The sequence below is a fragment of the Mesocricetus auratus genome, unplaced genomic scaffold (assembly GCF_017639785.1).
Source record: "Mesocricetus auratus isolate SY011 unplaced genomic scaffold, BCM_Maur_2.0 Super-Scaffold_100023, whole genome shotgun sequence".
Taxonomy (NCBI): Eukaryota; Metazoa; Chordata; class Mammalia; order Rodentia; family Cricetidae; genus Mesocricetus; species Mesocricetus auratus.
The window spans coordinates 15,346,782-15,418,870 of record NW_024429204.1 but is presented as its reverse complement, the minus strand read 5'-3'; positions in this window follow the sequence as shown (position 1 = coordinate 15,418,870).

The following is a 72,089-nucleotide window of genomic DNA, read 5'->3' as shown; positions in this document are numbered from 1 at the left end:
CTGAAAGAAGGTATTTGCAATTCATGGAAATGATTAATAATTTGTGTCTGCTGTAGTTTAAACGTGTCCCCCACTCAGAAAGGTCATGTGCTTGAAACTTAATCTTCAAATTCATATGTTAAAGTTAGTGTGAGATGGGGCCCTTGGGAGGTAATTTGGATTAATGAGGTCATGAGGGTGGTGCCACCATGTGTGTACCAATGGCTTTGTAAGATAGAAAAAGAGGCCCAAGTTAGCACACCTGCTTCATGATAGTCTGCATACTATAGCACACCAGAGGCTGAGCAAATGCTATTACCATGCTCTTGGAGCCCCCAGCTACTAGAACTATGCACTAAATGAACTTCTTTATAAATCACCTAGCCTCAGGTGTTCAGTCATAGTAATAGAAAGCAGTTGAAGATACCATACAAAACAATGAACAATACAACGAAAATAAGAACAAAAACCAAGCATATCTTACAGAAGGGGAAAATGCAAATGATGGAAATATGAGCTAAGATGCTCAGTTTCATTATGAATCAGGAAGATGCTAATGAAAAACTCAATGAGACATCATTCCATGCCTACCAGTAGGTCAGATAAAATGTGTATTGCCAAGTGTAATAAGGCTATCAGGAAGAGAAACTTGAATATCTTGTGGGTAAGGTATAGTAGAGATGTGGGTAACTTGTTTTCCGTAACCATCATTTTGCTCCTAGAGATACACTAGTGAGGAATCCTAATGCCTGAATAGCAGAAAACACACGACGTTCATACAGCAGTGAATACAGCAGAAAATAGAAACAACTTGAATTGTCCACCACTAATTGACTGGATTCTTCCGTTGTTACACATTAATAAACAAATACTGAAGTATGACATACAACCTTTGTTTCAACAGGGGTGAATCTTACAATAAGGGGAAGGACAAAACCCATCTGAAACCTTATGCATAGATTTTACTTGTCTACATTAAAAAGGCAACTATCAAACAAAACTCTGTTTAAGAAATCATGTTGGTATGGCATGTCATGAAATGGCAGCAAGTCAGATACAGAAAGGGAAAGATAGATTTTAGTATGGTGGGTCCCTTTAGAAAGGAGACAGGAAAGCGTGTTTGAAGGAATGTGAAGGGTGTTAAACCATCATGACTCTGAATGTGCTACTCTTTGGCAAGCATGAGAACTTTATTATTTCTTTCTAAGATTTGCATGCATACATATTATTCACTCTTTAGTGCATATATTTTACCATAAAGTATTGGCATTGGAGTATACTTTTTCATTTCCGTGTTATGTTTATAGGTAATACAGCTTACGGATAAACTGTGATTCATTCCAGATTTTCACCAGTGCCACAAAGAAAAATAAATGTTTGCATTGAGCACAGAGTGACTTTTGCCCTTACTTTCTCATAGCTCAAGAAGCGGTGCTTCTAAAAGTTAGCTCTGAGAAAATAGTGTCACACGGAACAAAATCCTTGGTGACTCACCAGACACAGAGCAGATCTTATCATTCCCGGGAGAATTGGGGTTCAGGTAAGATATACAAGACTGTGCCCTGTACAAGCCCCTCTACAGGCACAGTGTGCTAAGCAAGAGTTGGTATTAGCACACTGTACAAGAACTGCTGACCTCACTTTCCAACTGTGTCCAAGTGTCATGGGCATATTACAAGTTTGGAGAATGCTTGGGAGAGACAGCAGAACCACACAGGCAGAGGGAAGCAGTGTTTGTAATGCCTGAGCAAATCAGGAATCTGACACGGAAAAAATTAATGTCACAAGGAGAGATGGGCTTCAGAAGTGAGTTTCACAGGATCAGGAAAATTGAGATAACCCAGCATTACTAGGGAAAAATAAATTAGAATAAATATCGGAGTGAGTCAGAGTCATTTAATTATTAAATATAAAGTGCCTTTGTGCTTCTTTTCTGAAATTATTCTCTAATGAAAACTCCTTTGCCTGTCAAAGGAAAGAGATTATTTGATATAGCTTGGAAAAATTTGACCTATATACAGCTTAAGGAATATTAATAAGTTACTGGACAAGCCAAGTAAAAGAATAAAGGCCACAACCTGGCTTTGGGATAAGACTAGAGATGCTACTCACAAATTACCCAGTCTAGAAGAATATATCTATGAAAGAACTGTAAGCCAGGAAAATAGAATAATGGAGGCAAAGGCAGGTTCCTAGTCAGGGTCCCGAGTTAAACAAGAAATTTCCCTACTTACTTACAGTAAAGCCTCAGGCAAGACAGTCCATTCTTTTGGAGGGAAAGTTCAGCCAACATAATGCCAAATGTCAGAAATTTTAAGTATCACATTACATTAACATTTCAATGTAGATTTTTTACCTAAGGTTGGAAGATACAATATAGACAAACCACACAAAATTTTTCATACAATCAGCATCCTGTATTCCATAGTTTAATGAATCCAATTAAGAGTAAAATGAGTGTCCTGGCCCCAAGGACTGTACAAATGAGCTGTGGGTCCACTGTCAGAGTTACATTCTGAGATTAAAAAATCGGTAGTGGGATAAGAATATCACATGCTTGGTGGTGGACTCTGCCACCTTGCCAGATTTTGGCAAAGAACCAAGTAACTAGGATATTTACTGATAGCCTGGGACTCCTGTATCACACATGCCAAGTTGCCACTGTAACATTAAATTATGTGAGAAAAACTGAAGGGGAAAATATTTGGATCCAAAGCATTGAATAATGATAAAAATAGCAACTAATAGCCAGAAAGGAAATACAGATTATTGTAGAAACAAGACAAAATACAGCTCAAGCCAGAAGCATTTCACAAAGAACCACTGTCTCGTCCCCTCCCAGATTCTTGTCTGACCATGGTGGCGTCCCCTGAAATGGCTAACACGGTGATGACTTCATCATTAGAAGCTGGTCCCTGACTCCAGCATACATTTGATTTGGCTGTGAGTTGTCTAATACATGTGAACAGTCTCTATCAAAATCAGTTCAGAAGGCTGGGGAAATGGCTCAGTGGATAAAATACTTGCTGTGCAGGCCCGAAGACTTGAGTTTGAATCCTTAACACCCACATGAGAGTTAGGTACAGTGGCTTGCATCTGTAACCCTAGCACTGTGTATGTGTGTGTGTGTGTGCGTGTGTGTGTGTGTGTGTGTGTGTGTTGGGGGGGGCAAGCAGAACCCGGCCTTGTCACCAAGGCTAGCAGAATTGATGAGTTCTAGGTTCAGTGAGAGACCCTGTCTCAAAACACAAGGTCTGATCTGTATGTGGGATAGGGATGGGATGCACAAAAGGTTGGTGAGTGAAGCGTGAGGCAGGAGCATGAGAACTGGACTTCAGAAACCCAACATCCACAGAAATTCCTGGCAGGTGGGGCTGCCTGACCATTGCCACCCCTGCATTTGGGAGGCAGACACTGGGGATCCCTGGGTCAAGCTGTAGAGCTTTGTGTTCAAGCGAGAGACCCAGCCTCAATGTATAAGGTGCAGAATGACTAAGGAAGACACCTAACATCAGCCTCTGACCTTCACACTTTCACAGATGTGTATGCACATGCCTCCACACATGTGCACATACTACAACACACACACACACACACACACACACACACACACACATACACAAAGAAAGACCGAATAAAGCTTTTTTTTTAAGTGTGTAGGGAATAAGCCCTGGTTATTAGGACAGATCACAGCAAAGGCTACCTCATGACACAGCCACCCTGGATAAATGAGGCATCACTCCATATCACCGACTCAGTCATTGTGCAAAACAGACCACACTTTCTGTATTATCACAAAATAAAATTGCAATAAAATATGATTTCTGCAGGATCGCAAACTTTATAGCAGCTCCTTAAGGCAGCAAATGAGTCAAATTTCAAACATAGCAACCAAAAGATTCTAGATCAAATGGATTATTAACCAGAGAAGCTCAAGTGAAAATAACTGCATGTCTCATGCAGACTTTCTGTTTTAATATTTGAACATGGAATTCTGCAATGCTTTGGGATAGCACACAACACATATAAAAGACCGTGATAATGAATATTGCTACCTATAAGTATTTATATTATAAGAGGAAAGTTATGCATGTTATGCATGTATGTTTTCATCCTATCTGAATTTGAAAGATGTTTACCATGACAACAGCACTTATTTTGAAAAAAAAAAGGCAGAAATAACCAGGACCCAGGTGAAAATAATGGCATGTTTTTCTTTTATTGATTATCCTTTTTTTAAAAAGGAGTTCACCAGTGAAGGAGACCCTAGAAGTCATAAAATCAATCCCACAAATTAAGCTGAAAAAAGTGAATTCTCTATCCCATTTTAGATAGTGATAATTAACTTGGGAGCACCTTGGTTACTCTTCCATCAAGCAGTTACCCCAGGGATCCAAATTATTTGGGATTATTTATCGGATTCATCTTAAGCATTCAAGTTGCTTGCAAGGGATACGATGCCAACCGTTAGCATCATTTAACACATATTGAACTATAGCTTCACGTAACTCTGAGCAGACACAGATTTAATGAAAAAGACAATACTTTATTTCCATTTTATAAAGAGATTAAGCAAAGGAGTCAGGTAGAGTAAAGAGCTGCCTGGAGTTAGGCAGAAAAATTTGAGAGACCGGGACCCAATTACTCTCTCTCTCTCTCTCTCTCTCTCTCTCTCTCTCTCTCTCTCTCTCTCTCTCTCTCTCTCTCTCTCTCTCTCTCTCTCTCTCTCTCTCTCTCTCTCTCTCTCTCTCTCTCTCTCTCTCTCTCTCTCTCTCTCTCTCTCTCTCTCTCTCTCTCTCTCTCTCTCTCTCTCTCTCTCTCTCTCTCCTATTACCAAAGCTGAGTTTGTTAGAGAAGAGAATCCCAGGAATAATTGAATTCTGTTGAAAAGAAACCATAGAGTTTGGAGCTCTGTAAAGGAATTTAAAGTGCTTAAAGAGCAACACTTGGAGCTGCTGGTGGTTTAACACCTGTATTTGCATGACCAGCATTCCACTTGGCATTTCCCAATCTTTCCAGGACAGCTGGTTTCAGTCTCTCACCAGAGAGAAGGAGGAGGCACAGGAAAAGTGGTCCCTGGTCATCACTGTGTAAACTGATGGATGTGGTAATTTATTTTTCTGATGTAATTTAAAATTCGGTTCCTAACTTTGATTACAAAAGGCAGCTTAGTTTGTTAATGGAACGAGAACTAACGGTTTGTTTAAAGCCCTCCTTTCTGAAGGGACGGAAGGAGAGAGGATTGTGGGTCACCGGAAGAGCTGAGCCTCTCAGCTCCTTCCACACAGGAAGAGCTGCCCTTCACCCGCGCTGTGCCCACAGTCATGGATGCTGTGGGGCTTGGCTGAGACATGTCCTCTCCAGGCTCCCATATTTGTACGCTTGGTCTCCAGCTGGCCGTGACATCTGGGGAGTTTATGGAATCTTTAGGAGCAATAGTCTCACTGGAGAGAGTCCACCACCGAGAGGGTTTATAGTCTCATCCTATTTCATGCCCTCTCTCTCTTTGTCTGTCTGTCTGACTGTCTCTCTGCTTCCTGTGTGTGAATAAAATGTCATATGCCAGCTTCGGGCTCTCAGAACTGTAAGCCAAAATAAACCCTTTCCTCCTTAACTTGCCTCTGGACATGGTATTTGATCACAACATAAATGTAAGGTTGGCAAATAATGTAGAGTGTATGTTACCTTGGAATTTCAAAGACTATTATTTATGTGCCAAAATTCTCTGTTAAGACCTCAATAAAGAGGTCAGTCCAGTTTCTATTATCTTTCTTTTTCTTGATTGTGGTGATGTGACCTATGCAATCACATATTAAAACCCATCAAATCATGTGTACTGTACATTAAATGTGTGTAGGGTTTTAAAGTCAGTTTTCACATTATAAAGCCATTTTAAAAGGAGAAAGGGTGAGTAATAAGGCAACAACTACTCTTTTCTACCACAATTTCATCAAAATATCAGACTGTAGCTGAAACCACAGAACCCTGGGCTGAGGGGCAACACCCTCCTTTCTCCAGGTTGGGTCTGCCAGTCCCAGTGAAGAGTGTGCTTCTAGAAAATATAAACCTAAGAGGCTAACTCCCCTATTTCTTGAGTGTTCAAGCTTTAGCTGGAATTTTATATACTAGAATTCTACATCCATGGTTTTGTATATCCTATCTCCAATACCTTATTTTTGCTTTTATCTACCTTTTATTAGTAATAAATGCATTTCTACCAAAGAACAAAGGAGGGTGAGAATAGGAAATGATAATAATGGAGGGAGATGATTGTATTAAAATTATTATTATTGACTATTCTTTCTGAAAACATATGGCTTCTGAACACAAGGTTCAGAGAGCAAAGAGATAAGGAAGGCTCTTTGTTCTTTTATTGGTCTGCCTTAATTGTAGTCTTTCATCTGGGAAACAAGTCAGACTTCAAAGTTGGTATCTACAGTTTGGTTTTAAATAGAAAGAAAAATTCAGAAATTTCTGAGAAACACACAATAGACAAACATCACTTTTCTAGTGGCATCCCTGAATAGGGTGATCAATAAAAATATCCAGAGACAAATTGGAAATTATAGTTTTATCAGTTTCTGTACATAAGTCTTAGAGACTAGCCGATGGGTCAGTAATACTTGTGTAGATTCAAGTATTAGCAGTTTCACAAAGACATTAAGACATCAGTACTTCAGGGACATGACTGGAGATTTCATGAAAGAGGCCACTTTTGTCAAAAGCATAAAACCATGTTACGGAAGGACCAACTGAGAGATGGGTAGCTCCAAACCGGTAAGTCAGAAGTTGAGTGGTTTTTCAAGGAAACAAGCTGTCCATTGGCGGGGGAATATACAAAAGAGAAAAGGGAAGGCATTGTAGCCAGAACCTTCTTGTGAGAGTACAGAAGCTCTGCGTGTGAATTACAGGGAAATGACAGAGCTGTCAGAGGCTTTCAAAGCATGCATGCAATAGGTTTGAAGTTTAAGAAAGGTAGAATGCAGACTGAAGCAGGGGGGTAGACTAGAAGCAGAATGAACCACAGGAATATTTTATAGGAGCATAATTAATAATCACTGGAATCAAGAGGGTAATGGGGTATTAGTATGCTCAAAGTACATTATAATCATGCATGAAAATGTAATAGTGAAACTCATTATTTGGTACAATGAATATATGCTAATATAAAGACTAAAAGAGAGGGGAGAGAAAAAGGGGAAAGAAGGAGAAATCATGAGAGAATTACAACTAAAGGAAAAATGCAGATTTTTTTGTCTACATCCACATGAAGCTGAAATTATCCAGTGATTACGTAAATTATAGGTTCCACAGAAAAACAACAAAAACCTTTGGAAATGTCTTGGAAAAAGATCAAATTTGGACATGTTCCTTGTGATTCCATGGGGATCAACCATTGGGAACCAAGATTCTTTAGCAATCTATAGACTATAAGTTAAGCAGTTTGAATTCTGGTTGATTTGATTGTCACTTTTTAAATAAATCAACCACTTAAAACAAAAACTGGTTGCTATTTTGACTTAGTGTAGACCAGAATTTCGTGCTGTTTTTCCTCCTCTGCACATTAGCTCAGAACTAAAATCTGGTATTAGTAAAACAGAAGCAGAACTATATGGTAGTCACAGGCAAGCTTTGAGGTTCCTGGGAATTTCTGCTTTTAAAATCATATTTCCTCACTCTCTCCATATCTCTTCAATGTTGTACTTGAAGTTCTAGCTAGAGCAATACAACAACAAAAGGAGATCAAGGGGATACAAATTGGAAAGGAAGAGGCCAAATTTTCATTATTTGCAGATGATATCATAGTTTACATAAGCGACCCAAAAACTCCACCAGGGAACTCCTGCACCTGATAAATACTTTCAGAAAAGTTGCAAGATACAAGATCAACTCAAGAAAATCAGTTGCTCTACTGTATACAGATGATAAAAAGGCAGAGAAAGAAATCAGAGAAACATCGCTCTGTACAATAGCCACAAACAATATAAAATACCTTGGGGTAATGTTAACCAAACAGGTGAAAGACCTGTATAACAAGAACTTTGAGTCTTTAAAGAAAGAAATTAAAGAAGACACCAGAAGGTGGAAAGATCTCCCATGCTCATGGATAGGTAGGATCAACATAGTAAAAATGGCAATCTTGCCAAAAGCAATATACAGATTTAATGCAATCCCCATTAAAATCCCAGCACAATTCTTCACAGTCCTTGAAAGAACAAAACTCAACTTTGTATGGAAAAACAAAAGACCCAGGATAGCCAAAACAACCTTATTCAACAAAGCAATATCTGGAGGCATCGCCATCCCTGACTTCAAGCTTTATTATAGAGCTGTAGTCCTGAAAACAGCTTGGTATTGGCACAAAAATAGACATGTAGACACTCTGATATTATCCCATACATGTATGAACATCTGATTTTCAATAAAGAAGCTAAAAATATACAATGGAAAAAAGAATGCATCTTCAACAAATGGTGCTGGCATAACTGGATGCTGGCATGTAGAAGAATGCGGATAGATCCATGTCTATCACCACGCACAAAACTTAAGTCAAATTGGATCAAAGACCTCAACATAAATCCAGCTACACTGAACCTGTTAGAAGAGAAAGTAGGAGGTACCCTTGAACGAATTGGTACAAGAGACCTCTTCCTGAACATAACTCCAGTAGCACAGACACTAAGATCAACAATTAATAAATGGGACCTCCTGAAACTGAGAAGCTTCTGTAAGGCAAATGACACAACCAGCAAGACAAAAAGGCAGCCCACACATTGGGAAAAGATAGTCACTAACCCCACATCTGACAGAGGGCTGACCTCCAAAATTTACAAAGAACTCAAGAAGCAAGTCTCCAAAACACCAAAGGATCCAATTAAGAAATGGAGTATAGAACTAAATAGAGAATTCTCAATAGAGATTCTAAAATGACTGATACAGATACTTAAGAAAGTGCTCAACATCCTTAGCCATCTGAGAAATGCAAATCAAAACAACTCTGTGATACCATGTCACTCCTGTCAGAATGGCTAAAATAAAAAACTTTAATAACAATTTATTGTGGAGAGGATATGGAGAAAGGGGAACACTTCTCCACTGCTGGTGGGAGTGCCGACTTGCACAACCACTTTGTAAATCAGTATGGAGATTCCTCAGGAAAATGGGAATCAGTCTACCACAAGACCCAGCAATTCCACTCTTAGGCATATACCCAAAAGATGCAAATTCATACAACAAAGATGTCTGTTCCACTATGTTCATAGAAGCATTATTTGTAATAGCCAGAACCTGGAAGCAACTAGATCCCCCTCAACTGAAGAGTGGATAAAGAAAATGTGGTACATTTACACATTACTGTTCAGCAGAAAAAAAAAAATTAATGGAATCTTGAAATTTTCAGGCAAATGGATGGCACTAGAAGAAATTATCCTGAGTGAGGTAACCTAGTCACAAAAAGAGAAACATGGTATGTACTCACTCATTTATGGATTTTTAGACAAGAATCAGGGGAGTGCCAGCATACAATCCCACTGCCAGAGAGTCTGGAAGACAGAGCCTTCATCCAGCGACTGACGGAAGCAGAGGCAGATACCCATAGACAAACACTGAACTGAACTCCTAGAATCCAGTGTCAGAAAGAGAGAACTGATGGGCAAATGAGTTAAGACTGGGCTGATTTAACTCATAGAAACAGTTGACCTGAATAAGGGGGAGCTCTTGAACCCCAGATTGGTGGCTGTGTGGAAAGCATGGGACTGACCCAGACCCCCTGAATGTGGGTGTCAGTGAGGAGGCCTAGGTAATCTATGGGGACTTGGGTAGTATTTATCCCTGGAGTACAAATAGACTTTGAGTGCCCATGCCACAATATGGGAGGCTCTCTCAGCCTGGAGTATTGGGGGAGGGCCTAGGCCCTGCCCTGGATGAAATGACAGTCACTGGAGATTCACCATGTAGGGTCTCACCCTCCCTGGGGATCAGAGTGGAGATTGGGTGGGGGACTGGGGGACCTAATGGGGAGGGTGGAGGAAGAGGGGAGGGAGAGGGAGCTGGGATTGTCATGTGAAACAAGATTGTTTCTAACCTAAATAAATAATAATAATAATCAAAAAAGAAATACATTGCCATTAAAAACAAAGAAAGTCAAAGTTCGCAACAAAAAATACTGTACTTAGCTATTGGTTCTTTACTGTGAATAAAATGTCATATGCCAGCTTCCAGCTCTCAGAACTGTAAGCCAGAATAAACCCTTCCCTCCTTAACTTGCCTCTGGACATGGTATTTTATCACAACATAAATATAAGGTTGGCAAATAATGTAGAGTGTATGTTACCTTGGAATTTCAAAGAGTGGAGATTGGATGGGGGTTTGGGGACCTGGTGGGGAGGGCAGGGGAGGAGAGGAGGTAGAGGGAGCTGGGATTGACATGTGAAACAATATTGTCTCTAACCTAAGTAAAAAATAATTTAAAAAATTAATAAATCCTAATATAAAGTTTGAGGTTAGGAAATCAGGAAATTGGGCCAGTGAGATAACTCAGTGAGTAAAAGCATTTGTTATGCAAGCTTAACATCACGAGAACTTAAGAACCCACAAGGAAAAGGGACCAGCAACTTCTGAAAGCTTCTTATGATCTCCACGTGACCACCATGGCATGTACATTCCTATGCATGCATACACACACATGCACATACACATGCACACATACACTCACACACATGCACACACTCATGCATACCCATGCACATTCATACTTGTACACACTTACCCACAGATACACATACACATGCACACACATGCACATATACATGTGCACACACATGAACATACATGTAAACACACATGTGCACATACACAATCTGCTTTGAGGAGCTGCAGTTCAGAATCTTGATGTACCAATGAGAACTAGGGTCAGGGAATACAAAATCACTTTCTACCCCTGACTCTATTCTTTGTTTACTTTCCTTTTATTTATTCTTTGTGTCTTTCACATCATGTATCTTGAGCTCATTCATCTCCCCATTGATGGGGGATGACCTTCTGTATGCTGTGAATATATGTTTCTCTTATTGGTCTAATAAAATGTGGATTGGCCAATATTTAGGCAGGAAGCATAGACAGGGATACCAGACTAGGAGAATGCTGGGAAGAGGAAAGAAAGCAGAGGCAGGATGAGGATAGTGATGCCATGTTGCCATTGAAGGAGTAACATGCTGAAGCATTACGGGTAAATCACAGCCTCATGGCAATAGAGATGGCTTAATAATTAAAAGAGTACTAGTAAATAAGAAGCCTGGGCCATTGTCCAAGCAGTTTAGAATTAATATAAGCCTCAGTGTGTTTATTTGGGACTAAACAGCTGTAGGACCAGGCAGAATAGAGACTTGTGTTATCACCCCATCCCTTAGTATCTGCCCTCTACCCTTGCAACTCCCATGCCCCCAAATAAAATAAAATTTAAGGGAAAAATAAAGGAAAAATCTCATCATGGAAACTGTAGTGTGACACAATGAGTCACATGGTAGACACTTGTACTCATATATCTTTACTTGCAAATGTTTGTGCCAAGAATCACTGGTCTGATTTGTGGCTTCTTCTGGTTTCTGTTACACTATCGATACCGGGCCCTCACTGGGTTCTCTTGGATAGCCTGTTATTGTTCTGTGTCAAGGAGATCGTTTTACTTTGGATCTGTAGGACATGCCCCTTCCTGTGCTCCAGCAGATCATAGATGGGATGGATATTGACGTGGGCCAACTCTAAACCCTGGTCCTGGGCCTGGGTAGTTGCAGGATCAGTCGTCCCCATGCCAGCTGTCCCCTGTCCTCACCAGCAGGGTGAGCTCTCCAGCATTGTTCCCACTAGCTCACCTTTTGCAGCAATGAGCAAAGGGGTTGGACAGTTCTCCTGCTTTAAGCTCCTCCCCACACCTACACCTTCAGGGCCGGTTCTATTGTGCTGAGTTGCCAGGGTCACTCTAGCAAGCACTGCAGCTGGTGAGGGGCAGTCACAGCTCTCCCTTTCTTATGACCTCAGGACCAGCTTTCCCACATACCAGAGACAGTAAGGTGGGGCATCTCTCCCCAACCCACGACACCATATGGCCAATAAGGGGCGGGACCAGATCTTCCATGTTCTCAGGTTGTTGACCTGCAACCCAGTCAATTTGGTCAGCTCTACTGTGCTGTCCAGGCGAGGTTCAGGGCGGGTCGGTTCTCTCATTTGCCTCAGGTGGTGGGGGTGGGGTTGGGGGAAGGCATCTTTCCCTAGCCCTTACCACCACGTAACAGATGAGGAGGCATGGCCAGCGATTCCACTCTCACACCCTAGGGGCTGGCTCCTGTGTGCCCTTGCCAACCATTCTCCTTTAACCGAAGTTGGGGTTTAGATGTTTATTTTTATTAATTTGTGATGGGGTGGTGTAAATTACTTATCTACATGTTCATCCTCACAAGGAAAGTGTATGGCTGTCTTCCTCACCTCCACAAGAAAAGATCAATGCTATAGCTCAATAGTGTTCACAAATGAACATTAAATGAGTCATCACGAAATCTTGCTAAAACACTGATTATTGGGGTCCCCACAAATGTCCTAATTCTGAAGATCAGAGTAAGGACGGAGTATATGTACTGTTGCTGTGGCCCTGATGCTGGGCATAGCCAGATGCCAAAAGCTGCCATTCTAGCTAGCATCATGTGATCTGTGTGAGTTCTTAAAGTTTAAGACTCAAACTTTCCACATTTTCTGCCCATGAGACAATCAAGCAATGCCTAGATGTTCTTGGATTTTTGTCTGTAGTTCTGTAAGTTCTAAAAACATTACTCTGCACCATGGTGTTTCCTGAGGAAGCTGATTGTATCCATCACGAGTGACTTTTTATTTTTAATTTATGCATTTTTATTACAAAGTAGCTTATTGAGAAGTAATTCAAACTTTCTGGAACTAATCACGTCTGCTTTCTAAGTTTTGTATATAATATAAAAGCCTTGAAAATTAGAAATTTCATATAGATGCAAAGATTTATCATTGACACTATTGTATAGTAGCTGCCGTTTGAAATTCCTTCATGGCCAGTTCTTCAAGGAATGTTGACATGATCATCTATCCCCTGACAGCCCATAAAATGACTGGAAAATTGAAACTGGAAGATGTGTAGATCATAGCCCCAAAGCAAAATTATTATAGACACATTAATAAACTTAATCTGACCAAAATTTTCTTCAGCTCTCACAAGAATGATACACTGAATGCCATACAAATAATTTCAATGTGTCCCTTCTTGCTCTTCAGATCATTTTTCTATAGGTGTGTGTGTGTGTGTGTGTGTGTGTGTGTGTGTGTGTGTGTGTAGGCCAGGGGAGAGCTAAAGTTTTTTTTTCTCAGCTGCTAGCTACCTACTTTTCTCTCACTGACTTGAAGCTTGCCAAAGTAGGTTGGGCTGCTGGGATTGACCTGTTTGTGCCTCCCGGGTGCTGGGATCCCAAGGTCCTACTACTATGGTTACCTTCTTTTACATAGATTCTGGAGAATCTAACTCGGTTTCTCAAGTTTGTTACTGAAGGATAATAACTGAGTTACCACCTCTATCTTGAGAAAATGTTTCTTTGAATAACAATTGGATTGTGGTACCATGTGCAAATGTAAACATTTCAAGATGAATGCGGACAGCATTGAGACAGACCTAGTGGCATAATGTACACAACAGTTCTTCTAGGGAACACTTCCCTTTGTAACATGAGTGTTCCTGAAGGTGCCCCTCAAACAAAGAAGTGATTGCTTCTGTTCATAATGCTTGAGAGTGCCTTCTGCAGACTCAATGCCAGGACAGCATTATGACATTGATGGAGTTTGACTTTGGGGTCCCTTCACTCCATGTTCAATCATTTAATAAATATTTGCTCATTGTTGGCATATAAGACATTAAGTTGGATGCTTGTGGGGATACAAAGATAAATCAGATCAAATCCTTGCCTGGCATGAAATTTATAACTTAGTACAAGATGTAAGATGTGTACATCTCTGGAGACAGCATAGAAGCTGCTGTATTATCAGTTGGGGTCCAATGATAATAAATCTAATTACTACTTGTGAGACCTTGGACAATTTATGGAACCCCCTTGAGCTACAGTTTCATAATAGCAGAGAGGTAAAATAATAACCCATAGAATTAACTATGACTTCACTGTGAAAGCCCACGTAGAATACTTTCCTTACTGCTCAAAAATAACATGTGTTCAGCAAATATAGCAGTTTTGGAATTGTCACCCTAAAAGTGGAGAATCATAAGTATAAAAATGACTTTGGATGCTTAGTTGTGTTAATGAACTAAAAGTTATAAGAGATTACCCCATTTATTCTTCATAATTCTAGTGACATTGATTCTACAGTTGTCTCTCCATTTTGTGGAAATTGGTGCTCAGGGTTTTTTAATATTTTGTTATTTAAATTAGAAACTAGCTTGCTTTACATGTAAATCCCAGCTCCCTCTCCCTCCCCTCCTACACCGTCCCCCACCAACACCTCCAACCCCCCAACCAATCTCCACTCTACTCCCTAGGGATGGTAAGGTTCTCCATATGGGATCTCCAAAGTCTGTTATATCATTTGGAGCAGGGCCCCATGTGTCCAGGATGAAAGAACATCTCTCAATGTGGAATAGGCTCCCAAATTCCATTTGCATGCCAGGAATACATACTTATCTATAACCTGAGGCCCCATAGATTGACGAGGCCTTCTCACTGACACCCAAATTTAGGGGGTCTGAATCAGTCTCATGCTGGCCTTTCAGCCATCAATCCAGGGTCCATTAGCTCCCACTTGTTCAGTTTGAGTGGGTTTCACCAGCCTGGTTCTGACCTCCCTCTATGCAACTGAGTTAAGTTCAGTATTTAGCTGTGGGTGTCTGCCTCTGCTTCCAGCAGCCACTGGATGAAGGCTCTAGGGTGGCATATAAGGTAGTCATCAATCTCATTAACTGGGAAGGGCATTTAAGGTAGCCTCTCCACTACTGTTTAGTTTGCCAGTTGGTGTCATCCTTGTAGACCTCTGGAAATCTCACTAGGCCATATCTCTCCTCAAACCTATAGTGACTCCCTCTATTATGGTATCTCTCATCCTGCTATCCTCTATTCTTGCCCCGACTCAACCATCCTGTGGTCATTTTCTGAGAAGGTTCCATGTGGCGCCAGGAAGAAGGTATAATCTTTTGTGTTTGGATGGAATGCTCTATAGATATGTGTTAAACCCAGTTGGGTCATAACCTCTATTAGTTCCCTTGTTTCTTTGTTAAGTTTCTGTCTGGTAGTTCAGTTTAGTGGTGCAAGTGGGGTTTTGAAGTTTCCCACTATAAGTGTGTGAGGTTTTAATATGTGATTTGAGCTTTAGTAATGTTTCTGTTACGAACATGGATGATTTTGTATTTGTTTTTTTGTATTTGTGTTTGCTTTTGTAGATGTTCAGAACTAAGATTTCATCCTGGTGGATTTCTACTGTGGTGAGTATGAAATGACCTCCTTCATCTATTCTTATTGATTTCAGTTTAAAATCTAATTTGTTAGATATTAGAATTGCTATCTCCACTTGTTTCTTGGGTCCATTCGATTGGAAAATCTTTTCCCAACCCTTAACTCTGAGGTAACATCTGTCTTTGAAGCTGAGGTGTGTTTCTTGTTTGCATCAGAAGGATGGATTCTGTCTTCGAATCCATTCTGTTAGCTTGTGTCTTTTTATGGGCGAGTTAAGACCATTAATATTGAGGGATATTAATGATCATTGCTTGCTGATTCTTGTTTGTTTTGGAATGGTTGTTGTTGTTGGAATTGTGTGTGGATTTTCACGCCTTTTTTGTTTTGGCTGTTGGCACAGTGGGATTATCTGTTGCCTATATTTTTCTGGTTGTAGTTAACTTCCTTGGATTGGAGTTTTCCTTCCAGGACTTTCTATGGGGCTGGATTAGTGGATATGTATTATTTAAATCTGGTTTTGTCATGAAATATCTTGTTTTCTCAATCTATAGAGATTGAAAGCTTTGCTGGGTATAGTATTCTGGGCTGGCATCCATGGTCTCTTAGTGTTGGTGGAATTTCTATCCGGGACCTTCTGGCTTTCAGAGTTTCCATGGAAAAGTCAGGTGTAATTCTGATAGGTTTGCCTTTATATGCTGCCTGACATTTTTCCTTAGCTTTTCTTAATATTCTTTCTTTATTCTGTATGTTTGGGGTCTTGATTATTATGTGGTGAGGGGACTTATTTTTGTGGTCCACTCTATTTGGTGTTCTGTAGGCTTCTTGTGCTTTCATTGGCATGTCTTTCATTCAGTTGGGGAAGTTTTCTTCTATGATTTTGTTGAATATTTTTTCTGCACATTTGAGGATGTTTTCTTCACCTTCTATACCTATTACTCTTAGGTTTGGTCTTTTTACAGTGTCCCATATTTCCTGGATATTTTGTGATAGGTATTTGTTGGATTAAGATTTTCTTTGGTCGATGAATGTGTTTCTCCTAGTGTATCTTCAACACTTGAGATTCTCTCTTCCATCTCTTGTACTCTGTTGATTATGCTTACTTCTGTAGTACGTGATTGTTTGCCCAGATTTTCTATTTCCAGCATTCCCTCAGACTACTTTTTTTAATGTCTGTATTTCAGCTTTCAACCCTTGCACTGTTTGAATTGTTTCTTGCAATTTTTGCTTTGTCTTTTCCTCAATTTCTTGAACTTTTTGTTTGTTTTTTCTTCCATTAAAGGGATTTTCTTATATTCTCTTTGGTGTCCTCTATCATTTTCATGAATTTGTTTTTAATATCATTCTCTTCTGTTTCATCTGCATTGGGATGTTTGGGTCTTGCTGGTATAGAGTCTCTAGACTTTGGCATTGTCATATTCGTTTTTCTGTTGCTGAGTGTGTTTTTATATTGTTTCCTTCCCATCCCTTCTTCCAGTGGGTGCAGAAGTAGTCTCTTCCTCTCCTGGTGGGTACAGGACCAGGGTTCCCTTCCAGTGGGTACAAGCAGGTCGAATACTCTGGTGGCTCTCTTCTTCCTGTGGATGGAGGTGGTCCTAGTATTGGTGCCTTGGCAGTCTCAGGCTGGGCTGGACCCTGTCTGGATGGTATCCACAGTATGCAGTCCCCAGGCCTCAGCTGGTTGCATGCAGGGCACTAGAAACAGGCCCAGGCTTACCTAGCCCCATGAGCAGAGAACAGGACTAGGATGCCTGAAGTCTCTGAGTGGGTTGGCTCCTGCAGGGATGGGAAACACAGTTGCAATCCCCAGGCCTCAGCAGGTTGCATGCAAGATACTGGAAGGCAGGCTGGAAACAGGCCTAGGCTTACCTAGTCCCATGGGCAGAGAAAGAGACTATTATGCTGGCAGTCTCTGGGTGGGTTGGTTCCAGCCATGATGGGAACCATAGTGAGCTCAGGGTCTTTAAATATCCTCTCTTGCTAGGAACCTTAGCTGCTATCTAAACAATTAATTTTGGTCTCAGGGCCTTATACCCTTAACTACCATGACCACTATTTTTTAAATAAATGCTCTAAGAGGAACACAGAGTGTTTTAAGGGTGGTGAGGGGCATTGATGAAAAGTTTGTTCCAAAAGGTTAAGATGTGAGCTGGGTCTTGAAGAGGAGGGGAATTCAAATCTGTACATTCTTATTCATGCTTTTCATGTTTGTCCTCAACAATTAACTTGACCCAACAGCTTACAGTCACCTGAAAAAAGAATATAATTGAGGTATCAGATGAGGTTGGACTCTGGACATGTCTGTGTGGGGTTGTCTTGATTGTTAATCAATGTAGGAAATCCCAATATCTTGTGGGTGGTACCGTTCATTGAACAGGTAGCTCTGGGGTGTATATTAAAGCTTTCTTAGGGTGGATCTGTGAGTGTGCCGTCAAGCAGCAATTCCACCAGAGTTTCTGCTTCCAGTTCCTATTTAAATTCCTTCCCCGGCATCCCACATTAATGGACATGGAAGCCAGATCAACCTTTTCCTCCCTGAGTCACTGCTGGTTAGAGTGCTCTAACATAGCAACATGAACAAGGTTAGAACACTGTTCAACAGATTGACTTATTCAACCTAATCTGTTGAACATTATTTTGTGCCGGATTGAGGCAGGGCTGACAACACAGCAATTGATGAGGTGGATACTCTTTGATTGAGTATCCCTGCCTTTGGAGACCTTGCAAACCAGAGCTGAGACAGTAACCCAGTAGCCATGAATGAACAATTACAGGGGAGAACTGTGAGATGATGCTTTACACACCGGCTATGTGTGAAGGGCTAACTCCCTCCCACACTGTGTAACTACTGGCCATGGGCACAGAAGAGACCAACCTAGAAAACAGTTCTTTTTTCTTCTGTGCATTTCTTGGCTCTCTCTCTCTCTCTCTCTCTCTCTCTCTCTCTCTCTCTCTCTCTCTCTCTCTCTCTCTGTCTATATATATATATATTTATTTATCTTACTGCTGTTGTAAAATCCATTTGTTCAAAGTCATCTGCCTTCTTTAATTTTTCACATAAGCAAATTAGCATCATGTTTTGAAAAATTACCCACCATTTTAGACCTAGATTTTCTCTTTCATTTTTCCCTTCTCCCTTTCTCGATTTATGTAGTTGAAGAGTAATGCATTTGTTTCCTACTGGAAATGGATGTTACAGGCAGACAATTACAAGGGACCAACTCAGTCTTTCTGAATGTGTCATTAAAATCAGAAGAAACTTGGGATAAATGAGGGTTCTTCTTCATTTCCTTGGGCCTGTAGGAGGATTCCTGGGCAGGGGATGCCTTTGTTAGTGGTGGGACACACAAAACAACCAGGATTAAGTTTTCACCACCTCTGCTGTGACTGAAGAATTAAAAATCAGAGTCAAATTATAGAAAATAAAGAAAGTTGTCACCTTTGATTGCGTTTGTGGCTGAATAGTGGAATCTATGCAAAGGTTTACATTCCTTCTCAGATAACTTTAGGTTTCAATAGAGACTTTTAGTATTATCCTTATTCATTTATTAAATATTTATTTAGCTTCTACCCTGGGCCAAGTAAATGACGGAGGCTAGTATTACAATGTCAAGCAAGAATAGAAGAGTTGCTGCTTACCAATCATTATTTTTGAGGCAGAAAGTCATTAATCAAATAGTTGTGGGAATTGATGTGAAATTACAAGTGTGAAAATTGCCACTGAGGAAATATGTAAGGGAATCTAGACAGCTCAGGGCTCTGACCTCATCTGGGAGCCTGGGAATTCTTCCTGAGTGGTGATATTGGAATTGACATATGAAAATGAACAGGGGCTAGTTAGGGAAAACCTGTGTGCTAAGGCAGGCTGAGCAGTCTCATTCTCCTAGAGGTGAAAGATAGTTTGGGTTGAAGAAGGAAAGAGAGGGCTTTTTTCTCCCCATTTGCGTGTGAATGCATGTGTAGCACACATTTGTGTGTGCTTGGGTGTGTGAAGGTGACTCTGTGTGTGTGTGTGTGTGTGTGTGTGTGTATGCATCCATGTACACAAGTAAGTGTGTGATTATGGAGGCGTGAAGTCAATGTGGGGTACCTTTCCCATTTGTTTATCATCTGTTTACTGAGGTAGGGCCTCTCATTTGAACCCGGATTTCACTGGTACAGCTAGTCTAAGAAGTGAACATTCTCTGGGGATCCCCTTTCCCTGTCCTTTGAACCATAGAATTACAGGCAGTTTTCCACACTCATTTATGTGAATTCTGAGGGTCTGAACTCTGGTCCCAGTGTTTGCCTGACAAGTGCTGTATCTCCCGAGCCATCTCCCTGGTCCTGACAGAACTTTTGATTTCGTCAGAGAAGGCAGCTACCGACATAAAGAGGCTTCCCCAGTGCAAGAATCTGCTCTGTGTGTGTGCTGCTTCTGTCTCCTGTTATGGTTTCCGCTGCCTCCCTAAGGGCTCCAAGATGGTCCAGACTAAACCCTTCATCTTTATCCACGTCTTCCTGGGTGAATGTCTTGACGGACATTCATATGGGTATGAGCCCATATCCTCCACATCATCCCACCCTCTTGCTTTTTCCTTACCCTGCACCAGATCTCTCGGTTTTATCAACTCTATTGTTGGCATGTCTCATGTCCCTTTCACTGCGCCCTGTTCCCACAGTGCTGTCTCTCCGCGGGGTCAGCATCTCTATCTGACTGTGTGCATTGACATGCTTTTTATTCTCTGGAGAAGCTGCTGCCTAGCCTCTGTCCAGGTCGTTATATCTACGCTTTCCTCCAGCTACAACCCTGCTTCTCCCTGCTCTCAACTCAGGAAGCCTCGTTCATCCCTTGGGATTGTTCTCGTCTGAAAGGCCCTTTCTGACAGCTAGCCACATATACCATAGTTGTGAAATTGTCTTTCTCTTTTCTGTGTTCATTCTAAGTCACGTGGATGTCTCCTCATATTCCTATGTGTGCAGCTGTTTCCTCTGTAGTGAAATATTCAGATTATATGCATACATATATGTGTATGTTTCTATGTATGTACATATTTATGCATCACACTGTATTCGTATTGAACGGTACTGACTACGCAATGAGGGAAGAGATCAGGTGACTTCTGCAACTCACAAGACTCATGGGGTAAATGGAATTCATACAACACACAGAAGACTTATGAGGACCCTCCGTGAGGTGATATAAGAGTAAGTAATTGCTGGTAGAGAAGGGGCTTTGGAGGTGTAACTGCCTACAGGTTGTGCAGAGTAGTGCCCATGATGCAGCTTCCATCAGTCATTACCGATGTGGCAATGGACATTTTGGCCTCAGAGTACCCATGTTCCTGTAAGTCACCTATCATCCATTTAGCTTAAATAAACTCAGAGGTAATGAACTGGACTTGAGTGGATTAATTTAATTGTCTTTTTTTGTCCTCTCTACTTGGGGTGAGTAGAAATTATTTCCCCAAGAAAACTCATACAACAATATATTGATTTCTCTGGGCAAGTGTCTATTGTGGTGACCACTGAGCACTAGCTACATGACATAAATGCATTGAAATGAATTCTTCTGTAAAAGACCTAGAACTAAAAACGTGAAAGCAAGATAAGACATAAATATACTGCTTCTTGTTGAAATAATAATAACTTGTGCAAACCAAGGTCAATAAACATTATCAGATCTAACTTCCCTAAGTGTTTAATTTTTTCTAAGTTGTTCTAAACTGAAAATTTAGATACATACACATTTCTGCGTTCACTGTATTCTTTTTTAAAATTTATTTATTTATTAATGTATACAGTGCCCTGTCTGCGTGTGTGCCTGCAGTCCAGAACAGGGCACCAGATCTCATTATGGATGGTTGTGAGTCATCGTGTGGTTGCATGCTGGGAACTGAACTCAGGACCTCTGGAAGAGCAGTTACATTATTGATCTTATAACCCCTCATTGAATTACTTTAAAATAAAAAACCTCAAACATTGAATTATCCTCTTTCTATGTTGATCACACATGTTACTAATGAATATAATTCTATCCCCTCTCATGTTTGCTTCTCAAATCTGTTCCAATAAAGGAAAATCTCTAGCTTCCTCCAGAAAAGCCCTTTGGAATCTACCTGATCAAATAGGCACATATAGTTACTTTTGCACTTTCAATTAGGAAAGAAAAGAAGCAACTCAAGACTGAGAAATGTTTGATTTTTTTTTTGCATGATTGGTCCTTGTGAGATGAGATAATGTTGTATAACAGAGACCTGAAATGTGATTCTCATTTATGGTGACTGTTTTAACTTTATGAAATCATTTCCATTAGCAGTTTGACAGAGGGAAGCAAAAGCAAGCCATCCTGTGTCTTCTAACAGCTGCAGACTTTGCGCAGAGAGTAAATGGCAGAAGTATATTTGGATCAAAGTGTGAACTTAATTTTCTTCCAACACTCATTCTCAGCTCCATTTTTAAAAACTAAGATTTAATTCTCTCATATGCGCTCTCCAACTCTAGATTTACATGGGAGTTACTGATGAAACTCATGGCCTGTGATCCACCTGCGGCCTGGGGTTTGTGATGGGAACTGAGGCGTTCCACTTCTGGAAGGGTAATCTTATGAGCTTCCCTCCAGACTGCAGCAATATAACAGTCTTTCAAGGCCACTATCACATATAACAGAGAAGGGCATTGTGATTGTGACCCTTACTGCAAATATCCAAACCCTAAGACAGTTCTCCTCACAGATGAAACACTTTACCTAGCTTTGGCATAATGAAAATATTTTGTCTACTCCAAACTACGGCAGTGGTAAAAAGGAACCACATAATCTAGGTTCTAAAATACAAGATCAATACTTTTTTGTTATATACGGTAACCCTTATTCTGCTGTTTCATCTATTAAGGTTTACAGTGAGCATGCAAAACAAATGTTTCATTGACAACCATACGTACGTGTGTGAATATATTATTGTACCTTGGCTTTTATTAGCTTCCCATTGGTTCCCTTCCTTCTTACAACTATTTTAACTTTTTACGTCTTATATAACATATGAATATTATATGGATGTATATTAAGTTCAAAATCCACATATGAGAGAAAGCATGCAATATGTTGGTTTTTTCTCCCATTTCTATTATTTTCTCTTGTTCCTCCCTCTTATTTCCTTTTAGTCCTCCTCATCACCATCTAATATTCAATGCTCTACTTTCATGTTATGTGTTTGGGGGGAATGTATGCATGTGTATACATTTAGATTCTAGGGGTTGGGGATTTAGCTCAGTGGTAGAGCACTTGCTTAGCAAGCGCAAGGCCCTGGGTTCGGTCCACAGCTCTGGAAAAAAAAAGACAAAATACATTTAGATTCTATATATGAAGAAAAACATACTTGCCTTTTAAAATCTGACTTACTTTGTCATGTGATTTTTACAAGTTCTATCAATTTTCCTGCAAATGACATAATTACATTCTTTGTGGCAAAATAGCATATGCACATATACACACTATATATTTATACACACTAGCTTTAATATATATGCATATATATTAATTTATTTATCCATTTATCTGTTGGTGTGATTATCATGTATGACTCTCACTCAAGTACACACTACAGATTACATTCCTCACACTATTTATGGATTACATTTCATTTATTAATTTTGATAACGTAGTCACCACAGCCATGTTCATAAACTAATTTTAGTGAAAATTACACCAAGGTTTTATTCATTCATAAAATTCAAATGTATGTCAACTATAACTTAAGTACTATGCCATAATTTTGAGATACAATGATAAATTAAATGCAAAATCACTCTGGAAATCATCAACCTCTCTTTACAGGGCCAAGTATTTAGGCTTGTGGATTGTTGCATTTTGTTTGTTTGTTTCTAATCACAGCTACTCAACTCTGCTCTTGTAGGAAAACATCCATAGACTCATAAGCCAATGAGCTAGGCTCTGGTACTGTAACCCTTTATTTACAAAATATATGACTGACTAGATTTGGTTCTCTGCTGTGGTTTGCTGACCTCTGTTTCTAGTTATTTAAGATATGCATCAATAATGTACAATAAGAATACAGTGGACAGGGCTGACACAATGTTATACAACATTATCTCATCTCACAAGGAGCAATCATGCAAAAAAAATCTAACATTTCTCAGTCTTGAGTTGTTTCTTTTCTTTCCTAATTGAAAGTGCAAAAGTAACTATATGTACCTATTTGATCAGGTAGATTCCAAAGGGCTTTTCTGGAGGAAGCTAGAGATTTTCCTTTATTGGAACAGATTTGAGAAGCAAACATGAGAGGGAATATAATTATATTCATTGCCGGGCAGTGGTGGCGCATGTCTTTAATCCCAGCACTCGCGAGGCAGAGGCAGGTGGATCTCTGTGAGTTTGAGACCAAGCCTGGTCTACCGAGTGAGTTCCAGGACAGGCTCCAAAACAATACAGAGAAACCCTGTCTCAAAAAACCAAAAAAAAAAAGAATTATATTCATTAATAACATGTGTGATCAACATAGAAAGAGGATAATTCAATGTTGGAGGATTTTTATTTTAAAATAATTCAATAAGGGGTTATAAGATCAGTAATGTAGCAAACCTAGATCCATCCATCAGCTACCTATTTAATCACCCATCTATGTCCTAATGTGTCATGCTAGTTACACATCTATTTATATCTCTGCATGCTAGACATCATAAAAAGAACCACATACTCCAGTGGATAGTTCCTCATCCATTTGTTTTGGAGAAGCACAAATTGCACTCGGTGGACTCTAAGAAAAAGATGGGATATGAAAATGAAAAAGGGTGGGCAGATCTGGAAATAATAAGGGGATGAAATGAGGAGTGAATATGATTAAAATTCATTGCATTCATGCATGGGATTCTTAATGAACTAATAAAAATATTACACTGAAATAGGAGAGCACATAGCAAAGTAACTTGGTATAAAAACAAAACGTACTGATACTTACTGGGTAAATTAGACAAATCTCTCTGCTTGAAATTTTAAGAAAACAAACAACCAAATACAATCATCCCGTAAGAGTAAAACCATGAGATCTGGATGATGCATGGGTCACCTAAGACCTTCATCAATGACCAAAGGATTCAAGAGGGATCTGGGGTTAAATTGTGTCTGGAGCAAGAGTTACAGAAAATACTAGGTCTGGGACCAGAAATGGTAGAAAGAAGACATTCTGGTTACATCAAGCACGAAGTGAACACAGAGGAAGAAAACACACACACACATACGCACGCACACACGCACACACACACACACACACACACACACACACACACACACTGGAGAGAAGTGAAGGGGCCAATTTGTTAGAAAAAGGTGACAAATGAGGGGGGGGAAGCCCTGTGGTCCCAGAGGCTTCCTGCAGAAACAGGGCTTTAAGTCATGAAGGGAAGGAAAGTTGTAGGACGGTCACGAATGTGCTAAAGACGTTTTCCTTGTTATAAGACACTAGGCACAAAGCAGATTTTGGGAGGATGCCTTGCCGTATCCCCACTCTAGATAAAGGCAAATATCCTTCAAGCATCCAGCTAGAAAGGATATTCTGGGAAGTAAATTGATGCAGCAGGAAGCAGATGGTTCCTTTTCTGTAGCTGTTGCACACTCCTTCCTGATGTTTGATCAGCGTTTGACAGTTTGGTGAGAAGTATAGATGTGAATATTTGAACTGACTCCCAAGAATTAATAGTACTATTCACACAATTACTTTAAGAAGTATTTAATTCTTAATTTGTTGAGGTTTGAATTTTTTATCAATTTCATTATCAGGGAAGGGCATTTAAGGTAGCCTCTCCACTATTGCTTAGTTTGCCAGCTGGTGTCATCCTTGTAGATCTCTGGAAATCTCATTAGCGCCAGATCTCTCTTCAAACCTATAGTGACTCCCTCTATTATGATATCTCTCATCTTGTTCTCCTCTTTTCTTCCCATGACTCAACCTTCCTGCTCCTTCATGTCTCGTCACCCTTCTCTTCTCCACTCTCTTTTTCCCAGCTCTCTCTCCTCTCCCCTCGTGCTCCCAATCCACTCAGGAGATCCTGTCCCATTCCCCTTCTCTGGGGTACCGTACATAACTCTCTTAGGGTCCTCCCTGTTTCCCAGACTCTCTGGCAGTGGGATGGTAGGCTGATATTCCCATGATTCATTTCTAAAATCCATATATGAGTGAGTACATGCCAACTCTGAGATACTATCTCACTCCTGTCAGAATAGCTAAAATCAAATCAAAAACACCAATGAAAGTTTATGCTGGGGAGGATGTGGAGAAATGTGAAGACTCCTCTACTGCTGGTAGGAGTGCCAACTCATACAGCCATTTTGGAAAACCCTATGGAGATTCCTCAGGAAAATCGGAGTCAGTCTACCACAAGATCCAGCAATTCCTCTCTTACCCAAAAGATGCCCATTCATACAACAAGGACGTCTGTTCCACTCTATGTTCATAGCAGCATTATTTGTAATAGCCAGAACCTGTAAGCACCCTAGATGCCCCTCAACTGAAGAGTAGATAGAGAAAATGTGGTACATTTACACAATGGAGTACTGTTCAGCAGAAAAAAAAAAGAATCTTGAAATTTGCAGGCAATGGATGGCACTAGAAGAAGCAGTCCTGAGTGAGGTAACTCAGTTGAGGTTTCAGTTTTAAAGAGGGCTTTATCTACAGCTCAACTTAGTGCTTATGTAGAATGCAATTTTTCCTTAAATGTGACCAGATCACAGAAATACCTACAAATGACTCAGAACACCACCACTGGAAGGAGCTAAGCATTTTATTCTTAGAAATAATATTTCCCTTATTAAGTATAAATATCATATTCCTTTTAGGTTCTTGTCAAAGTCTCCCCTTGAGAGGTTTAAAAAAATATTCACGCCTAAAGCTTCATTTGACTGAGAGCTTAACTTCCACAGATTGGGTGGGCCAAATTTTGCTTCTCATCATTACCATGTATCTTCATTGCTTCTACACTTGGAATTTGATATCGGCGTGGAGGAAGAGAATAACCCTTTCAATTCATTTCTGATTTCTCTGTGTTATATGTATGTAATTACATTAATTTATTTACAAATCCATTTTCCAAGTATTTGTGTCAGGTTTCATGAGACTGACCTTCAGTTGTTTCCTCCAGCCCCTTCAAAACAAACAACAACAACAAACAAATAAACAGAAACCAGCCTGCAACATCACCTATGAGCTACTGTGAATAGGCGCTTCCATGCCTGCAATCATTACTACCTTTATCTGGGCAACTAACTTGTGTAATGGAGGATGGTGTTAAGAATGGAAGATTTCAGGCAGTCACTGTCTTGCAGTTGAGGTGTAAGCTGAGGCATCATCCATCCATCCACCCTTCATCTCCCTTAGGTTGACTCTAGCATTTGGCTACCTTTATACTTCTTTGGAAATTCTTTCCTGTTCCATTTCAAGGACCTCCTGGTCTACGAGGAGAAAAAAAAAGACATTAAAAAATGTTACAGTGAGAAAAGTGTGCCTTGTGGACTGGAGAAGTTCGGTGGACATTTGAGATGTAATCAGCTTAATTTAGTTTGTGGTGTGCATTCTTCTGAAAGTGAAAACATGCATTTGGATCACACCATGCTTGGGAAATTACTATAATCTCACCTTCAAGAAATGCATAGGATATTACAGATACATAATTCTATGGTGGCAAGAAGATACTTATGAGTCCATGAGTGAGCAGCCAAGGGTGTGAGAAGGGGTATTTATACATCCTGCCTTCACAAGTATTGAGGGTATTGGTAAGTGCTTTGTAAGCAGTTTGGCACAGAGCTTCACAGAGCCTTCATATGTCATATTCATTTCTCTATCTTCAGTGCCTGGGATGCAACTTGAATAAATGACTAAATGCCCAAATATTTAAATTTCTGCACAAGCTTTGATGTACAAATGATAAGAATTGGCAATCCTTGTGAACTTAATGTTAGGATTTAACTTTAAGAATATATGTCATGTCAATACTTATAGTAGTAAATACTGGTAATAGCTCACTTACATTTACAAATATGGGATTGTGTAAAAACTTTTATACCATTCCTACTTGGACTATTAGGCACCCATGAATACTGATGTAGCAGAAAAATACATAAAATGTTAGAGAAAGATACACGAGCCTGTTTTATGAGTTAGTCATAAATAGTGTATAGATCTTAGAAGATGATAAAATAAGAATTCAAAAAGAGAAGTATTTCAAAAAAAATGTACCAGAGCCTGAGACACAGGTCAACTCAGTTAAAATTCAGAAATAGCAATGGCTTATGCATAAGATGTTTCTGGAGTCCAGAAAGAGAAGTCCATTCAACTATACCTGGCCACCAGGCTCTACAGAAAAGACTTCTGTGTGCTTTTTCACTGGGACTTTAAGTACTCTAACCTGAAAAAAAAGATGTGTTGTTTTCCATGCCAGCTCAGTGGTGAAATCAGTCACAATGTCTCATGCATCCAGTTTGAGTAAGGGATCATAATCCTCTCATGTAACTGGAAATGAGAGATTTAGAACTATTTTGCATACAGCATGAGAAACAATATGGAAACAACCCCAAAGTTCTGTTTGGTCAAGGCATAGTGTTGACAGAAGTTTCTGCCCTACCCAATTCCAATGTTATTTAGTCCCAAATAATCACACAGAGACTTATATTAATTATAAACAGTTTGGCTGATGGCTCAGGCTTCTTCTTGGCTAGCTCCCTCTTACTTGTTAACCCACTTCTATAAATTTGTCCATCTCCACGTGACCTTGGCTGACCAGTGATGCCCAGTCTTCTTTCTTCCTAGGAAGCTACATGGCATCTCCCTGGTGACTCATTCTCTGCATTTTCTTCCCAGAATTCTCCTACTCTGGTAGCCCCACCTATACTTCCTGCCTAGCTACATCCTGCCTGTTCATTGGCCAAAACAGTTTTACTCATCAACCAATAGGAGAAACATATATTCACAGCATACAGAAGGACATCCCCCATCAGCATAGAACTCCAAGTTTATGAAGTTTGAATGGTAACCAGCTAGTCTCTTTTTCACATGTAGACACAGCAATTTTAAGGCCTCAAACAAATATGGGAAAACAGTTTTCCCCTCAATTTTTTTCACCTAGTACAGAATGGTAGAGCATATTTCCCATTTGCAGAGAGTCCTATCTACTCTAAAATCATATTGTAAGTTTCTCTCCCATGCCTTTTGTGTGTGTGTTCTTTGTAGGTGTCTGGTCTGTGGACTTGCAACAGTGGCCACACTCCTTTGGTTGTGGTTTCAGGCAGATGGAAGAGGGAAGGGAGGAGCTTGAGGTGTGGCTTTCCTTTGCGTGCTTTTCTGGTGGTTCAGGGAATCCAGTAGCAAGAGCAGGGAAATGCTTCAGTGGTTTTTTGTATTTTTCTGTGTAATTGTTTTCCAATAAATGCCCATTAATTGTTTATCTTGGGTTTAGTAATATAATCACATCCTCTCCTTCAGTTGGTGCCAAGAGTGGAGGCATATGAGATTTCTGAGAGCTTGTGAGAAAACTCCAAGAAAACCAGACAAGAGTCTTGTGACCTCAGTTTCTTCAAAGAACTGATCTCGGAATGTATTTCATAACCCTCAGGTGTAGTGTATAGGAGTGAGTTTGCTTCATGTTATTCATTACAACTGGGTATTGTTATTTGTTTATATGTCTCTATGAAAAAACAAGTTTTTGCCACATGTGGCTTATCCTTGTGATTGGTCTCTTTACTCAGGTGACTCCTCTTAGCCACCAGAGTACAAATTGTCTGATGCTCTGAATAAAGTTGGCTATTGCATGAGGATTTAGTCTGCCTCATGTATGGGAACCACTCAAGTGGATCAACTCAAGTGGATCCACTCAAGTGGACTCAAGTCCCACTGTCAAGTCTTGCTGGAAGAGTTGGTCCCTTGGGACACATCTATTCTTACTAAGACCCTGCTACCTAAAAACTTATATCTCCTTCCTTCCTAGTACTCTGGCTTTCCCAGTTCACGTGAAATCAATGCTGGCTTTGGAGTTGGATTTTGCTTTCCTCCTCTAAATTCAAGCATGTTGTTAAAATAAAATTCAGAGTTTCTGTCTTAGATCAAGAAGCCAATTGGTGTAAGAGAGAAGAAAACAAAATGTAGGGATTGTCCTGGAACTAGCTCATGTGGACCAGGTTGGCCTCGTACTCACAGAGTTCTACCTGCCTCTGCCTCCCAAGTGCTGAGATTAAAGTTGCGCAGTGTGTGCCACCACCACCTGGACACAGCTTTTTTGCTAGGTACATGTCTCTCTATTTCATATAACTATAGATATCTTAAGCCAACTGAAATTCAGATGAAGAATCACAATTTCAGCCTTTTTTTCTATTAAACTGATAACTATTAACCCATTTTTCCCTTTAATAAACTGATGATACTGGTATGAAACTTTCATTCCTTTTGGAAGGAAGCTGTATCAGAATCAATTATTTTTCTTTTGAGTATAATACCTTAATTTCTTCTTTTCCTTTCCTTCTCTTCAAGTCTTCCCATATACCCCCTTGCTCTCTTTTGATTTGTTAGCTTATTTTATTAATATTTATTGCATACACACTTGCATATATATACATATTCTTAAATATAACCTGCTCAGTTTGTATAATGTTTTCAGGGCTGACCATTTGGTATTGGATAACCAATTTATGTACTCTTCCCTGAGGAAGGCCATTTCTCCTACTCTCAGTATTTCTTATTTGCCCCTAGTTCTTTATGTAGGCTTTGTGGGTTTTTTTCCTTGTCCACTTTTCTGATTCTTTTCTTCTTATCCCTGTTCAACTTATATTTAGGCAGTCATATTAATAAGATTTTATGGGCTTAGCTTCTGACATTCCTAGGACACGCAGCCTCACAGCAAATTCCCCAATCTTCAGGCTCTTATGATTTTTATATAATCGATATTTTTAGCAGCTGGTGATAAAAATTATTGCTTCTTCAAAACCTTCAAGTCCCCAAACTTTTTAGACTTTCCCGGTGACCTCCACTTGCTTGTCAATTGTCAATTTTATTTTTAGTGCATTGTTTTATTGTAGTATCATTTTCCCTAGGACTATAAATGGGCAAGGTAAAGGACTTTTATTTTAAGTTTCTACAAGTGACACTTATATACATGGTATAAAATCTATGCTTCATACAGATGGCTGAACTTACAACAACATAATGATTCCACCTGACCACTGAGCCGATACCACAGATTCTGCTGCTTTGATACTCTAGTCCAATTCTAGGCATGTGTTATTATATCGAAAAAGAGAAATGTAAAATCCAGTTTTATAGGTCCTAAAATTTGATTATCATCAAGATATTTGCTCTCAGGCAACTGGACTGCATATTCAAACTCCTTAGAGAATACAGCTAAAGGTGGTGTTTTCAAACTTTAAAATGGAAAGTATACCTAAAAGACTAGACTGTTCGTGTTTTGAAATATAAGTCAAGGGATTCCAGAAATCACTATTTTAATATTAAGTCTTCTTGGTAACCAATTGCTAGTGGATTGTTCCATCATGAATAGCATTGACACTAACTCACCCAATTTCTAGAATATTATCCTCCCTTCTGGCACCACAGAACCAAGCCTTTCATCAACTGAGACATCTTCTTTTAGTTAGGTTTGTCTTGTATTTTACATTATAGAGAGCAGATACAGGCAATATGCAATGCTCACAAAGCAATGAGAGTGCTTTCAAAATAGTAACACTGGGTCATGGTATACAGTGAATTTAAATGGGGGAATGGAAGAAGTTATTTTAACTGGAATGGCCATTGAAAGTGGTGCCAAGGATGTGACATTTTAGTTGAGAATCACATAAGGGGGGATGGGAACAATAATAAAGATTTAGGAATGAGCTCACAATGCTGAAGAAAGAGTAGGTTGCAAAGTTCTATGACATGAATGATTTTTACCTCAGTGTGTTAGAGGAATAGAAAAAAACAAGGATAGTAGAATAGTAGAAAGAGGTAAATGATCATGTCTTAGAGTTTGGCTAGCTTTGCTGCCTATGTCCATGAATTTGTGTTTTCCTCTAAATCTGAGTGAGCCATTGCAGACTTTAGAATAATGAAACTGAATTGTGCTTCAGAATAGTCACCTCAGGTGGTTCCTCAACAAGGAGTGAACTCTTGTAGAAGAGTGGAAGTAACATAGGTGTATTGGTGACTTCAGTTGTGAATGGAGTCATGGCCTTGAATGGAGTGAGGCCTTGGATATATTTTGGACATAGACATTGGTAACATTTATGCATATATTGGATAAGAAGTGTAAGGTAAAAAATTAAGTGAGGGTTATTTCTACCTTTTTGCCTTAAGAAGCTTGGTAGTGGTGACGTCATTAGCTGATATACGGAAGATGGATGTGGGTAAATCAAGATTTTTATTTTGAACATACTTAATGTAAGATGTCTATTAGATAGCTAAGAGGTGATGTCAACTAGGCAGTTGGATAAATAAATCGAGAGCCCAAGGGAGTGTTAAGAGCTGGGGATAGAGATTTATGAGTCATTGGTACAAAAATATTATTATAAGCTACACAAGAGAATGAGATCACTTAAGAAAGGAATTTAGTGAGGAAAGAGGGTGGAGGACAAAGTTAAGGGTTAGCGGAGGATAAGGAGTCTGAAATGGGATCAGAGGTGGAGGAGTAGGGGTGAGAAGTGTCCTGAACATCAAGTGGAGGCATTTCTGCAGGGAGAAAGCTACATGTTTAAAATCAATTAACATCCTAGTCATTTTCTGCCTTATACTTCTCATAGACACCCACAACACTACGCTTTTCTCTTTATCATTTGGTCTCCCTGGAAAGGAAGCCGGACACGGAGAAGTGCTCCTTTGATTGTGTCTCCTCTTTACTTGTTTATATTAGCTGAATGCAAGGCATGTGACTTATCATGTCACCTGTCTGTGCTTCAGTACTGACTAACCTTAGCGACAAGAAAAGCAACATGATCACAGGCTTCACCAGTGCGGGAAGGCCATGCAGTATCTCAGAGCCTTCTTTTCCTCGTGCTATCTTGGGACACCAACTCTTACACACAGGCTTACTCCAGATATTAACTGATGTGAGCATAGCTCTGTGCTCTCGGTCTGGCAGAGTCTAAGTAGCTCACAAGTGGTAGTTTTTATTATCCCTTTCCCATACTCTGATTGGTTGACTCTGAACTTGTATTACTGGAGGTAGAATGTTAGTTTCATGTGTGTGAGGCTTTCATTTATGCCGCATTTGTGAAAACTGCGATTCTTTGCTTGTCTAAAACATCTCATGGTCTAATAAAGAACTGAAGGGCCAATGGAGAGGCAGGAGCAAGGGATAGGCAGGGCTGACAGGCAGAGAGTGTAAATAGAAAGAACAAGGAAAAGTCATCCTCAGGGGCCAGCCACCCAGCAACACAGCCATCCACAGAGTAAGAGTAAGATTTACAGAAGTAAGAGAACAGGAAAAGCCCAGAGACAAATGATAGAAGGGTTAATTTAAGTTAAGAAAAGCTGGCTAGAAACAAGACAAGCTAAGGCCGTGCATTCATAACTAAGAATAAGCCTCTTTGTGTGATTCATTTGGGAACTGGGTGGCAGGCTCCCCCAAAGAGAAAAAAAATCTCACTACAATTACTATCAAGTAATTCTCAGAAGATAGTGTCACGACTTGGGTATGAAGTCTTCCTCCAATGGCTTATGATCCCAGCTAGTATTTAAATTTTAGAATGATCTGGACTTTAGGAGGTGGGCCTAGCTGAATGAAGTGGGCCACAAGGGGTGTGTCTTTGGGGACTGTGTCTTGTCACGCTTCCTGTCCTCTTTGATATGTCTTACTCTTTGTGCTTCTTGGTTACTATGAAGCTAACAGCCTCTGCCATGTGCTCACACTGTCATGACTCCCCGCCTCACCACAAACCTGGAACTGTGAAGCCACAAGAAATACAGGCTGAAACCAGGAGCTACATCAGTTCTTTCCCCCATTACAGTGCTTTTCTTAAATATTCAGTCATAGCAATGTAACGGTAGCTGCACAGATACGTCGGTTAGTGGTTTGGAAGTGTGCAGGAGGGAGAATGTTTAGACAGTATTGCTGAAAAATGCAAACCAAAGATTTAACATGATGAACAGATACTCTAATATTGCTTCTACCCAGTCTACTACATTGTATTTATGAAACCGAGGCAAGCGTTTTGAGAGTTACGCTTACGAGATACAGGACGCAGTGTCTCTCCAGTGGAGAATTGTCTTTGAGACTGGAGTAGCATGCCATGATGGAGCAGTTAGGGCTGGAAGACAGGCTTCCACAGAGCTGAGAAAGGGGCATGAACTCTGTTAAAATGAGTAGCCATTCCCCCACCTTGGGGCAGCTCACAAGCCTGTCTTAGCCTCTGAAGAAGGAGAGAACAGGTCAGGTATATAATTGAGCAAGTGTGTCAGATTCATTTTGCAGAAAATGAGGCCGTTAGCCTTAGCTGCTCCCTGAAAAGGTTTTGTTAAACATTCCAATTCCTTCGAAAATGTTGCAGTTACCCTTTGGTTCCTCTGTGCCAACCCTTTCCACCATAGAGGCAGCTGGGTAGCATAGACCACTCGACAGAGAAAGCAGGGGTCTTTGTTGATGGGAGCTTATGAGCCCCTTCCCGCTATCCCACAGTCTCAGGCTCATTGAAATCACCCATCAGGTCTGGAAATGACATCTTTCCCCCACCCCTCACTCAGCACGTATATCCATCCCTCAATTCAAATGAACCTATAAATTAATTTAGCCTTGAGGGGAGCCATTACTTTGTCCTCATTATCAAAAGGTAGTGTATCACCTTAGAACTGGACTGTTCCTGTCAGAATCCTAACTCCATCGTTGAGGGCCCCTGGGAAATTGATGAAGTTGATTAATCTCTCCAACACTCATTTTCATCATCTATAAAATGAAAATCACTACTCCACAGCACAGTGTGTATTAATAAATGAATCCATACAAAGGGGTGACTTGAACTTAAAAAGGCTGATGGGACATCCTATTGGTTTCCTCTAGCACATGGAGCATTAAAAAAATCATTACCTTATTTTATCAACTGATAGTAATACTTGTGCATGTGTATACGGTCAGTGCTTTGACTCTTGTATATATCGGGTGCTGATTGGCTCAGAGTGATTTGCTTATGATTTATTTCATTATGGTACGTATGTTCCAAATCCCTCCTCCCCTTACAGTGGATTGACTCAGGGCCTTACAAATGCAAGTAAATTCTCCACATTGCCTAACCCCCACCCCAGAACCCCAGTCTTACCATCTAGCTATTCTGAGATTTATAATACACTATTTTATTTATTTATATTTTATGTTTCAATCCCAGTTCTCCCTCCCTCCTCTCTTCCCACTCCCCTCACTTCCCTCCCACCACTACAATACACTATTATCAATTATATTCACCCAGATAGGTCACAGAACAGCAAAGCTCTCCCTACTTGTACATGAAGCTAATTTAAGAGGTCCTTTCATATTGTTTTCTTACATACTGTTAGTATGTTAACATTTTTATTCCATATTCTGATGCTCTAAAAAGAGAAGTCATATGTTATGAGGATCTAGGAAACCAGCTGTGCAGTATAGTTGGGGATAATAACCCCATATCTGGTGTTATATTTACCAAAATGTCTAACCCATCAAACAAAATGTCAGCATAGTGCTGGAGCCATTTCACTGAGTATGCCTATCTTTAGGGTGTTTTCAGCTGTGAATAACAGAAAACTATGGCGGACACCAGCCCAAGTAATAAGTAAACACAGATACAGTCCAGGCGTTGGATGTTAGGCATGCTTTGAAGGGCCCAGTGTCACACCATCTGTGGCATTCTTGAGAGCTTATCCTGGTTGCAAAATGGCTTTTAGGATACCAGGTGTCAGCTACAGATATGCATGAGCACGTTCAGGGAAGGAATAAGGACATTTTTCCTTATGTCTCTTTCTTATAAGATTCAACTGGTATTTATATATATTAAAAAAGATAAACATTAGTCAATCTTTTGATCAGATTCATCTATCTTTAGGAATGTGTACACCTTGCCTGCCCAGCACAGGGATCCTTTCTTCTTTTTAATCCTATCTTTTTCCACACAAGCAATTATACATTTAAAAAAATCAGTTTGAGTTATATGTCACAAGCAGCGGTATATAATTCTGGATGATTTATACTGGGAGGAATTTATCTGTAAAGTACTAAATGATTCCAGAACGATCTTGAATTTTCATTTCATATAATGAAAATTGTTGGGACAACTGGGAAAGTCTCAATGAGATGTGTAGAAGAGATAGCATGATTATATTCATGTTAATGTTGTGATTTTGAAAATTGTGCTGTGATTATGTGAGAGGACCTATTCAGCAAACACGCAATCATGTTTCAGGAGAAAGACAGCGTGGGTTATGTGACTGACTACAAGCTGTGGGGAGACAGACAAACAGAGGGACACAGAGGAAATATTTATGAAGAAAAGAACATTAACATTAAAATCTGCATGAAGGGATACCTACTCATTCTCTAAACTACATTCCGCTTTTACCTAGGTTAATTACACTAAAAAGATTTTAAAGTTATGAGTGAGGCATGTATGGAAGGTTTAATTGCAGTGATACACTGTTTTACTCTGAAGGGATGATCAAGATGATACACCACTTTAAGAATATGTGGATTACAAGATTTAAGAATAGGATTGCAAGATAGCCAAAGAAGGTGTAAGACACAAGTTGGAGGCAGACCACGGTGCAGTATGTGCATTGCTGCATGGGAAAACTTGACTTATGACAACACCATCTAGAGAGTGACTGTCATTGCTCATGATGGCAAATCTTTCTTATGGTTGGGACCTCTGCTTTAAGTTTCATCATATTAAACTTGAAGTCCAGAGGACAGAGTCGGCTTGGTGAAGGGGAATGACAGGTCTGGGTCTAGGTGGAAGAGCTTATGAATGAGTATCAGGAGTCTCAGTCTCTAGAATGATATTAAAACTTCTCCCATGAGTCCAGTGACCTCCACTTATGGGTTGAAGCTGCAAATTTAGTATTTCTTGACACCAGAATTACATCATTATTAAACAAGCTTCAGACTTTCCCAGAATAACTCAAGCCATTCTCTAAGAGAATGGTGAATGTCCATCACAGGACAGGTTTGCAGTCCCTGCTTGAGGATGTCAACAAAGACACTTGAAGCTGTTCCACTAAAGGCAAGATTTAAGGACGATGGTGTTCTCTTGCCTTGAAAGAAGTAAACAACATACAGATGTTGGGACTCAAGTCATAAATACTACAAAATGGCTAATATGGAAGAAATTACGCTTGATGAGGCTTAACCACTTTCTGGCATTACATGGTGGAAAAGGGAATCCTTTACTTTCCATTGGATTGATTTCATTATGAGTATTCCTTTTTCTGAATATTGATAATGTTCTTTGTTCTCTTTCACTTGCTTTTTAATATTTTTCTCATCTCCCTGTCTCTTTCTTTCTGTCTCCCTCACCCCACCTCTGCATGTACATTTGGATTACGTCATATGAGGTTGACAGTTTGCTTCTGAGAATGCTTATTCCCTGTATCTGAAGAGTAAAATCCAGTCCACAACTCAGCCTTATTATATAATATAAATACAGTTATAACTATACTATTGAAATTTTACTCCAGCCTGATAGTGTAAATGCTATTTGTAGTTCAGTAGTAAAACTGTCTTTTGTGCTGGTATCTCACTCTTGAGATCTGTTATGTACTCTTGAACATGGACTATTGTTCTTTTCTTGGGTGTATAATCTTTGTCTTTTAATTCCCATGCTTGAATCTGTATTAAATCCCTTTCTTAGACAATCCAATTTTGATTCTGAAAAGGAAACTTCTTTTTGATCTTGATATCCTACTGGAAAACAAAAACCTTATGATTCAGCCAAGGAAAAACAGCAGTGCTGTATATTTCTTTAGTGCATAATATTTATATAAATGTCCCTCATAAAAATGATTAAAGGAAAGATGGTAGTTATTAAAAACTGTACCTTAAAAGCACTTGACATCTGATTGGAATTGTCACCTTCTTTGATTGTAGAAAATTTATCTGGATCAGTAAAAGGGAATTTTGAGATTTCATTTGGTAATAAGGTTGGTAATGAACTTGAGTGGCATTTTGTAGCAAGAGCAACTGGGAGAGAGAGAGGTGGGGAGATGCAGATAGCACAAGAGGAAAAATCTCCAGTCTCTATTCACATTCTACTCCTATTCTCCAAGGCCTGATTCAAGTGGACAGTCTGAATTATGAGACTTATAGGCCATAAGTAAATATGGTCTGAGTGGTTTACTGTAAAATGTTAGCTTCAGATGCTTTGAAACCTGCTCATCAATTATAGACAGCACCAATGCCCTCAAAGGTTTTCCTCTGGGAAATGTGAAGAATGCTATTATTCCTGATTTCTTCTAGCCCACTCAACTTATGGGCCTCTCTTCTTAACCTAGAACCTTAGCTGCTTTTAGCAAACCTGCTAATCACAATCTTTAATCAAGTATGAAGAAATCCCCACTATGGGACAGTCAAATCTGCAGTTACTTTCATTAATCCACTTAATGATTCTATGACCTCCAATTATAGGTAAAAGGATCAAATCTGGAATTTCTAGATATACAAATTAATTTGAGTTAAATAAAACTCCTGTTTTCCCAGAATAGTCCCAGCTCATTTGAACCGGAAATATGTAACAGTGTAGTATGGTGGAACTTGGAAGTCCAGTGAAACTACTTCAGGAGAGGGAGGATGGATAATTCAGGGTTTGAGTTTCATGGAAGGCTTTCCAGAGAGTTCTGAGTCTATTCAGACTGTAAACAATTTTTATTAAATATTTTCTATTAAAATTAGAAACAAGCTTGCTTCACATGTCAATCCCAGCTCCCTCTCCCTCCTCCCAAACCCCCAGCCCCCCACCCAATCCCCATTCTGTTCCTCAGAGAGGGTGAGGCCTTCTATGGGTGATATCCACAGTCTGTCATTTCATTCAGGGCAGGGCCTAGGCCCTCCCCCAAGAGTCCAGGTTGAAAGATCATCACTCATTGTGGAATGGGCACCCAACAAAGTGTAACCAATTTTTGTGTGCACATTTATTGAATTTTTATTAGATTTATTTATCATGTGTGAATCTCTTTCCATCTCTGTCTCTGTCTCTCTGTCTCTGTCTCTATCAGTATGTGTGTGTGTGTGTGTGAGCACACACACATTGTGTGCCCCTGTATACCTGTGTGCATGGGTGCACATACTAGAGTTCACATGAAGACATGAGAGATTTGGCTGTCCCCTTCCACCACGCGCATCCCAGATAGCAAATTCAAGAGACAAGGTTAGGCAGCAAGCACTTTTACTCACCGTCTCACCAGTGGTATAATCTTATTTTCTAAGAAGTTCTCAGAAGACTGAGGATCCAGAAAAAAAACTGGAGATACTGCTTTATAGTCTGTGTCATAAATGTCTCCCAATTAAGGATGTCTTTAGTTTTATCCAAAGTCAGATAAGGAGAGCACAGAGTCTGATCACTGTCACGTTTTCTATAGGAGACATGGTTGGCTTTGCTCCTTAAAGCAGTTACATTGAAATATGCATATATATGCATATCTGTATTATATGTAATATGCATCTTGAAAACATTAGAGTTGACTATAGTGGCATAATATATTGACGTGTGTGTGTGTGTGTGTGTGTGTGTGTGTGTGTAGCACTAGAGTTGACTATAGTGAGATAGTGTCTTATTGGTTTTGAATCCTGCCTTCCAGGAGAGAACTCTTGCCTAGTTCTGTAACCTTGGCCAAGAGATTATAGCTGGGAAGATCATAGGCTCTGAGGATGGGGGGGAAACACACTATCTCAATTTGCCAAATTGTCATGTAGAAAACCTTCCTTTAAAATACTTACAATTATACTCACAGATTATTGCTACATCCAGCCTTAATCAGAGAAGGTTCTTGTTGGCGTGAAAGGCAGTTAATGCAGACCCCATAACTAGCTAAGCTACTGACAATAGGTGATAATGAAATGCTTGGCACTAAATGGGACAGCTTGTCCCTATAAAACCCAAGGAATATCACAGATGAAGAGAAAGGAACTATGTAAGAACCGGAAGCTGGAGAGATGTCTTTTGAACATGACGGCCTTTGAGCGTATGAACTCACTGCCCCAGAGGTTATCTGCACAAGACCTACTCAAGATTGAACCAGTTACTGCTTCATTATAGATGGAGAAGGGGCTCACGAGTCTCTACCCCTCCCTGAGTGACTCTTGGCCATCTACAGAATGTATCATTTTCTTCAGTGATACAGCCATCAATGAATTGCCCTTGCTCCAGTAAATAACTCCCTACTCACTCTCTGGGAAGAAACTCTAATTAAACACACTGAGTCATATACAGAAAGAAACTGTCAAAGGAGGACAGGGGATTGTTGAGAAGTAGCTTTCTAATTAACGTCAGAGAGAGGGAGCTGAGAGGACACGGAGAGGGGGAAAATGACCACAATTCATTACACAAATGTAGAAAACTGTCAAACAATAAAAATATTACAGAAAAGTAGCTTTCACTAATATCTCGCGGAAGAATGGGGACTGGGGAGATGCTCAGTGGGTGCTTGCCATACAAGCATGAGGATCTAAGTTCAATCCCCAGCATACATTTAAAATGCAAGGCATGACATAAGCATGTCATCCCAGTGCTGGCCAACAGAGCCGAGAGGATCCCTGGGACTTGTGCTCTGTCAGTCAAACCAAATACACAAGCTCAAGATTCAGTAAGAGTCTCTTGTTTCAAAAAATATGATGTGGAGCCATTGAGGAAGACACTTGACATAGGCCTCTGAGCTCCACATTCATATGTACACGGATTTATGTTCACCTGCACACAAACACGTACACCCGAACACAAAATGAGAAGTCATTCTTGTCTTTGGTTATTTGTTATAACTTCCACTAATTGCTCTGATTCCCTTACCTGCTGTTGTTGAAGAGTCCTTTATTCATCCACTCCCCATATCCTCCATCTCGGGCTAGGCTGTCTATTTCTTTCTCCGGCCTTGTCTTTGTGGCTTGTTCTTAATTACGGAAGTCAGTTGAGTGCATTGCCTTAATCTTCCTCTTGTCTTAAATTCCAGGGGCTACCACTTTGTCTTCATTTTACAAATTCTACACCTGATACTCTAATGACTGAGTGGGACAGAAATCCACTTGAGGACCATGAGCAGTACAGGAAGGAAGGAAAGAGAAAGCGCACACTCCTGAATCCGCTTACATATGGCATCATACTGATTACAAGAAATGAGTGATTCATTTCATTACTCAATGTTTAAACCATTGTAATATGCCTCCCAGGAAGTCCCCTGAGTTGGAAAACCAAAGAAGAAAATGTAAGTACCTAATGCTTTCCAGAATTCTGATTCTCAATGCAGTTTTCATTAATATAAAATCAGTTTTATTCCAAGTCTATCAAAGATGATGGGCTGCAAATTATGCCTCCTGTGCCAAATAGCATGCAAGGGGCATGTTAAAGGGAGAAGGAAAGGCTCATGTCACTTTCCAGGAGAGGCATTCCACTGGATGGGTAGGTAAACAGATGTTTACAGTGACACCTTCATTTACCAACACTCATTGCATGGTGGTCAATGGGATTTCAGTCAGACACATCTATATTTGACTACAGAAGGTGAGCTGGAAGCTAACTTCTGGGACATGAGTGTTAGTCAATGGTGGTAATGTGTCAAAATGAAGTTATAAGAGGCTTTAAGAACACATGAATAAAAAGAATAGGCAGAAAAAGGATGAAGCCAAATATTGCTGACCAGGTATAGTGAATCTTCAGAATCAGTAATCTTTGTTTGCCTCATAGTTCTTGGGAAACTTTGAAAGGTCATAGTCATTATTACAGGGGCACACACCATGGCAGGGCAACTGACTGGACAGGCCTGGAGGTCAGACTGGGGGAGCCAGGCCTTTCTCTTCTCTTTTCTAGTGAAAGGTAACATCACATCTCTCAGGATCACAGAGAAGACTTAATTGATCTGGATGAGATTGCATTATATCTGGCATAGCTGTTAATTAAGGGTGAAAAAGTATTAACTCTTCTTTCCATTTCTATCCTAGTTTGATTCTCTGTTTGCTGTGATAAAATGTTGACTAAAACTAACTTAGGGGGAAAAAGATAGTGTTTTCTATCTTATACTTCATAATCTGAACAAAATCCAAGGTGGCAACCTAGAGGCAGGAACTGAAGGAGAGACTGTAGAGGAATTCTGCTTAATGGCTTGCTCAACTACATTTCTTATACTGCCCTGGCTTACCTGCCCAGAGATGCCATCACCAACAGTGGGGTGTGTCTTCCATCTATTAGCAATTAAGAAAATTCTCGCTGAGCGGTGGTGGCGCACGAATTTAATCCCAGCACTTGGGAGGCAGAGGCAGGCGGATCTCTGTGAGTTCGAGGCCAGGCTGGACTGACAGCCTCCAAAACAATACAGAGAAACCCTGTCTCGAAAAAAAAAAAAAGAAAAGAAAATTCTCAAAGACAATCACACAGGCCACTTTGATGGAAGTGACTCCTTCCAGATATGTCTAGTGTGTCAAGTTGACCCAAACGGACTATGATAATTCTTTTTGAACATTCCAAAGAGATATCTTCCAACAAGGTTTGCTAGTCTTGGAAGAAGCAAGTAGATCACAGACCTTTGTATATTGCAGAATTAATAGTGTCAAAGTTTTCTTAATTTTACCTCAGTTTGCTTGTTGTTGAAGTCACGAAATTCACTGATTTTATGCTATGAGTTTAGGGCTATGAGTAGATAGAGCTGAGAGGATATCCCTAAGGAAATGAGTCATTAAACTGGAATGATAAAAGCAGGAAATAGGAGAAGAAATAACAATACAATTTGCTTAAGTAAGTAAAATATGTAGTTTAAACCTTGTTTACATTGTAAATATCGTGTTATTTATGAAGAGACTCTCATACCTTAGCCGTACAACTAGGGTACCTTCTATCTTCAGTATATCTAAGATGAGTCCAACAAGGTTCAGGTGAAGGCCAATGTGACCACTTCTGTTCTCCCACACTTTTTTTTTTTGTCCTGCCCAGCTCTAATTTTTCATTGAGGGAAGAGGATGACTTTTAGGAGATCATTTGTTTTATACATCACAAGTTATAGTCACTGATCATATCATTCACGGGCAGTGCTTGGTGCCTAGGATTGTGAATCTTCTTGGGGTGTATGTGTCATTCATATTTACAGCAGCTTGGCATAAACATGGCTTTAGAGTTGCCGCCTCATGTTTATAGACACACGGCAACAACAGGAGGTGGAGAAATGGACTTGGATTTATTCTGTGGATATTTTATAACCATTTCTGTGCTTACAACCATCATGGACTGACTCAAAGAGCTTACAGACAAGTTGTGGATATTTTATGACCATTTCTGTGCTTACAGCCATCATGGACTGACTCAAAGAGCTTACAGACAAGTTGTGGATATTTTATGACCATTTCTGTGCTTACAGCCATCATGGACAGACTCAAAGAGCTTACAGGTGTGAACAATACACACAAAAAGGTTAAATAAAAATGAGATAAAGACAAGTAGGAATAAAACAAATAAAAATACAGCCAGGACCACAAAGGACTGAAAAACCCATGGAAAGAAGTGGTTGCTGGAACATCTCATAATATCAATTTCAACTTGTAAATGTACCCCTAAACTGTTGAGATTACTAGCACTGATGACTTAACGAAGCTCCCATGACATAGAAAGAAAAGAGAAATTATAGAGGGAACCTGGTGGATACACGCAGCATGTATGAGTTCAAGAAATAAGCTTGAAATCGTTTGCTCTGTGCCAAGGGCTTATTGCAGCAGTAGATGCTCAATAAACACGTACTTAGTAAAGGCATGAGTGGTTGCACAGGTGAGAGCATGAAAGACTGTCCCGACAGTGATGACATGCATTTTCTTTTTCGCTGTGTGCTTGACAAGTAGCAACTTGAGGGATGCTCAGTAATGTGGAAGAAGGAAGAAATGAATTAACTAATATCACAGGATCACAGGATTGGAAGGAAATTGGTAAGATCACTCATCATTCTCTCAACTCTCAGTGGAAAATGTGTTAATAAGTTAAATAGAAAGCGGCCTAAGGCCAGAACGTGAGAAAATATTCTGAATTGAAATCATTGAAATCGTAGCTTCTTCTGTCAATTCTCCTATGAATTTATACACTATGCTTCTATTTGGGTCTCAGTTTTCTTATCTCCTTATGAGGAATATGAATTATTATGCTCAATATTAAAATACTTTTAATTTATTACTTGAAAATTTGGCACATGGAGAATAATATCTACCCTGACTCCCAACCTCCAAATCCTTTTACCCTCTACACCACACTTCCCTGTCAGCTTCAAGTTCTTTCTCTGTCTCTTAAAATAACCTACCAAGTCCAATTAGTGCTGTCTGTATGCACATGATGCATGGCCAGCAGACCATAGGCAACTTATTAGGGGATAATGCCCTTAAATGCCACAGACTCTCCTTCCCCCAGCAGCCATCAATTGCCTGTATCTCATCTCTTCAGCTAGGAGTGAAATGGTATCTTATGGACACCACAGGACCTTGAGTTGCTCATGAGTATAACAGACTGTCATATCCAGAAGACTCTATTTCATAACCACTGCCTCTTACAGTCTTCTTGTGCTCTCTTCTGCAATGTTCCCTAAGCCTTAGGGGAAGAAGGATGATTTAGATACACTCTGAAGCTCCAGATTGTTTACAAAGAAACACATTTAATGAATCAATGTATTTTCATATAAAATGGAAGTTAAGAGGTTGAGCTGTTCAGTACTAAGAAATATGCTAAAGAAAGACGTTGGTGGTGCATGCCTTTAACCCCAGCACTCGGGAGGCAGAGGCAGGCAGATCTCTGTGAATTCCAGACCAGCCTGGTCTACAAGAGCTAGTTCCAGGATAGCCTCCAAAGCCACAGAGAAACCCTGCCTCCATTAAAAAAAAGACTTTTTTCTTGAATCTCGTAGGAGAAATGCTAACCAAATTTATGATCATCTTTTTTTTCATACAATTTAGTTTGCAGAAAAACCTAAGTGCCTTTTGGTAGGTGACATATTTTAAAGATTTTGCATACCAGGGCAAGGGCTTTAAAAATAATGCAACATGATAGCGTAAGTGATCTGGCAGCAGGCTGTCATGTTTTGCCACAAAAGTTTTCAATATTTAATTAAAATCTTTGATAGTATAAAATTCAAGACATGCCATGAATACTAACTAAAGAAATACACATACTACTTATTTGTCAACTACAAGGGCAAATGCTGTTTTTTCATGCATATTAATGGGAAGGTTTTGAAAGAAGGGAACCAACTACTTCAACAGACACCTGTGGTTGCAGCAAGAAACAGAGATGACAGTTCCTCTTTGTGATGTACCGTCCTTGTCTGAACTTCAGAATGGGTCCTTTGGAGAACCAGACGTGGAAGTAGTGGAGAAGCATGTTGGTCTCTGGGGGTTGGGGGTGTGCAGAGGGTGGCTTGCAAATCTGCAGGGTTGTGTAACAGTGCAAGGAGACAATGGGAAGTTTTAGAAATATCAAATAAACTAAAGTAGCTCCTTTAGTTTTTTCATACTATGAATGGTGCCAGCTCTGGGCTCAGGGACAAATACACTGACAGGAGATTAATAACAGGGAGAACCACCCAAATCCACAGTCACATAAGTTTCCCTCTGCCTGTTTTTGGTAGATAGCCATTTGGATAAGACACAGTTACTTGGATAAGACATGCCAAGCAGGGTCAAGTGTGGTCATGGCAAAAATTAAGTTTCGGATTATCCTTGTCCCTTGTGTGCTCTGTCACTTATGGGATCCATGATCACAAGGTGATTTGCTTTCATAGGCACTTCCTGTGAGTCAACAATGACTGTTTATTCTCCTCTCTGTGAATGCAATTCAGACAAAGCCACACAAGCAAATACATTACTCCCATACTCCCATCTCTCTATTGTACACGTTTGTGAGTGTAGGCATGTGCATGTCACAGCACGCATGTGCACATCAAAGGACAATTTTTCAGGAGTCCTCAGTTATCTCCCTCCACCATGGGTGCTTTTACCCACAGAAGCCTCTTCACCGGGTTCCCCCTTTACCCATTCTATTCTAAATAATATCAAAATCTTAACAGCAATCAGGAAAAAAAGGAAGTGGAAGAAAGTTGTTTCCATTTGGCAAGGTCCTTCACCATGATCCAACCACCTATGCACATGTCCCTTCCCACATGCAGAAGATGACCTTAGGACATGGTCAAATCATGTGACCGGCCCATGAGAAGGAGCTTTAGAAGGCAAATGGCAACATTCATAGCTGGAGAAGCAGGAGGCTTTGAAGACTGGTGGCCGAGCAGTGGAAAAGAAGAGAACTAAGGGAAGTCCATTAGAAGAATGTCTGATCAGGAGCTGTTTGTACACAGAGAGATCATCCTCAGTCAGCAAATGGCAGTGGACCTACATGTATCCAAAGTGAAGAGGAGGAGGGGCAGTGAATGCCCATGTGATATTGAAAAGAGTGATGTTGATGGCTCTTCTGGGAAATGGATGGATGTGCCAACCAAATATTTCTTATCCTGGAGAATCTACCACTAACGAGGGAAGGGTGAAAGGGAAGGTAGGAGAGGCAATGGGAGTCTGTTTGATCTTCCCAGGTCTATGACCTGAATCCATTAAAGACACATGCACCAGTGAGAAAAATATTTAAGCTGGCTCCAAATATTATGGTCTGTCTGCACAGGGCTCCTCTAATGTGAGAAGAAAAGGAAAAGGATCCTATAGAACAGAAATGGAAATGTCATAGTAGCTTGTGGTTATCAAGGTTTGATGAAATGCTTTTAATCCTAGCACTTGGGAGGCAGAAGCAGGCAGATCTTTATGAGTTCGAGGCCAGCCTGGTCTACAGAGCTAGTTCCAAGACAGCTAGGACTGTCACACAGTGAAATCTAGTCTCTAAAATCAAAATCAAAAACACAAACACATGAACACACAGCAAAACAAAATTGCTGGAGATCTGCGGATTTAATCTGGTAATAGTTATGAATTCCTTGGGACAGGCTGACTCATTGAAACCTTTTCATACATAGTCTGTGAAATCTGTGAATTAAACAAACAACAGTTTAAACCTTCTCTTGATAGGTCAGGTCAGTGAGATGGTCAGCTGGTGGGACAATGATTGATGAAGCCATCCCATACCTTCATCTATAGGTTCATGAAAAGTGCCACCTTGCCCTAGTGAATGACTATCACTACAGGCTTCAGGTTTGGAGGCACTGACTCATGGATGCTCCACAGAACCATTACTTTTCTAATGAAACAGCAAATGCTGCAGCACAAGGAAGACAACTGGGCCAAGTGGATGCCATGTGAGATAAAACATGGAGAAACGTCTGTTTGTAAGTCCTGAGATTACAGGCTCCACATGCACACCAAGTAGCTCACATTGTACAGTCACCCTTTAACCGGTCCTCGAACCAGCAACCTAAGCTATTGCATCCATTTCCCCATCTGTAAAACACTAATTCCTCTCCATGAGAAAATAGGAAGGGCCTATAAATGACTGGAAGACAAAGTAAGTGTTCTATAAAATGATATTGTTAACATAATGTAATAAATCATAGCAAATGTTAAATGTGTGGAATCTTGCTAGCATCAGGGAGTGATCGATGGGCCTGGTAGATACTTTTAAAGACCTATACAACAATAGACATCATAACACAGGATTAGCAAGGACAACAGCAACATTAGGAGAGGACATGGCTGAAGAAATACCAGCAAACAGTTCTTTGCATCTTGTATGTTGTGTACAACCCCAGGATAATCACCCATAAACTTCATATAGTCTATTATTTTTCCTGTGACAGAGAGAAGTGAGGTGACTCATCTTTATGGTGGGTACAAAAAAAGCAACTGCAAATGTCAATTGAATTCCTACCTTAAGCATAGAGATGAATGAAACACAAAGGAAATGTGTTTTCTGTCATTAAAAGACACTAATCGGAGAACACATAAGCTTACAGCTATTATCTAGACAGGTGGTAGGAGAAAAGCCTACCACCTATGATCCGACTATCTCCCTTGCCGTCTCTGTCTTCCTTCCTCTACTTCATCTAGTTCATGTATTCTCACTGGACAGCCTAAGAAAAACCCATGTTCTTGTTATGAAGTCCCCTTTGCAGTTTTGAGTTTAATATCTTTCCTACTTCACTTGACAGCAATATCCTGAAGCCCAAGGATGTGTCCTGCTAAATCCCCAATGCTTAGCATAATTCCAAACACACAAAGTACTTTATGTAACTGCTGTGGACAGTAAAAATGTGGATGGTTCTGTAGAGCAGAATAGCATCGAATGGGGGAATGCAAAAATGGATGTATCAAACCACCAGGCCACTCCTCAATAGCTAGCATATTGAACTCATCTGCACCTGAGAGATGTCATTACTTTGGCATCTGGGAGAAATTTTTGTTAGATGTTATGGTTTGGATAGGAAATACTTCCCCAAGGACTCTTCCATGAAAGGCTTGATTGGCAGCTGGTGGGTTTTTGGAGGGGGTGGTAATTAGAACCTGAGAACTCCGACCTATTCAAATAGTTAATTTCTTAATGGATTGTTGGCATAGTATGATGGCATGTTGGGGAAGTGACGGAGAGTTGGTGAGGCCTGTTTAGATAAGCAGGCCACTGCACAATTCCTAAAATGCCATCACCCATCTGCAGTCTCTGCCCTCTCTATTCCTTTGCTTCATCGCATATTCCCATGGCACTCTGCATCACCAGGCACAGACCTGCAAGTAACGTAGCTTGAAGACCAACAGATAAGACCATGAACCAACGTAAACTTTTCCTTGCTGGAGCTATTTTCCTTAGGCATTCGTCAGGGTGATAAAAACCATTAATACAAAGCAAGACGGGGATGAAGTTTACAAGTCACCAGGCATCTGAATTCAACTTCTACTTTTCCCAATTAAGGCTCATAGAAGTTGCCTCACTCACCTAAGCCTCGTTCTCCACATCCGTCGGATGGAAGTAACACTCCCTCTCCAAGACAGTGCATAGGAGAAACATCGCTTTGCAACCTGCAAGTATTACCTGAGACGTGCTTATTAGCACCCTTTGTGACCATTTCTATTAACAACACTGCTAATCATGAAAGAAACATCATTTACAATGGCACACTATAAAAAGGAACCCTAGACGTGTCCAGTCAATGTACTTTAACAAATTCAGGTTCTCCACTAAAGAGACCAATAAAACAGATTTCTTAGCGTTCTCCCTGTCTGAATCTGAACCAGGCCTGTTGCCAAATTTTATGCTAAGCAATAAAAGCACTGACATTAAATGCATCACCACGAATCAACAACCTATTGAAGGTACAATATTATGGCACAGCAGTCCCCAAGAAATGTACATTTAAGAAAAAATATTCTTAACACCACAAGTGCTTTGTGTGGCTGCTTTGCAAAGTCACTAGAGCTGAAGGATTTGTATTTTAATGTTTATCCCTGAACTGGCCTGCTGTTTTCAAATTGCCCAGGAAACAAAATGTTGAAAATGGAAGGAAACCAGTACAAGCTAGATTTAGAAAAGTAGTGTTAGCAAAAGCAAGCTGTGGGGTTCTGATACCTTAACAGCACCATAAAATGCTCATAATTAAATAAATATTCTTAACATAACTATTCCTATTTCCCCCCCCAGCCACTTTTGTAAAGGCATTTAATGTTCATTCTTTCATTACCAACCGGAGACTCTTGTAAAGAGGTAACTGGTTCCAGAAATTGTTAAGAATGTTTTAATAACGGTGTCTTTTACAAAGGGGAAAATCTACTAAAAAACAAAATCAGCCTTTAGGTCCTTCCTGTGGTTATTTTTATTGGCAGTTGGCCCACAAAAATTATTTATGTGGGGGAATGTCATGCCGCAGGACTTCCACCTGAACAGTCGCAGTGAAAGCAGTAACAAAACGCATTGCGGTTGTCAATGTCCTAGACACAGCAGCAGAGCAGGAGATTAGCAAATAGAGGAAAAGGAAGGGACAAGTTTTCTAGAGAACTACATGCAGATCCAAGCTTCCAAATAATGTTCGAGGAAGGAAAAGAATGATGCAAAAACTAGGTAGGGTGCATGGCGTTCCTACTACGTACCTGCGTAAGCCAAAGAATGCTTTAAAAGCTGCATACAAACTGTGAGACAAGCATAACAGGTTCTCATGCAGAAGCAGCTCCAAGTTAGTGACTCAGGCAGCAGAAGGGTTAACAGTGTTTCTCACACCAGCATCATTTTCAAGTCCCTTTTCTAGATACTATTCAATGACTAGTGTTAACTTAAGTCAGTTGCGCTACCAAGGTTAGAAAAAAATGGGAAAAGTATTTTCAGACTGGTACATCCCGGGGAAAGGGAAATGGTACAGAAGGGAATTTCTCCAAATATGATGCTGAGATAAATGCCTCAGAATCAACCCCTAAAGCTTGTGAACTGCAAACTATTGAATCCAAACGCTTATCTGGTGGATATAAGCAATTCTTAGGTAGATTTGTGACCCAAATATCAATCAAACATGGTGTAGTGTACTGACTGCCTTTGACCTGTGTTATCTTCAGAGAACTGCATCTCATTGTACTATTTCTTGATAGACACTTTGAGAAATACTGGTTTATGTTTATGCAAATATAACCCCTTCTAATTCATTTGTTGTGTGAATAGAGGGGTTCTAAGACCATGGGTTTAACGTTACTGTGGGTTCTAAGACCATGAGTTTAACATTACTGCAGTTCCAAGGCCATGAGTTTAATGTTACTGCCTATTTCTTTTCTGTTGTTTAATGATCTCATAGACATATAACCAAGGTGTTCAGCCCATGTGAGTAGTTCATCTGTTTCTATGTCCTACTCCAATCAGAATGTATTTTTCCCCATAAGAGTGATGTGTCAACTGTTGCTGCATAACACATTGCTGGAAGTTTTAGTGGCTTAAAATAAAAGACAGATGGATACAAAAGACTCTGTGTTCAATGAAAAAGTTAACTATAAAAGATGATGCATGTTATAATTCAGTCCATGTAAACTTCTTTTTTCAGTTATATAAAATTTTTATTACTTTTTTATTTTATTTTTTAAAAAATGTTTTTTATTTTACATACCAATCCCATCCCCCCTCCTTCCTCTCCCATCCCCTCCATCTTCCCCCACCATAGCCCCTCCATCTACTCCTCAGAGGGGGTGAGTCCTCCCATGGGGAGTCAACAAAGTCTGTCACATCACACTGAGGCAGGATCAAGTTCTTCCCCCCTATATCTAGGCTGAGCAAGGTATTCCCTCCATAGGTTTGGGGCTCCAAAAAGCCAGTTTATGCACTAGGGATAAAGCCTGGTCCCACTTCCAGTGGTCCCATAAATTACCTAAGCCACGCACATTCGGAGGGTCTAGTTCGGTCCCATACAGGTTCCCCAGTAGTCCGTCCAGAATTAGTGAGCTTGCACTAGCTCAGACCAGCTGTCTCTGTGGGTTTCCCCACCAAGGTTCATGTAACCCTCTTGAATGAATGAAAGGAGACGTGGAGAAATGCCCAGTGATTTCCAGGGAGGAAAACTGGTGCTCAGGGAGGAGAGGACCACAAATGTGGTGTAGAACAATTGTCTATTGTGAGTAAGACCATGACTTTTATGTAAGACCCATTTATACAATAGTTAAAATGACAGAAAAAGCTATACACATGGGGCACCTGTTTTTGTTCTTGGTAATGAAGTTACATTGTAGTTTTATAAGCTATAACCATCAGAAAGAAACTAGGGAAAAGGTAGAACAGGCTCCTCTACCTTTCCTGAAACTTTCTATGCTTTCTGTCTACTACGACTCTGCAATTCTTTTAGAATAAAAAGTAGGCAAACACAGAGCAAAGCCAGTTACTACCTGAAGTACAGTGATGGCACCTCTGTTTGAGGGTCACTCAAGCTCTTAGCTGGGCAGCTCTGGATTGGTCTCCTCTGCAGTCTCAATTAGAACAAAACTTGCTTCTTACCTCATCTCTGGAAGGACTCAATGTGGTAGTTTGTGAATGTATTTGGCCTCCATAATATCATAGGGAGTGGCAGTATTAGGAGGTGTGGCTTTTTTTGGAGTGGGTATGGCCTTATTGAAGAAAGTGTGTCACTGTGGTGATGGGCTTCGAGGTTTCCTATGCTCAGGATACCACTGAGTAACATAGTCAACTTCCTGTTGCCTGCAAGATGAGGACAGCACCAAGTCTGCTTGATGCCACTGTATTCCCATTATTATAATAGACTGAACCTCTGAAACTGTAAGTCATCCCAATTAAATGCTTTTTATAGGAGTTGCCATGGTTTCTGACCTGGACCAGTTCACCCCTCCTTAGGCAACCTGGTGCCCTCCCCCAATCTTGGGAGGTCACCATATTGATGCTGAACTTAGTGTGGACACCCGATAGGCATAGTGCACTAAAGTCCAGAACTCCTGGACTCAAGCAATCCTCCTGTCTCAGCCTCTTGTATATCTGGGACTACAGGATTACACCACGATGCCTAATATATACAGACAATAAATGGACTGAGAAAGAAATCAGAAAAATATCACCCTTTACAATAGCCACAAACAACATAAGATATTTTGGGGTAACACTAACCAAACAAGCGAAAGGCCTATATAACAAGAACTTTGAGTCTTTAAAGAAAGAAATTAAAGAAGATACCAGAAAATGGAAAGATCTCCCATGCTCATAGATAGGTAGGATCAACATAGTAAAAAGCAATCTACAGATTCAATGCAACCCCCCATCAAAATCCTAGCACAATTCTTCACAGAACTTGCAAGAACAAAACTCAACTTATATGGAAAAACAAGAGATCCAGGATAGCCAAAACAACCTGTACAATAAAGGAACTTCCGGAGGCATCACCATCCCTGACTTCAATCTTTATTATAGACCTATAGTCCTGAAAACAGCTTGGTATTGGCACAAAAACAGACAGGTAGAACAATGGAATTGAATTGAAAACCCTGATATTAACACACATCTACAAACATCTGACTTTTGACAAAGAAGCTAAAACTATACAATAGAAAAAAGACAGCATCTTCAACAAAAGCTGCTGGCATAACTGGATGCTGGCATGTAGAAGATTGTGGATAGATCCATATCTATATCCATGCACAAAACTTAAGTCCAAATGGATCAAAGACCTCAACATAAATCTAGCCACACTGAACCTCTTAGAAGAGAAGTGGGAGGTACCCTCGAACAAATTGGTACAGAAGACCATTTCCTGAACATAACTCCAGTAGCATAGAGACTGAGATCAACAATTAATAAATGGGACCTCCTGAAACTGAGAAGCTTCTGTAAGGCAAAGGACAGTCAACAAGACAAAATGGCAGCCCACAGAATGGGAAAAGATATTCACTAATCCCACATCTGACAGAGGGATGATTTCCAAAATATACAAAGAACTCAAGAAGCTAGTGACCAAAACACTAAATAATTCAATTAAAAAGAGGGGTATGGAACTAAATAGAGAATTCTTAATAGAGGAATCTAAAAATGCCTGAAAAACACTTGATAAAGTGCTCAACATCCTTAGCCATCAGGGAATTGCAAATCAAAACAACTCTGAGATACCATCTCACTCCTGTCAGAAAGGCTAAAATAAAAAAAAAAACAATGACAGTTTATGCTGGTAAGGGTGTGGAGAAAGGGAAACATTCCTCCACTGTTGGTGGGAGTGCAAACTCTGTAGTCACTTTGGAAATCAATATGGCAGTTCCTCAGGAAACTGTGAATCAGTTTACCACATAATGCAGCAATTTCACTCTTAGGCGTATACCCAAAAGATGCACATTCATACAACGAGGACGTCTGTTTCACTATGTTCATAGGAGCATTATTTGTAATAGCCAGAACGTGGAAGCAACCTAGATGTCCTTCAACTGAAGAATGGGTAGAGAAAATGTGGTACATTTACACAATGGTGTACTACTCAGCAGAAAAAAAAAGCAATGGAATCTTGAAATTCATAGGTAAGTGGATGGAACCAGAAGAAACCATCCTGAGTGAGATAACCCACAAAAAGACAAGCATGATATGTACTCACTCATATATGGATATTTGACATAGAACAAAGGGTTACCACCCTACAATCCACACTACTGGGAGAATAAGGACAGCTAGGAAACAAGAAGGATCCTAAGAAAGACCTACAGCATCTCCTGAAGAAGGAGAAAGGGACAAGATCTCCTGAGCAAACTGAGAGCATGGGGGGAGGGAGAGGGATCTGGCATCGACATGTAAAACAAGCTTGTTTCTAACTTAAATAAAAAAAGCCATGGAAAAAAGAGTTGCCATGGTCACGGGGTCTCTTCACACCAATGAAAACCCTACCTGAGAAACCCAGCGTCTCATTGGCTTTGAGAAGAAAGACCTATATTCCTCTCTTGTTGCCTAGAGATCTCATCATTTGCCACCTGGGCTTCACCACAATTCAGTTCACCAAGAAGCAACTGGCTCTTTTTAATGCTACTATGCAATAGTCAATGACAGCCATAACGGTTGTAAGAATGTAAACTCAGGGCTGACATCCTGTTAGTCTTGCCACGCTCTTCATAAGTAAATTAGAACCCTGAGCCAACGCTCAAGAAGAAGGGGCTGCAGAAGGTCACCGGTTTCAGTTGGCAGGGGTGATTGTACCAGGGGCAACCAAAGCACAGGAAAGCTCATGATGGTCTAGGTACATTAGACTTTGCCCCAACAGTAGAAAAGTATGCCATAACGGACCACATTGTGGAGTACCACGGACACACTTTCCAATGTTGCCAGTTGTGAAATCTACTGATCACCCTATCTACAACCATTATGATCAGTGACACACACACAAAATGTGTTATGTACCGTAGAAGCTTTGGTGCCTAAGGAGTTGAAAGATAAGTGTTCTGTTTCCCAGACCGAGAGTGTTAGGAATACCAACTGCTGAGATGTTTGTCTCAAAATGAGGTGGCAGGCTTGTCATTTAGCATTGCCACTGGCAAAGAGCTTACAGTGTGTTCCTCTGAGAAGAGCTGAGGGAAATCTGCTTTCTTAGAGTTCCTTTCTGTAAGGATCTACTTGAATCTCCCAGGGGGTGCTAAAGAACACAGCACATAAATGGAAATTTCACACTCAAAGCGAGAGAGCTGATGTTCCCTGGGATCGGTTTCTCCTTCCTTTCTATCCATACTGCACTAAAAGACATCCTTGGAACCTTTTCGTTAGACAGAGACACATAACATCATGTAATTATGTATTTGAACATGTGCCCGAGTGTGGGCATCTTCACTTGAACACAGGTTCCCATGGGGCCAGAGGTCTCAGATCCCCATAGAGCTGGAGTTAAGGATGGTTCCAGCCCCCTGCTATGGTTGCTGGTAACTGAACTTGTGTCCTCTACAAGACTGTTAAGTGTCCCTGACCACTAAACCATGGCTCCAGCCCCAGCACAGAGTGTTTTCAATGCATACTTTTGATTAGCCTGAGCTGAGGAACCAATAGGTAGTAAGTGAAGCCATGGAGATTTGGAGATGGTTGTGAAAGAGGTTAGCCTTCCGTTAATAATGTAACTGTTGTTCCATAATCAAGGACTGTAATTAAGCTGTTGAAAATACAGATGTTTTTGAGAGTGTGCCTCCTTATGGAGCATGCTAAAGAACATTCCAGGCTGTGCTTACAAACAGGAAATAGTTGAACTTGAGTAAGTGAAAGAGACAATTCACAATTTAAGAGTCTCAAGTGACCTTTATTTTCATTTATATCCACGTGTATGTGCACCTGAGAGCATAATATCCATTTGTTTGAAGCATGCATTTTCCTCCAATTATCTGGTCAAAACCCACTCTATCATAATATGTAATGTGGGAAAGATAGTTTTCCCCAAAAACGTCCTTTTGTAATTCTGATGTATGAAGACTGCAAGGTTGCATTGACTCTAAGATTCAGCATAGAAGGAATATCAGTGCCAGACAAGCCTGTCATTGCTAAGATAGTGGGCAACACAGGCTGCTAAGGAATCTTCAGGGAATAGACTTAGCATCCAATTCAACCCGGATGCCAAGTAAGATATGCATGCCCATATTCCTTCAGATGGCCAGGTGCTGCCACCTGGCACATACTGCTGTTTCTTAATTCTCCACATGGCTACCAGGGAGCCCAGTTCTATAACAACATTGCCTGCTGCCAGTCCTGATCCACCATGGGTATACACTGTGGTTCTCTCATAATACTGCTCACTCAATCATCCACACCTTGGAAAAACAAATCGCTCCCTGGGCCCTCCAAAGTAATGGTGTCATATCCCGGGCTCCTGACCAGATAGGTGAAATCATTCTTGTATCCTCATTTCGTGGAGTTTTCATCTTTTCCTCTATATGCTGCAACTAAAATTTGGACATCTCTATTGTGCTTAATGTAGCTATTACTTTTTTCAATCTACTGAAGGCATCCCAGGAGTGCAGCAGGAGCAGTGCCTTGACTCATCTCAGGATATTAACTCCCGTGTCATGGGAGGTGTTCCATATCAGTAAATTATCCCTCTTCCGGCTTCGTAGCTTACCTATGTTGACAGCACCTTGAGGGTCCTTTCCCAGGATGTTCTTGGTATCAAGGTCGAATTCTGCCACTATCAGTACATGACTTTTGGCTAGAAGCCTTCTCAAGATTAAGAATTAGAATTCCTGGGAAAGTTTTCTACTTTTTAAAATTAGGGCCTGGTCTCAGACTTCAGAACAATTCTCTCCAATTACTGAAACTGGGGGTCTTTCTGAATTCCTTTAAATATGATTTTGGATAGTGTCTTAGGGTTTCTATTGCTGCAAAGAGACACCGTGGCCAGGGCAACTCTTACAAAGGAAAACATTTAACTGGGGGTGGCTTACACTTTCAGAGGTTTAGTCAATTATCAACATGGTCTGACATGGTGGTGTGCCGGCAGACACGGTGCTAGAGAAGTAGCCAAGTGTCCTACATCTTGGCTTGCAGGCAACAGAAAGTAGTCTAAGATACTGGGCATGGATTGGGGCACACTTCCTCCAACAAAGCCAATCCTACTTCAACAAAGCCACACCTTCTAATAATACCACTCCCTATGAACTTATGGGGGCCAACTTCATTCAAACTATCACAGATAGTCACACCATAAAGATGATTGATTACCTCAACAAATAGTTGCCAGTTTCTGATACTTCATTCCACAGGCTTTGTAGAATTATCTCTTCTCAGTACCTCTCAGATAATACCCAGAAGCAAGGTCATCCCCTTCTACCTGTACCAAGGCCATTTCGTCCTGTATAAAAGATGTGTTCATATGTACATGGGACTCTGGATGATTCATGTATCTATGTGAAGAAGTCTTTAATTCACAGCAAAATTGGAAATCCTGATTCTGGTGTAAGGTATTTACTAATCTAGTATTCTTAGAGAAACCCATACAGAAATAAGGATGTAGGGTATTGCAGGGAATTAAGCTGAGTTCAGATAAGAACCTAGCTAAAATCCAGATTACTCCTATTCTTAAGTAGAAATCTAGAAACTAGAGAACACCACAGACTTACTCCATCTTAAGGCAGGGCACAAATTTTTGTGATCTTGATTCATCCTGACACTGAAGCTCAACTGTTTTTAGGAAAGGGCTTTGCAACCTTCCAGACATCTACAGGTATCTTTTGTCAGCTGAGGGCACTTTTCCAGAAAAAAAAGGTGCAGCCATGAGCCCCTAAGGTTTGATACTTGCAAAAGATGGAGGAAGGGTGACTGGCCTTGTGTAGAGATCTGGGGAATGTGCCAACAGTCCTATTATAAAGAGAGAGGTTTCTGGAAGATGAATGGCTAAGGAATCTGCTGTACATATGAGAGCTTTAAATCCCTTATTTGACCAGAGTGACTATTTTGACCATAATCCTGAAATTACTAGATTGTTGATGCATTAATTAATTACTTATGCATTCATTCAACAAATAGGTTTTATGTGTTCACTGTAGAGGAAACTGTCTCTCCAGGCACTAAGTCTATAGAAATGCAAGAGAAAAAGGTGGTCCTTGACCTTAAGGGACTTAAAGTCTACTGATAAAGATAATTGCTACCTTATTGTAGTGGAGCTTCACTGTGACACATTAACAGTCACCATTTAGGTGACATGCACTCAGAGTGCAAAAAAGACTTAACTAAATGGTGTGAGTTCCTATGATCAATAAATATCAATTTAGTGAATACAGTCTCTATACTGAGTAAGGACATAGGGGATATACTATCTTCTTGGTTGGTGTTTAATCTAAGCAGATTTCAATTGCTACATTGAATATAACTCTACTAAAATTAATGATTAAGTTTTTACTTGTTTATTATTATCATCATATTTTGATTTAACAGGGCATTGCTACAAAGCCCAGAGTAGCCTTGAACTCTGTCTCACTGAATCTTTCTCCCAAGTGCTGCCAACAACTAGCTTTTATTATTTCTGTGTTTGTTCCATTCTAAGTACTGTTTTTGAAAATAAAAAAATAGAATGTGAGTAGAAGGGTACCCACTTCCAGAAGCTTCTGAGTAGATACAATGTATATTATTGAGTGTAAAGTTGAATACTATGGTGTGTGTGTGTGTGTGTGTGTGTATTTGTGTGCGTGTGAATTGTAGTCTACATAGAACATGACCCTTCAAGTAGTCACTTAAACATAATAAATTTTAGTTTCTTTATACAAATAAGCCTTTTCAGGTTTACTGATTAGCTAATTCTTGGTCCTTGGTCTCTGTTTCCACAGGAGGGAAAGAGTTCAGTGTTTATATTGATTGGTAAAAGGCGGCCTTGAGTCAGCTGATGCACAGCAACAGCAGTATTGAGTTGTATTTGGAGCTTGCCTAGAAATGAAAGCCTTTTATTGCATTATTATGAGGATGGGTAATGGACATAAGCCGTCATCCGAGTTATTGATGACTTGGCATTTTGAATCACAAACTAGGATAACCAAGGCTAGTTGATTTGCTAGATTTCGCTGTAAAGTATGAGTGAGAATTAATTGGTGAAATGCTTGTTAATAGATCCTCATGACGCATTCTTTCCTATTCTATTGCAGAAAATTTCAGCCTTTGAAAAGAAATCCAGGAAGATCAATATTTTGTTTGAAGCAATTTTTTAGAAAAAAAATCCATCAGGGTCAGAGAAACTATGGAGTTACATGACATCTACTGACGGTAGAGAATATCACAATTCAGGCTGCACTGAGACATGATTTCCTCCTTACCTGCAAATATTTGTAACAGATATCTGCATGTGGAACTATTGTGGTACTGGCCTATCAAACTAGAAACATGGGGGCTGAAGGTCTATACTCAGCTCTTTCTTGCTAGGGACTGGATGGGAAATGGTTGAGCCTGAGAGCTACTGTTCGATTTAGTTTCTTTCAGCTTGAAAGATGATGCCAGCATCTAGCCTCCAGCTTTGCCACAGAGCAGCCTACAAGAGATTTGTGGGCTGTGTTGTACACAGGAGCAAAACACATCACTGTCTCTCTACCAGAAGGGTGTTGCTTGCTCTCACTAGGCAGAAATCCAGCCTAACTCAGATAAAGCTCCAGAGTCACTGTATCTAGGCAGAGAAAATGAAATACTAATAGGAAAGGGATTAAGAGGCTTTGATGTGTTGGCTGTCTATTGCTACTTTAGTAGTGCAGAAAAGTAGCCATGGATCTCCATGTATTAAGGAGAGTTTCATTTTGATTGTGTTTCTGTTGGGGTGAGAGGTGGGAGTGAAGTGATGTTGATAATCTGGATCAGGTGTGGTTACTTTATCTGGTCTCAAAATGTGTTTGTGGTCAGTTGGCCGGTCTTCTGGGGAGTTGGCTTTGATGGTGGTCATGGCTCAGATGTCTTGGCTTCGCTCTTTGTGGCTTTGCATTCTCCAGTAGATTAATCCAGGGTTGTACACATGGGAAGGCAGGGTCTAAGAGAGACAGGGGGAAGCACTCACTCAGAGAGGCTGGAGTGCAGAACTGCTAGGCTTTTACTTTTCTAATGCTTTCCTGGCCAAAGCAAATCATGATGGCAACCCAGATTCAAGGACGTAGAAAAAGATTCAAAGCCACGTATAATCTAACCATGATGGTGTGTGCCTGTAATTTCAGCACACAGGAAGCAGAGGCGGAAGATTGTGAGTTCAAGGCGTGTTTGGGTCATATAGTGAAACTATCTCAAATAATAAAAACAAGCAAAATGCACATGTAAAGGCCCAGGCTCTGGTGTGGGTGAAGGATTGTGGGTGTTTATGTAATAATCTCATTATATTCTATTGAACATAGATGCTTCAGGTTTTAACTAACTAATGAGCAGTATATGAGAAACTAGTCAAGATCAAGCCTTTGCAAGAAGAGTTAGTTCTTTTGACAGTCCAGAATGATGTTTTTATAGAGTGGTGATGTTTTATAGAGTGGTTCTTGCCTTACATAGGCAGTTTGGTTTTTTCCTCATCCATTTTTGATCCATTATTCAGTTATTTTCCATTTTTTCAACCTGATTTCTAGCTGTGTTTAAGAAAGAGGTCTACATTATTTCCTACTGGGATGTGATGGGGGATATCTTGTATGCTACAAATATATGTTTTTCTTATTGGTTGATATATAAAACACTGACTGGTCAGTAGCCAGGAAGGAAGTATAGTCTGGGCTACAAGACTAGGAATTCTGGGAAGAGGACAGGGAGGAGTCTCAAAGGAGTCACCAAAGACATACCATGTAGCTGCCAAGGAAGAAAGAGGACCAGGCATCACCAGTAAGCTGAAGCCCATGTGGAAATACTTAGATTAGAATATAATCTAAGTATTAGAAATACTTAGATTAGATAGAAATGGGTTAATAATTAAGAGAGAGCTAGCCAAAAAGAAGCCTGAAACATTGGCCAAACAATTTATAATTAATATAAGTCTCTGTGTGTTTATTTGGGGGCTAAACAGCTGTGGGTCCGGGTAGGTCAGAACCTCCATCTATAGGGATGCTAATGATGGATAAAGGGAAAAATGCATCAAATATCATTGGGTTTTTTCATGAAGAGAACCAAGAAGAAGAGAGTGCCAAGTGCTGCAAGCTAGTGATAACAAAGAAGTGTCTTTCACCTAGAATTTCCTCCCTGTGCAATATTAAAGAGGTGAGTGCTATCATGGCAATAATGGGATCTGTCTGGGGATATAGATCAGCAGTTACAAAATTGTCACACAAACATGAGGACCAGAATTTAGATTCCCATTTAATGCCAGGTAGGCCTAGGGGCTTGCCTGTGGTTCCAGCCTAGGAAGGCAGAGATAGGCAAGCTGGATAGGGAACTGACCATATTGGTGAGCTCTGAGTTGGCCTGAGAGACCCTGCCTCAGCCAGTGATATGGAAGAGCGATGAGGGCATGAGTGATGGGGGCTGATACCCGACTTCAACCTCAGGACTTCACATGAGTGCACACATACTTGCAAAGACACCTCCTCACACATGCCCCCCCTGACAAAATATGGTGGGAGGAGAAAAACTAAGCAATAATATATAAGTCTCCATGTAGAATTCAATAAGACAATATAATTGTATCTCCTTTGTTTTACTTTTAAAAGTTGATTCACAGCAGAGTTCATTGCTCCATCATTCAACTCATGTAACCTTCTATCTTCAGCTTAGTGTGAAAACTGACTCTTATTTTAGTCAAGAATCACTGACAAGGTCAAAGACATCAGTCGATGTGTATTGGATATCTTGAGGTTGGCAGACAAAGTGTTTACTGGAAATATAAATATACCCATGGAATAAAGTATTCTTTTCACCAAGGAACTTGCATTGGGGTATTCCTTAAAAGTGACAAAAAATGTTCTGTTCCTCCAGAGTTGAATGCTCCAGCCCCACTTATTGGCTTTTTTCATGACCCTTACAGAGAACCTAATTATGTGGAAAACAAAACACCCCACACAAAGAACTGAATGAATCCTATTCAATCACTCAGGAATAAGCCTTGTGGTATACAAGAAATTAAAGACTTGTTGGGTAAATACAAGTTGGTAAGTTAGCACTTCTAACAGGGTCTCAAAAGCCTAACTGTCTTTTTCTTTTCTAGATTTGGCTTATCTGAGACAAGAACACTATGGTTTGAAAGAAAATGGTCCCTAAAGGGAGTGGCGCTATTAGGAGGTGAGGCTTTGTTGGAGTGAGTGTGGCCTTGGTAGAGGAAGTATGGCACTGTGGAGGTGTGCTTTGAGGTCTCATATATGCTCAAGCCATACTGAGTTTCTCACTTCACTTCCTGTTGTCTTTGGATCAAGTGTAACAACTCTCAACTCCATCACCATGCCTGGCTGCTTGCTGTCTTGCTTCCTATCATAATGGATGATAATTGACTAATCCTCTGAACTGTAAGTGAGCTACCCAATTAAATATTTTTCCTTTATAAGAGTTGCAATAGTCTTGGGGTCTCTTCACAGCAAGAGAAACCCTAACTAAGACAAATACCATCTTCAGTCCCAACACACCTCATTTTGTTTTGTCTTTAGTATCTGTTTTACATATACAAATAGATAGATAGATAGACAGATAGATAATAGATAGATAGAGATTTCAAGTGATGGTAGATATATACACCTATATTAATGGGTGATGTCCTTCTGTATATATGTTTCTCTTACTGGTTGATGAATAAAACACTGTTTGGCCAATAGCCAGGCAGAAAGTGTAGGCAAAGCTACCAGACCAGGAGAAGACTGAGGAGAGGAAAGCAGAGAAGAGACCCCGTGTAGCCAAGGAAGGAGTAACAGGTTTGAACCCTTCTCTGGTAAGAAAAGACCATGTGGAAATACATAAAATAGCAGTTTTGGGTTAGTAATTGAGACAGAGATAACCGAGACATCAGCCCTTCCACGCCCCAAACTCCAGCGATCCCAGCCAGGTGAGCTTGGGTCTCGGGGGGGGGCACTCCCCATTCGTCACCTGACATCCATCCCCTCGATCTTCCAGGCTGCTCCTGGCATCCAAAAGACCCTACCACACAGGAAAGACATCGGCCCTTCCAGTCCCCAAACTCCAGCGATCCTAGTCAGGCCCCAAACTCTGGACCCAAGAAACAAGCAAGTGTAGCAATCCTAATATCTAACAAACTAGACTTCAAATTAAAATCAATCAAAAGATATAAAGAAGGACATTTCATATTCATCAAAGGAAAAGTCCATCAAGATGAAGTCTCAATTTTAAACATCTACGCCCCAAATACAAAGGCACCTACATTTGTGAAAGAAACATTACTAAAGCTCAAATTGCACATAAAATCTCACACACTAATAGTAGGAGACTTCAACACTCTGCTTTCACCGCTAGACAGGACCTCCAGACAGAAACTTAACAAAGAAACAAAAGAACTAATAGAAGTTATGACCCAACTGGGTTTAACAGACATCTATAGAACATTCCACCCAAACACAAAGGGATATACCTTCTTCTCAGCACCACATGGAACCTTCTTTAAAATTGACCATATAATAGGAAACATAGCAAATCTCCACAGATACAAAAAATTGGAATAACCCCCTGCATCTTATCAGACCACCATGCATTAACATTAGAATTCAACAATAACACAAATCGCAGAAACCCTACAAACTCATGGAAATTGAACAATGCACAATTGCACCATCCCTGGGTAAAGGAAGAAATAAAAAAAGAAATTAAAGACTTCCTGGAATTCAGTGAGAATGAAGACCCAACATACACAAACTTATGGGACACATTGAAAGCAGTGCTAAGAGGAAAGTTCATAGCATTAAGTGCCCACATGAAGAAACTAGAGAACTGTCATACCAGAGAATTAATAGCACAGCTGAACGTTCTAGAACAAAAAGAAGCAAACTCCCCCAGGAGGAGCAGACGCCAGGAAATAATCAAATTGAGGGCTGAAATCAATCAAGTAGAAGCCAGGAAAACATTGAGAAGAATCAATGAAACAAAGAGTTGGTTCTTTGAGAAAATTAACAAAATAGACCAACCTCTGTCCAAACTAACCAAAAGACAGAGAGAGAGCATGCTAATTAACAAAATAAGAAATGGAAAAGGGGACATAACAACGGACTCTGAGGAAATCCAGAGAATCACCAGAAAATCTGTACTCCACAAAATTTGAAAATTTAAAGGAAATGGACAATTTCCTGGATAGATATCACTTGCCAAAACTAAATCAAGAACAGATAAACAATCTAAACAGACCTATAACCCTTAATTAAATAGAAGCAGTCATCAAAAATTCCCCAACCAAAAAAAAAGAAAAAGAAAAAAAAAGGAAAAAAGCCCAGGCCCAGATGGCTTCAGTGCAGAATTCTACCAGAAATTCAAAGAAGAGCCAATTCCAATACTCCTCAAAGTATTCCACACAATAGAAGCAGGAGGCTCACTGCCAAACTCTTTTTTACCAGGCTACAATTACCTTGATACCCAAGCCACACAAAGACACAGCTAAGAAAGAGAACTATAGACCAATTTTCCTCATGAACATTGATGCAAAAATACTCAATAAAATACTAGCAAACCAGATTCAAGGAACACATCAGAAAAATCATCCACCATGATCAAGAGGTTTCATCCCAGGAATGCAGGGATGGTTCAACATTAGAAAATCTATCAATGTAATCCACCATATAAACAAACTGCAAAAGAAAAACCACATGATCATCTCATTAGATGCTGAAAAAGCCTTTGACAAAATCCAGCACCCCTTCATGATAAAGGTCTTAGAGAGATCAGGGATAACAGGAACGTACCTGAATATAATAAAAGCAATATACAGTAAACCAACAGCTAACATCAAACTAAATGGAGAGAAACTCAATGCAATTCCTCTAAAATCAGGAAAAAGACAAGGCTGTCCACTCTCTCTATATCTCTTCAATATTGTACTTGATGTTCTAGCTACAGCAATAAGACAACAAATGGAGATCAAGGAGATACAAGTAGGAAAAGAAGAAGTCAAGCTTTCACTAGTTGCAGATGATATGATAGTTTATATAAGTGACCCAAAAAACTCCGCAAGGGAACTCCTAGAGGTGATAAACACCTTCAGCAAAGTGGCAGGATACAAGGTAAACTAAAAAATAATCAGTGGCCCTATTAGATACAGACGATGAAGTGACTGAGAAAGAAATCAGAGAAACCTCACCCTTTACAATAGCCATAAACAGCATCAAATATCTGGGGATAATGTTAACCAAGGAAGTGAAAGACCTGTATATCAAGAACTCTGAGTCTTTAAAGAAAGAAATCAAACAGGATGCCAGAAAATGGAAAGATCTCCCATGCTCTTGGATTGGTAGGATCAACATAATAAAAATGTCAATCTTGCCAAAAGCAGTCTACAGATTCAATGCAATCCCTATCAAAATTCTAGCACAATTCTTCACAGACCTGGAAAGAACATTAATCAACTTTATATGGAAAAACAAAAGGCCCAGGATAGCCAAAACAACCCTATACAATAAAGGAACTTCAGGAGGCATCACCATACCTGACTTCAAGCTCTATTATAGAGCTATACTCCTGAAAAAAGCTTGGTAATGGCACAAAAATAGGCAGGTAGACCAATGGAACTGAATTGAAAACCCTGATTTTAACCCACACACCTGTGAACACTTGGTTTTTGACAAAGTCGCTAAAACTATACAATGGAAAAAGAAAGCATCTTCAACAAATGGTGCTGGCATAACTAGGTACTGGTATGCAGAAGACTGCAGATAGATCCAGGTTTATCACCTTGTACAGAACTTAAGTCCAAATGGATCAAAGATCTCAACATAAATCTAGCCACACTGAAACTTTTAGAAGAGAAAGTGGGAGATACTCTTCAACGAGTTGGTACAGGAGACCACTTCCTGAACATAACACCAGTGGCACAGACACTGAGATCGACAATTAACAAATGGGACCTCATGAAACTAAAAAGCTTCTGTAAGGCACAGGACACAGTCAACAAGACAAAAAGGCAGTCCACAGAATGGGAAAAGATATTCACTAACCCCACATATGACAGAGGGCTAATCTCGAAAATTTACAAAGAACTCAAGAAGCAAGTCTCCAAAACACCAAAGGATCAATTAAAAGTTGGGGTACAGAACTAAACAGAGAATTCTCAATAGAGGAGGCTAAAATGGCCAAGAGACACTTAAGAAAGTGCTTAACACCCTTAGCCATCACGAAAATGCAAATCAAAACAACTTTGAGATACCATCTTACTCCTGTCAGAATGGCTAAAATCAAAAACACTGAAGACAATTTATGCTGGAGAGGATGTGGAGAGAGGGGAACACTCCTCCACTGCTGGTGGGAGTGCCAACTAATACAGCCACTTTGGAAATCAGTATGGAGATTCCTCAGGAAAATGGGAAATCAGTCTACCACAAGACCCAGCAATTCCACTCTTAGGCATATATCCAAAAGAGGCAAATTCATACAACAAGGGCATCTGCTCCACTATGTTCATAGCAGCATTATTTTTACTAGCCAGAACCTGGAAGCAACCTAGATGCCCCTCAACTGAACAGTGGATAGAGAAAATGTGTTACATTTACACAATGGAGTATTACTCAGCAGAAAAAAAAAACAGTGGAATCTTGAAATTTGCAGGTAAATGGATAGCACTGGAAGAAACCATCCTGAGTGAGGTAACCCAGTCACAAAAAGACAAACATGGTATGTACTCACTCATATGTGGATTTTAGACATGGATCACGAGAGTGCCAGTCTGCACTTCCACTGACAGAGAGTCTGGGAAACAGGAAAGAACCTAAAAGATATGCATGGTACCTAAGAGAAGAGAAATGAGGCAAGATCCTCTGAACAGATGGGGAACACAGCAAGGGGTGGAGTGGAGGGGGAGCTGGAAAATAGAGAGGGGAGAAGAGGAAGAGAGAGGAGGTCATGGGGGAACAGGGAGGTTGACTTGGGGGTAGGATAGGGGGAAGAGGGAATCATAGGTTAAAAGACAGATCAGGCACCATTGTGACCTCTAGTAATCTAAAGGGATGACACCAATTGGCAAGCTAAGCAATAGTGGAGAGACCACCTGGAATGCCCACTCCTGATAATGAACTTGATGTCTATAACCATCCTGGAGCCTTCATCCAGTGACTGATGGAAGCAGAGGCAAACACCCACAGTTAAGCACTGAACTGAACTCAAGGAATCCAGTGACAGAGAGAGAGGAGCAATGAGCAAATTGGCAAAGAATGGGCTGGCAAAACCAGTAGAGACAGCTGATCCGAACAGGGGAGAGCTCTTGGACCCCAGACCAACAGTTGGGAGGCCAGCATGGGACTGATCCGGACCCCCTGAGTGTGAGAGTCAGTGAAGAGGCCTGGGCAACCTATGGGGTCCTGAGCAGTGGATCAGTGTTTATCCCTCGAATACTAACAGACATCGTGTGTCCATAATACAAAGAGAGATGTTCTCTCAGACTGGACTCTTAGGGGAGTGCCTGGACCCTACCCTGAATGAAATGATAGACTCTAGATATCCCCTATGTGGAAGGAATTGGCAATAGGGTGGGAGGATGGGGGGGATGGGGGGTGCGGGAGGAGGGGAGGGAGAGGGAACTGGGATTGACATGTAAAACAAGCTATTTAAAATTAAAATAATAAAAAATATTTTTAAAAGACAGAGATAATCAATAAGAAGACCTAGATATAGGCCAACAATTTTATAATTAATATATCTCTGTGTACTTATTTGGAGCTAAAGGGTGGTGGGACCTGGTAGGACAGAAACCACCATCTTCACTATATTTGTAATAAAATAATGCTGACTGTAATATCTATAGAAGCATGTAAAATAAGTTCTGCAGTTTGTACTATCAATGTCCTGTACCATAGTTATGTAAGATATTTCTTTGAGGGGAGGATATTAATTGCCTTGGCATTATTTTTAAAACTTCCTGTGAACATGAAATTATTTAAGAGTGAAAAATTTAAAAGTAAAGGGTACATTAAGGTTAATTCTGCATTCTGATAGCACTTACTATTAACTATATCCTCCTTACTCTATGGTTTGCCCTTCTGCCTTGAGGACAAGAATTCAATCCTGTGTACCGTTATATCTCCAGGTCTAGAATGTCATCCAGTAAATGACTTCCAAATTATTTATTTAATGAGCCTTTGAATGGATAAGCTTTTGAGCAATTGAAGGTTTAGCCTAATTAATTAACAGTAATTAACTAAAATGCACAAAGGCCACTTACCTCAGTTCATGTGGCTGTCTGCTGGTAGTGTCAGGACTTGCTACCTTTGCTGTGTAGGAAAAGACACTGAGAAGCCAGGTAAGTTACATGATTTCTAATAACCGTGTCCAAATGGAGTGGAGGCCCACTCTGATATTTCTCCATTGAACATTTTTATGAGGTTAAAGTGAAACACAGGACACAGATTCTGTGTGGATTTTCCTCCCAGAATGGTCTGTGATTATCTTTGACAGCAAGACTAGCCAATCTGATGTGGGAGACCAGTATTGTAGGTTGACTTTTGTGTCCCACCTGTCAGTACCAAAGTAACCACACAGTGACTTTTTATTAATTATGAAGACTTGGCCAATAGCTTGGGCTCATTACTAACTAGCTCGTACAGCTTAAACCAAACCATTTTCATTAATTTACTCCCTGTCTCGTGGCTTTGTTTTCTGAGTTCTGTACTGCCCATGCTGCTTCCTCTCCATCTGGCTGCAGACTCTCCACAATTCCTACCTTCTTCCTCCCAGTGTCCTCTCTGTCCTGAAAATCCTGCCTAGCTGTTGGCCATTCAGCTTTTTATTAAACCAATCTGAGTGACAAATATTCACTATGTATAAAAAGGTCATTCTACAACACAGCACAGAGCAGGAAAATTTTGCCCAGAACCTCCATCAGCTGCCACTGTCCATGCAGATCATTTTAATTCTCTTTACCACTTTACTTTTCATCCATGAAACACTTTGCAGCCATTAGCTAATTGCTCATCTGTGGTCCATGCCCATAGCTGCCCAGTGCTCTGCCTTTAAATATTTGACCGTGTTCCAAAAAGAACTACAACTCCTCAACTAAAATTGGCTGAATAAGCCCATGACATCCCTAGATGTAGACAGGAGAACTTTCTGTTCTCCTCTAACCAGGACTAGGTTGTTGGGAAAGTGAAACCCTGGCAGGACAAGGATACTAAAGCAAGCAGAGAATGCATTCCTGCTCCAATCTTACAGCCTCTTAGATGAGCCACTAGAGATTCCCCTTGACTCCTATAGCATATGTGTCTCACAAATGCTCGCAAGCTCATAAATCACCTGACCTTTGCACCTTTCTCTCCAGCAGTAGGCTCCCTGTTGCTCCTCACGCTCTGGATGCATTTGTCCCTGTTGTTACCCCACTATGTGGTCTTCCTGTCCTGTCCCACACCTGGATCCCTTCCTGAGAATAAATGCTCTTTCCTTACATGTTCATCACCTTTCCAGATTTGCAGCTGCCAAAATGAGTTTTTAAGGAAGACTTTTCTGTCTTATGCTGGGTTAGATACGGCTCCTTTATATCACGGTACCAGGCTATTTGATATTTCTTTCATAGCTGTTATGTCAGTTATCTTTAAACAAAAGAACAGCTCACAGTTTGCCTTTTTCTTTATATTTTAAGGTCTGTGAAATCCTCTGTTACTATTATAAATAATAAGTATCTGTTGAAAACATACAGATGAATCAAGGAATGATTCAATAATCTGGTACAATGAGTCGAACAAAGAATTAACGATGACCCCCACATTCAAATGACTTCTTGATATCACGTGATCTCTTCCAGCCACACACTGCCATTTAGAAGTCCTCACCTGGAGGGTGCAAAGATGACTCTGCAGTTAAGAGAGTGTGTTGCCTTTCCAGAAGACTCAAGTTCAGTTCCCAGCTCCTATGTCTGGTGGCTCACAACTACTCCAGTAGACCAGACACTTTATTCTAGTCTCTGTGACACCTGCATATACATAAACACACATACACATACACACACACATGCACACACACATACACACACACACACACACACACAAAACAAACTCAACATAAAAAGCCTCACTGTGTTACTGAAGATCTTTTCTGTTGTTTTAAATGTTTGCATGTATGGTATGTTTGTGTGCTTGTGTTTTGATATGTGTGGGCTGGACTTGATGTCAAGTATCTTCTTCAATCACTCTTCAAGTAGCAAGGTCTCTTTCTGAACCCAAAGCTTGCCATGTTGGCTATTCCAAATAATCATCTTGTGTCAAAAGTTCCACATCTCCACCTTCCTTGTGCTGACAACCTTCCTTATCTACCCAGCTTCTAAGTGGGTTTCAGGGATCCAAATTCTGTTCCTTATTCTTGTGCAGCAAGCCATTTTCCTGATAAGTCATCTCTCTATCCCTCTTCCCTGTGTTTTAATTGTAAATATTTCATCTTTCTTCCTGTGCCTCAAAAATCCCATAGAGAATTCTGATATGGGACAAAAGTGGATTCCTTCTGGTATTTATGGCATCTTTTGTTTCTCAGTGTTTACATCAGCTATAAAAGTGTAAAAGGAACCATGGAAAATAGTATATTGTATGCATATATGATATGGGATGTCCTTCTGTATGCTGTGAATATGTGTTGCTTTTATTGGTTGATAAATAAAGCTGACTTACCAATGACCAAGCAGCATATAGCTAGGTGGGAAATTCAGAGATAGAAAAAAGCGAGGGTGGAGTCAGAGAGATGCCATGTAGATGCCAAAGGGGTAAGATGCCAGGTCATTACCCATAAGCCATGGCTATATGGAGAGAACTAGCCAGTAATAAGTCTGAGCCATTGGCAAAACAATTATATTTAATATTGGCATCTGAATGATTATTTCATAAGCAGCTACTGGAACCTGCAAGCAGGAGAGAAACTGGTCCAGGGGAACCAGCGGGACAGAAAAACATTCAGCTACACATGTATGAAAATTCCACAATGAAGCATAGTATTTGATCATGAATCCATGCTAAAAAAAAAAGACCAAACCCTCTGTTTATGTGGAGTACAGTACAGAATAGGTTAACAAATACAGATGCCTTATTCTGCTCAGATTGCCATAACAAAAACTATAGACTATATATCTAAGTCAACAGAAATTTGTTTTCTCATAGTTTGAGAAAGTCCAAAGCTGAAGAACCATGTGGCCAGGTTCCTTGTTCCTGGAAGTTCCCTCATTTCTATGTCTTGCAGGGCTTTTCTTCAGTGTGTGTAGAGAGGGAATGATCTCTCTTTCTCTCTTTTCATAAAGTCACCAACCCTATTAGATTAGGGCTTCATTCTTATACTTCAGTCAATCTTAATCAAAAGCTTTTTCTCAAGGTACAATCAAAATGGGTTGGGGCTCGATCATTGGATAGGAATATGTAGAATGGATAAGTGTAGAGTTCATGACAACTCTTTATCACACAGTTCATGTGACTTTAGTCTGTATATATTTCAAAAGGATTCACATGTCATTGCATTTAGTTAGGAACTGGTGTTTAGATCCCAGACACTGAGAATTTAGAGATTCGATGACCTATCAAGACAACATGACCACAAAGTGGCAAATCTGGGATATGAACTTGGGTATCCTGATTCCTGGTCCAGAACTCCTCTCTGCTGCTGTGACTTCCAGATGTGTTGGGCCATCCAGGTACCTTTCTCATAATGCCAGGGAATACTTTAAATAGCACATTTAAGGCAATCTGTATTGTATAACACAGCTGTGTGACTTGTGAAATGAACACTGAGAATCATTGACTATTAGGGACCACACTGTGTCTTTATGAAAAACTGTCAAATCCAGTTCTCTATTAGAGTTGCCATTATTACTGGAAAGGTGTGATTCCTGGTACCAAGAGGCCCTATTTGGAGCAAAATTATCTTCCCAACAAGGTGTGGGGGTGTACGTCTGCAATCCCAGCACTTGGTAGAATGAAGCAGGAGGATCAATGACTCAGTCTCAGAAATCTAGCAGTTCCAGGTCAGCCTGAGCTAGATGAGACCCCACCTTAAAACTAAAACAAACACCCCAACGAAACAAAAAACAAAATTATTTTTGTCTTATGAGGTTAACTCTTAGAATGTTATTAGTTCAAAGATTCCACCTTATTTCAGAACTTTCTACACAAAGGGCCCCTTCTTAATCTACTAATAAATGCCTGTGCGATCTTCCCTAAAGTCTGTTTCCCATCATTCTTCCTCCTTTTTGACAGAGAGACTCTGGGTCACTTCTTCTCCAGGTTAAAGAGCTTCCATGGATGAACCCTATTGTTTCTTTCCAACTTTAACTTTCACCACTTCTCAGTGGACCCAGGAAGCATCCCAAGATGTGTGTCGCTGCTCCAGGCAGAGATTTCTCAAGAAAGAATACTTGATGACTTCATTTCCGGTCCCTTTAGCTCCCAGGGCATCTCCCCAGTTTTCCGGGCTCTACTCAGCCATAGATGCTGTCTCCCATGTTTAAGGAAAACCAGGTCTTTTGTCATTTCAATGAGCACTGGTTGACCTGACATAACAAATCCCTTCCCACAGTCAGAATG